Source organism: Pinus tabuliformis, chromosome 8 (genome assembly GCF_031772625.1).
Source record: "Pinus tabuliformis cultivar Carrire ecotype Pingquan chromosome 8, CPIR1, whole genome shotgun sequence".
In the NCBI taxonomy this organism is placed as follows: Eukaryota; Viridiplantae; Streptophyta; class Pinopsida; order Pinales; family Pinaceae; genus Pinus; species Pinus tabuliformis.
The window spans coordinates 576,863,030-576,935,118 of NC_142294.1; the positions used below are offsets into that span (position 1 = coordinate 576,863,030).

The window sequence follows — 72,089 nt, forward strand, 5'->3', positions numbered from 1 at the left end:
TAGATTCTATTAATTCAGAAAATATTTACAGGGAGAGATTTGATAGCTTACAAATATGAGTCCTCCTTATCTATATTCAAGCACTATTGAAGACTCAATATTCCTCCAAGTTCTGCAAATTCTTGACCCTTCTCAACCTCTACCTACCTTATCCATTGAACAACAACAACAAATAATTACCCAAGAATTGATACCTATATAATGCACATTTGAATTAGATAATGAGAGCTTGCCTCCCAGCCAGGTCTCTGAAATGCCATGCATTGTCTATTTTGAAATCTACCAAAAATTTTATAACTAAAGTTTCTCATCAAACAAGGACACATAGACACACTAAAATTCTTACAGATGCTCCTATACAAACTCCCTAACAACTCGATTAAGATCAATTACACTAAGAAAGGACCAATTGGGCGAAACTCATCAACTCAACCAACCACCCAAAACTATGGAATCAAGACACTTTTATCTACACTAAGATTTTACAAATATGAGGGAAGCATATTATCCCTCAAAACTTTACATGGCCATTTCTTGAGTATAAGGAAAATGAATTTGTAGGGGATGATGCTCCTACATGAAAACTCAACACTATAGATGGGATAACTAAAATATCTTCCTCTTCGTTCCCATGATATCCCGTTTTCACACCAAAAATTTGTGGACTATACTCTTCTTTTGGACATCCCAATTCTTAAAGAATCCACTACACTTAAAAATATCCTTTAAAAATTCTTTCATGCTTAGGGAACCTCCATTAACATGGAAAAAGCTCAAATATTCTTTTCTAATATCTTGCTACCTATCCAAATTCACAAGTCTTGTTTTCTTTTTTTTCAAAGGATCTCTCTTCTTTCCAAACACCTTAGAGCCCCTTAGCTGGCAATCCTCTCAGAAAAAAATTCTGGGAAAAGAATATTTTAAAATTTGAAGCCAAACATTCTTATTGGACTTTTATCTATATCTAGCAAGTCCCTTGATCATAATCAAATCCATCCTTTAATCCTTCTCCAACTATCTTCTCTCAGTAATGGAAACCCCCAAATCCATCCTAAAAATTATTAGAAGCATTCAACACAACTTCCTCTAGGGCGGCACGAAAAGAGATCGAAAATGGGCTTTGGTTGCATTGGACATGATTGCCATCTAAAAAAAGGAGGCCGTTGTCTCCATGATCTATGTGTAATCAGTAGAGCCTTAAGTGCTAAAACATAGTGGAATTGGATCAAAAAATTAGAGGCTTTATGGAGAAAAATGTGGAAACATAATCATGCCCAGAATATCCAACAATCTATTAAAGTGGTTACAACCATCCTCCAAAATCATGCCTTTTCTTCAATTTAAGATACTTCCTTTCTAACCGCAGCAGCTCATCTCACGTTGATCCAAGTATTTGTGCTTTGAATGAAACTTATCGTTTCAACTTGGCTTGTGTTTTGTTACTTAGTTTATTTTCCAACTAACAAGATGAGGTCCTAACTTGGTCCCACAACAGTAATGGAATTACCCCAGAAATTGCACAATCCTTGAGGCCAACTAACCTTAATGATGGGAATTGCACAGTCCTAACCACTAGTGAGACTTGAGCTCAAAAAATGCACATTCATGAGGAGGCAACCCAACAGTGAGCCCATAACTTTCACAAACCTGACTGACCTAAGAAACTGCATTGTACACTGAGCCAGAAAGTTGCCTAGTTCCCAAAATTGCATTGTCTTTCATGACAATGTGTATGGAAAGTTTCCCTGGAAAAGAAAAAAAATAATAATAATAAAAAAATAGAACCTGTTGTGGGGAAAAGTATCCGACTCGGATGACCCTATCCCTACTCTAAGGGTGACAGTCCTTAGCAACAACTGAAAGTAAAGCTTTGATATTTTCCTTTATGAAAGTACAGAGAAGGAAGAAAAGATTGACCAACCGGTGTCTTTCGCTTTTGTCGATCCTGTCCTCTCTCTTTGTCTCTTGTTCCCAGCTCCTTGCTCCCTTTGCTAGCCCAGCTACACACGGGTCCTGCACAAACAAGAGAGGGAAACTACAAGAAACATGTACTCATAACTGATGCATGGATTAGAGTGAATCAGATATACAAGTAAATACAATACATCAATGCAATACAAGTATATAGGAGAACATTCAAAGCTTTATTGATAGAAGTAAAAGGGTTCTGAGAAGGTTACAACCATCAATGGCTCCAATCCAGCAGCACCTCCCCAGCAGCAAGAAATCTCCTCTTCTCCTCTATAAAGCAATCACCCAATAGCTCTAACTGTAAACCAACAGCACTTCCTTGCTTGCAAAAAATTCCAGCCTCTATAGACCTCATAGAAGAGCTCTATATATAGGAGAGAAGAAGAGAGGATGAGTCAGCTTGAGACTGACATAAAGCTGCCTTGTGTCCTCTCCCTCTTCAGTTAAACTTCAGTTCTTGAGTCCACTTGGAGATCCTTGCTTACACATGGAGATCAAGTACCTCTTACTCATCACAGGGCGAATCCCTTGAACCAAGTGTCAGTTTGGAAGCTTCCTGAGCAATTGACACCTTGCAGAATGATTGTGCCACTTGGCCAATCTCGCCCAGCGCAGGTAGCCTTCATTAGATTTGACTTTCAGCGCAGGTACAAGGAGGAGCAGTTGCATTCCAGCGCAGATGCTCAGTGGAGCAGCTGACATGATCCAAAAATAGCCTGTTTTTGAGTGTTTTTAGGTGGAGAACTGATGGGAAGTGCTGTGGTTTGCTGACCTTGTTCTTCTAGGGGTAAGAACAACATGTTTAGGGACTGAGGATCCCTGTAATTATCAACATTTCATGCTCCGTGCTGCGAGGCACAAAAATGTCTATAACAGTTGCCCCCTAAAGTATGAGGCCGTTTATCGGGTGAAATGCTTTACCTAGAGGGTCCAAAGTTCATTCCAGTGCTGAGGAGGCGCCCTGTAATACAATACAATACAATACATTATTTTTCATTCTGTTTTCATGATCTAGCTGAGGCGGGCATTCCCATGCTCAGCTTTATAAATACATTTTGGTACATATAACAGACGATCGTCTGATGGTAGACTGATAATTTTCTGCTGAAACTATCATCCTTTGAATAGGATGATCATCTGCTGCAATGATGTACATGACAAATGCTTTTATATCTTCTGAATATATATCGCAGCCCGGATGGATGAAACTAGATCCGGGGTCTTCAAACTCGTTCGATCTTCACTCTAAGTACAGGTCGATCCATGTGAGAATTGCGCTGAAGTCGAACACGGAAAGACATCGCTTGATTACCGGCCAATAATGAAAACCGTTAACAAGCGCGAGAGGAATCACCGATAATGATAATGACCCTCAAGGTACTGCAGTACAATTCACGTGGCGTGAATAAAGGACTTCGCGTCGAACGCCACGCAAAATCTTCTGGTCGAAGGTCATTGATGTATACCTGTCGCCGGAAGTGAGAAACTTGCCATTGAGGCATGCAAGCTTCAAAGTACTGATGGGGTTGTTCCTAGATCAACTTCTTGGATAATGAGCTGAAGTCGACAAGAAGCGATCCGTCAAAGGAGGGCCTTAATGAATCCCACATCAATGACACGGAACGGAGCTAATGATTTTGGAGGTGAAAACAAACTGTGACATATGATTCAGGGTGGCGATCATGAATGGATGAAAGATAATGTATGGCAGTGGATGGGACACGGTTGACACTTTCAGAATGACCTCTCTTGAACATATAACGACACTGATGCGATGGATCGTTAGCATTACCCCAAATGTGGATGGTTTGGCGAAGACCATGGTGATGAGACCGGTGAATGAAACAACCCAACCCGATGTGGAACGGAGGAAAAGTGTCATGTTCAAGAGCAACTTGCTACCATTAAGCTTTGATGTTCTCCCAATTTTTCCCCAGTCATCTCTGACCAGTACCTCTTTATTTTTGTCAAGCTTGAGGAGGATAACATATGCTTGTTCTATAACCTGCCCTTCAGGCAAGCCCATCGCTATGATTTAACGAGCTTAGCGATAGGGAAACTCGTTCTCGTCTAAAGACAAGTTTGTCGCTATTTAATCATTTTAACGAGTCTAACGACAAGGAAAACTCGGTCCTTTTCATTTTCAGAGAGTCTGAAAAGGTACATAAAGTCAACTCCAGAATTCCTTTTCCGTCATCTAATCCCTTAAGTCCGAAAAAGTATAAAACAATACAGAAGGGATGAATTTTCGATTGCTTTAACGAGCCGAACAAAAGAAGCGCTCGATCTTTTTGTGCAATAATCCCTCAGGTCCAAAAAGATTAAAATCTAGAGGAGGGATAGCGTTCCGGTTGTTTAACGAGCTGGAAGGCCAAAACTCGGCAAACTTTTCATATTTTACGAGTCAGTGAAAAGAGCTCAAAGAAGACTCGTCTTTTGAGGAACGAGTGATAAACAGGGATAGCAGCAGATTCCAGGTAAAAATTGGAATTTTCCAATCACGGTAGTGTCACAAGGATGGCTAGATGAAATCACTCTTCGCAGATGCTCCTCAAAATGGATAAACACACATATGGGGGTGAACGACCGGCCAAATGACAGTGGAGGTGATGGACGAAAACACGACCAAGGCTTTTAAGGCTTGATAAATTTACGATCGCAATGGTTATTTACCGAGATAGGTTCATTTTTTAATGAGCTTGAACTCCGGTGGAAACTTTTGCTCACACTTTTCTATTTTTTAACGAGCATAAATTTCGTGGTAAAACTGCTCGATTCATGGTCAAATTTGATTTTTTTACTTTTACTAGCTTTTCTCTTTTCAAATGTAGTACTTCACCATCAATTGATGCAACAAATCTTGTTAGAAATGGACAATATTTGCATGAAAATGAGATTATAACCCTAATATTTAACTTTAAACTGTGTAAAAAGTCATAAAAATGTGTTTTTACCTCTCATTTACCATTTCATTTGCATTTTGCTTGTTGGAGCTCTGGAGGTGCCTCTTCTTCCTTGATTTTCACCAGCTGATTTCGGGAGATTCTGTGGACGATTTTCGGCCCCGTTTGGACCAGGTAGGAGCTAAACCTTAGCCCTTCACTTTCATGGTTTCCTTTTTCAGTTTCATGCACATTTTTCAGGGTTTCTGAGCCTCAGGGATTTCATCAAGGCGCCCTAGCATCAGCGCAGGTTCTCCTTTCGAAACTTGCGCTGTATTTCAGGTGGTCTTAAGGAAGACTGTGCCTCAGCGCAAGGGAGAGACTCTCTGCCTGCGCTGGGCCTAGAAAAACTGATCCTGCATGTGATTTTTGATGATTTTTCGCCAGTTTTTCATCAAAATTAGGAACTTACTCCTTCTCTTGTTTGCTTGCAGGGAACTTTGAACAAAATGTCCCTTACATGGCGAGAACGAGAACATGAAGCAGAGGACATGGTTGCACTCCATGACCCGGTCACGGTGAACGCGCTTCGGAACTGTGGCCTACTGAAGTTCTTCCGTATCTCTAGTATGAGAGCACAGATTTCTTTACTGCAGTATATGCTTGATGCTTGGGATCCTATTAACCAAGTATTCCAGATTATGGGAAAAACCATCCCTTTGACCATAGAGGACATGTACTTCTTGACTAGGTTGTCAAGGCGGGGTGCCCCCATTTCTTTGTCAGGTACGGCTCAAGGGACTAATTCCACCAGAGACTATATTCGTCAGTATTGCCGGGAAGGTTCACAGCCGAGCAAAGATGGCAAGATCAATATCCATGACATCACTGACAGGTCTCTTAGATCCATTCTGTTTACTATTGGTAGGATGGCCGGTAGCGCAGCTTTACATGTTGCCAACAGATCTTACATGCAGCACGCCTTGGAGTGTCTCCAACCGAAAGTGTTTAACTGGTGTGATGCAGTACTTGTTCAGATGAAAAGTCAATTGACCAAGGTAAAGGACGGGAGGCTGAAGAACTTTGGATTTGGTTCTATTCTGACTGCCTTTGCCTTGGAGAAAATCCCATTGATGCAGCCTCAGTACATCATACTTGACTTGCCTTCTCCGACCGAGCCACGCATGCAGAGGTGGGTTGACCACATGTCCCGACATGCTGGTCAACCTCAGATTACTTTCACTGAGGCTTTCTTTAGGTGGTTCGAGCGTCAGGAGATGGCGTTTTCTGAGTATCCATATGTGGGTATGGACTACCGAGGTGATCCGGACTTGGTGCTACCGGATGGCGAGCAATGGGGCGCTATTGGTAAAATCTTTGACCATGTTACTGTTTATTGTTTTTACTCATGATGTTATTGTGCAAAACTGATCAAACTCTTGGGTGCATGCAGATGTTGGTCCTGTTCGTCCAGCAGCTCGTCCACGATCGCTAGTTGCTGCCCCAGCAGCAGAGCCTGCTAGGCGAGTTGTTATTCGCGACCTTGGTGATACTGAGATACTTGCAGCTGTGCAGGAGCAGGTCGAGAGCCTTACTCGTGGTCTTCCGGATGTACAGATTGACGAGTTACCTTTACAGTTGCAGCGGCACACTATTGGCGTGCCTAGACGATGGACTCGTCTCTTGCGCATGATTGCACAGACCGTGACGTACTTTCATGAGCACCACTAGGCTAGGGTGCCCCCTAGCATTTTTTTGAGTTCTAGGTCATACGACCAATTTTGTTTTGATTACAACACATCATGTATAAACTATAAACAGCTTTATATATTTTGATTTTCGGGGTTTATTCTGGTTTATTTGCAATCCACTTGCATAGCACCGATGCATCTCTCTTTTATATATGTTGCAAATGTCTATCTAATACATAGTTTGCTAATGAATCTGTTAATGTGTTCAAGTTTCTGGAAATATGCTGGTATTGAATTGAATCAAACTCTCTTTCCAAAATCTTAACCCTTAAAAACATTCGATAAATAGCTGGATTGCGGACTGAATATATACCAGTGAGTTGTAGTATCACAAGTTGTGAGTCTAGCCTAACAATTAGTCGGCGTATACCATGAGCGATGGTATCAGAGAGGAGTTCAATCAACGCGCTATACTCAGCGATGTTGTTCGTTGACTGTCCAATGCACACACCTCTGAAACTCACTAACTCGCCGCTTGGATCAAAAATGGCCCAGGCTGCGGAGGACAAATTCCGCGTACTACGACTCGCTCCGTCGGCATATCCCACATATGTCTCAGAATAATTCGACATCTGCAACAAACGAGAAGGGTGGATTACTAAACCGAAACAAACACTTTAGCGAAAACAAAATACAACAAAAGCACTCAGGTTACTATTCAGGCATAGTAACGCTTGAGGTACAACCCGTTGCGGGGTTGCGCCAGTGGTATCCCGTCATAATCCATTAACTCGTAGGCTCCCTTTGCTAACACCCTTTTAACAATATAAGGACCCATCCATAAGGACTTAAATTTTCCTGCTCCTAATTTGTCGGATTCTTGGTCGTAAAGCAAAACCAAGTCACCCTCAGAGAAGATACGAGGTTTGACATTCTTGTCGAACTGTGCTTTGACTCGTTTCTTATGGGCTTCGTTCGCCAAAGCGGCGTCACGACGGTTTTCATCCAACTGGATCAATTCCAAGAAACGAGCCTCTTCTTCTGAGGTTCCGGGGAGGAGGTCAATTGCGAGTTTAAGAGACGAAATTTCGCACTGGATCGGTAAGACTGCCTCCAGGCCATACACCAATTGGAATGGTGTGAACCCAGTGGCGTTATTTACCGAGGTTCGGTAAGCCCACAATGCTGAGTACAGGAGTAGGTGCCATCTTCTTTTGTGAACCCCGATCATCCTTTGCAACATACGCTTCAGGACTTTGTTGATTGCCTCAACTTGTCCGTTGGCTTGTGGATAATATGGGGTAGAGCTGTCGTGCGATAGCCCTAGTTTGGCAGCTAGCTCAACCATCATGTGATTGCGAAAATGCAATCCATGATCTGTCACTATAGCCTGCGGAACGCCGAACCTGGTGACTACATGATTAAAAAAGAAAAGGGCAGCTGTTTCACCAGTGTTATCCAATGTAGGCATCGCCTCGGCCCATTTGGTAAAATAGTCAACAGCGACTATAATATACCCATGCCCCCCGGTCGAGGTGGGGTTACATTGCATGAAATCGATGCCCCACTTGGCGAAAGGCCCAACAGCAACTATAGGCTGCAAAGGTGCGGGCGGTCTCCTGGTTTTGCTATCAAAGATCTGACACGCATGGCAACTTCTGACAGCTATTATGCAATCTTTAAACATAGTTGGCCAGAAATATCCTGCTCGTAAGATTCTTTGTGCTGTTGCATATCCAGATTGATGCCCCCCGCACGCGCCTGAATGACAATCATTCAGGGCTTTCTCGGCCTCCTCATGGGTAAGGCACCTCCTCAGAACCGTATCGACACCACGACGGTAAAGTGTATCACCGACGATCATGTAGTCTTTAGATTGGTATCGTATACGCTTCCGTTCCGAGTGTGAGGTATTAGGCCTAAATTTTTGGGTTTGGAGATAAACAATGATGTCTCCATACCACTCATCGCTTACTGATATCAGAAACAAATTTTCATCCACGATTGACTCTTCTGATGTTTCATCGTTGGACGACGATGGGAGATCGCACAATAATTCCGCGAAAACTAGAGCTTTCTTCGATTTGGATTTTACAAAATCAAGATCAAACTCTTGAAGGATCGCTATCCATTTCGAATATTTGCCCCCAAGCAACTGTCTCGACAGTATATACGTCATGGGGTTGCAATCTGACAGAATGATAGTTTTCCTAAAGAGGACATAATGTCGAAACCTTTGAATCGCTTGAACAGCAGCAAGCGCTAGTTTTTCAACATAGGAATATTTACTTTCTGTGTCATTTAAGTTTTTACTTAAATAATAAATAGGATGTTCAATTCCATCGACTTCTTGCACTAAGACCATCGCAATGGTCGTATCTGCTGCAGCTAGATACAGGTTAAAATCTCTTTGATAGTCTGGGGCGTACATTAATGATGCTCTTACTAGAGAATCTTTCAGAGCGTCAAAGGAAGCTTGCGCAACCTGGTCCCAGACAAAAGGTACATCCTTTTTCAAAAGACGAGTATAACCTTTGGCAAGTTCTGCGTAATTTGGAATGAACCTCCTCAGAAAGTTTGCTTTCCCTTGGAGTTTCTGAATCTGAAGCAAATTTGAAGGTGGAGGCAAATTAATGATTGCCTGAACCTTACAGGGGTCGAGACGAATCCCATCCTTAGAGACTACAAAGCCAAGTAAACGACCAGAACCGACGCAAAACACACACTTGTGCGGATTGAGTCTTATCTTGTAGTGTCGGCAACATAGAAATATTGCTCTCAAATGCCGCGGATGATCAGTCCGCTTCCGCGAATGAGCCGGAAGATCGTCGAGGTAAGGTTGAACGATGTTCTTGATGTCATGGAAGGCATAATTCATTGCCCTCTGAAACGTCGCTCCTGCGTTCTTTAAACCAAAGGGTAATTTTCGATAAGCGAATGTGCCCCACGGACAAATAAATGCAGTCTTAGACTGGTCCTGTGGGCAGATATTTATTTGATTTTACCCGGAGAATCCATCCATAAAGGAAAAGATTTCACATCCGGCGCATTCATCAATTATCTGGTCGATGAAGGGTGTAGGGTAGTTGTCCTTTGGACAAGCTTGGTTTACATCCCTATAGTCGACGCACACTCTTATCGTCCCTTGTTTTTTCATAACAGGGACAATATTCGATACCCAATCGGTTAGAGGAACCGGGTAGATGAATCCAGCATGGAGAAGTTTTTCAACTTCTGCCTTAATGGCAGCGGCTTTCTTGGGGTGCACCTGCCGAAGCCGTTGTCTTACTGGTTTGACATCAGGATACATTTTAATCTCATGTTCAACTATGCTCGAGTCAATGCCTGGCATTTCATCATATGACCATGCAAAGACATCTCTAAATTCGCGAAAGAGAGCACCATATATTTCCAGTTCTGAAGGGGAACAACTTTTGCCGACATGAATATTCTCTACAACATCAGATTTTGTCGAGATGTTTACGGCTACGGTCTCTTCAATATTGGATAGGTTTCGCTCTGAATCCACCGTATTTACAGTATTTGTTAGGAATTCAAACACTGAAGGGTGATATAGGTCGTGTTGAGTTTCTTCTTCACACTCTGGAAGAAGGGAACGATGGTGGTGATCATTCCATGGTGCCCCCTCAATCATCATTGATTGTAAGATTCCTTCGTCAGTCCCATGAACTTTTGACCATGGATCTAATGGGGTACCATATTCTCCAGACCTATCTACCCAAACGCTTGACGAGCGTTGATTTGGGCTCGCCTCCCATGCCTGAAATATTGATTGCTACAATATTTCTATAGGGCTAGGTGGCAAACACCACTTGATAATCCATGACGACTTTGTCTCCTGCGACCTTTGAAGAAGATACCATGTTGCATGTTGCTACAAACGGGATATTCCCTACATGGAAAGGAGGTGGCAACGCGAAAGTTCCCATCATTGTGGGATCTTTTAGCAAGCCTACTCCGATATCTTGTATTGAATGGTCGCTCCCATGGATCAGGGGAATGCTTCCAGTAACTTGTGAACCATTAGGGAGGAAATTCTGCTGGTCGACGACCGTAATCCCTCCTTCAAATGGGAATGCGATCTTCCTAAAATATGTCGACACTACAGCTGCCATGGCATATATCCATGGTCTTCCCAGTAGGATGTTATAGTCAAGATTGCCATCAATGACTTCAACATCAATTTCCACTGTTTTTCCTCCTAGTTCAACCTTAAAGTTATTTAGGATACCGTACGGAGTGTATGTCCTACCGTCAAATGCTTTCAATGTCGTCGAAGATCGCGACAAGGTTGGAGATCCAAGAGTTTTCCAGCAACTCATCGACATGATACATGTCGATGCTCCCTCATCAATAATCGTTCTATGAACAGTTTTGTTGAGTGCTTTCACTTGAATAAGGAAAGCTAGTTGCGCTGGTAACTGAGGATCATATCCTTTGTGATCAAAGGATACAAGATTGGAATCTTTAGGATCCACTCCACCAATTGCTGATAACAATGCCTGCCTTTGGGATGGACAATTTTGCAGTACCTCAAGAGTCGACATAGCAGATGGCGATTGGGCCAAATCTTCTACTATGTTATAATGCTGCGCCGCTCTGGCACGAGGATTAAATGTCGACTTGTGTACTACTCCCTTAGGTGGCTTTATTGTTAATTCATGCGTGAGGGGGGGTACAACTTCTGCCGAAGTTGTTGTCGAACTACTGGGTTGATCTTTCCCTTTGTCGTTCGACACCGGCGGATTCCCATAATCTTTATTCCTGGTCGAGATCAAAGCATCATTTTGCTTAGAAACCGACAACATAAGCACTTGAGACGGGGAAGCATTTCCACTATCAACCATATTTTGACCTGGGGTGGGGAATGGATCAGTCAACACAGCTGAAGTTTGGGAACTTTTAAAGAACCTCTTTAACTCAGCTTTGAACGGACAGTTCTTTGTCGAATGATTTTCATCACATATCTGACATGGATAAAATTGTTTCCCTTGCCCAGGAGGGTTTGAAGAAGTTTTTTGAGGGGATGACTCACCCTGTTTCTTCTTCTTCCCTTTGTTTTGTTTCTTCTTGCTTCCTGGTTGATTGGAGTTTTTGCCTTTATCCGTAGATACAGCATTTACCTCCGAAGCAAGAATCTCTTGATTTGCTTTTTGATTCGAAGTCTTACGGGCTTTCTTATTTGAATCCCTTGTCGACTTAGCGTTTGCAGTTCCAATCACGCCATCACCGGCATGAGAGTCACTATTTGATCCGGGAGGAGGAGGGATTGAAAATTCCGGTCTGGGGGCATCAGGTATCTTATCATAGAGCGTGCCCGACTGAGTATATACTAAGTCCAAATATTGAGCACGAGCAATAACCTACTCCTCTGTTACGACGCCTCCCTTGGCCACATCTTCTGTTATAGCAGGAAGAAGCGACTTTATAAACCACTCAGCCAATAGCTGATCTGGAACATAGGTCTTTACCATTCTGCGACGACGACGCCACTCATGTATATGATCTGATATATGTGTGGCCGTTGTCTGCTTGAAATTGGTCAAGATCTCTGTTCCAGTTTCGTACCTTATAGGTAACTGAAAGTGTGTTAAGAAAGTCGTGGCTAGGGAACTAAAATTGTCGAAAGAGGCTCTAGGTAATTCAATATACCATTTAGCCGCCGGACCAGTCAATGTCCTCTGGAAAAGGCGAAGCCTTATCGAATCATCATTCAAGGTATTCGACGAACACCACAGATGGAATGTCATCACATGATTCGACGGGTCTTCGCCAGGATTTCCATTGAATTTAGGAATGTCCGAAGGAAGTTTGTGAGGAATCGCTGGCCACCAATGGGCATAGGCGATTGGATCGTTCGTTAATCGATGTAAATCTGGTAATTCTAGGGTCGCCACGAATGGCAACTGCTGATTCAGGTTTGGCGAGGCGTACCCAGGATACGATGGAATCGCCTGAGCAGTAGGCCTTTGCATACCAGCATAATGCAACTGATGTTGATATGACTGATACGGCTGGTGGGCTTGGCCACTGTAAAGTGGTTGATTTAACCCGTTCTGAATATAGGGTTGCCCACTATTCGCAAAGATCTGTTGCTCAGATCCCTGGTATACCTGTTGAAACTGAGGTTGTTGGTATTGCACCATCCATGGTTGTGAAGCCATGTTTTGCTGTGCGACACTAACCGACGGACCAAGATGCGGGGTTGTGGTTCCCGTTTGTATCTGTGTCGTCCCGGCAGTTGGCGATTGTGGTTGTGTTGCAGGGTCAATGGGCTGTTGCATTACAACTTGGGGTTGACATACAACAGGCATCGATTGAACTTGCGACACGGTTACAATTGCTGGCGTCGTCGGGATACTAGACATAGGTACACACTGTTGCATGGAATATACAACTCTTGGTTGTTGGGGTAACATAGGTACCCAACCATTCGTCGTTACTTCAGTCAAACCTGAATGTTGTTGAAAACTGCCGTATGGGTATCCCCCCGGAAGGGGAAGTGAAAGGGCATATTGCCCCCCATACGGTAACAATCCGGAGCTCAAGGGTATAGATTGCCTTTGAGGACTGGATGGCCCAAACTGATTTCCAAAGGGATCAATTTGTCTAGTTTCAACATAAGAATTACCGGGTATTATACCGGAAGAACAAACTGGAACAGACCAAGTTGTCGTAATAGTCCCTGGGTGGACTCCTTCTAGCTGATGAGAGCTAGTCGGGACAGCTGGTATGATGGCAAACATCGTTGGATTGACAACAGGAGCTTCTGCTGTCGCTGTGTCATTTGGCACAGTTCTAGATGTCAACGGTTGCTCAGACATTTTAAGTCTATCCAATAAACTGCCTAACGATTCTACAGGAACTTCCTGTGGCGATGGACAAACTTCTGACGCAGAAGGAAAAAGAGCGGTGCCTACTCCAAAATGAGTTGGAGTATTTTCTTGCTGGTCCTCTACGATTTCCTCTATTTCGATCAGACCAAGAGGAAGAGGAAGACCATCAGGTCCGTAAAATATTTCTGCTGCCGAAGAAGGGGTTGCTTCGACAGCGACAGTTGTTTGAACAACAAGACTCTGTGGACCGGTTTCAAATGGAACTGGTTCAGTTATGCAAGTACTTGTCTTCAGACTAGGATCAGTACAAATGTCCCTCTGTTGCTGTTGAACTTCTTCAATAGAGGCAGGGATTCCAGAAATATCAGGAGTGACCAGAATCTCAGATGTTGTCAGAACTGTTGTTCTAACTTTAATGGGAGATTTTGACCCGGTCAAGCGAGTTCGCTTTGTCCGTACTACTCTCGATTCCGGAGACAAAGACGGTTGACTTGCAAGTCTCCTCGAACGACAGAGTTTTAATTGACTTTCCTCCACGGTTGCAGATTACTTGATCAACTAAAATACAAAAAGGGGAATTATGTTTCCGTATTGAATGAATTTTATTGGACGCTTTTAGACACAACTTTTCTTTTTCATGTTTTAAGAGTCGAGAAAAAGCTAAAGATGACTCTAGTCGCCTTCGATGTATTAACGAGCCCGAAGTGACAAATGCTCGGCTGGACCTTTTCAGTTATAGAGTTTGAAAAGGGCCAAAAGAAACTGCTCTGGAGATCTAGGCAGAGGGTGTGCCAAACCTTTCGCGAAACCACAGAATACGTTTTACGGTACGGGTGGTCGATCTTCGTGAATGTTGTGTTCACTGCATCGCGATCAGTAGGGCGGCCGACACGGCTTCCTAAGGATAAAGGATAAATGCTTATAGGGGTCTCCCAATATACGCGACGGTACGCGGGAGCACAAGTCCGTATTAGTGTTATCGTCCCTCAGGAGGAATCACCCACCTTCGTAGAGATCGACAATCACTACGTTTAACGACGCCGGAACACGTCTCTACCTAGACCTCTATTGTGAGCGTTATGTTACAAAGCGTTTTTAGATTCATTCAATATATTTTAAGTTGATCTTGTTTAGCAGTTTGTCTTTCAGGATCACCACGAGATGTATTGGTACAAATTCCTAAATGCAGCTAAAATGATAAGCAAGCTTTACAATCTTTTTAGCTTTGAAAATCCTAATTACTGAGGGGAGAGAAAAACATTATCTTTCCACACAGAGCACAAAGCACAAACTAATGCACTTTCTCCTAGATCAATCACGCAAACTTATCAAAATGCAAATGCAAGATGCATGTATTTCTTTTCTTTTCCCTTAATGTTGATGTAGACAAAAAGGAAATTGTCGTATAATTTTCGAATTCAATTTGAAGCGTAAACAAACAAGTTTTGTCTAAAATGAAAAGACGCCTTACAGGTACTTGTTTCGACACTAAAAATGTATGAATTCAAACCATAAGATGAAAAACAAACAAACTCGAACAGTTATGAACAGTAATAAAACTAGCTCTTAAGATCATAAAGACACTTTTACAGTTCAGGATCTAAGAGGCCACAACTATACCGGTTCGCTTTTCACAATGGGAAACTGTAACTGAAGCAAGAAATACTGAAAGAACAATCACAGTTTCATCACACAACTGAGGCGGAATAATGTCAAGGAAAGTTGGTTTACAGCAAGTACAATGACAAGCAATCAGCAGCAAAACAACAGTGAAAACAGGGCTAAGACACAGTGGGAAACCTCAGGAAGACATAGCCTAACTGGATCAGCGCAGGCTCTGGTCTGTCAAATTGACTCTCAGCGCAGTTCCCGAAGGGAGTACCTGCGCTGGAATGTAGACTGCCTATGGGCAGCCTGCACTGAGACACGAGAGTTGCGTTTACAAGGATTTCCGGGTCATAAAAAGCTCAAAAATTCACTGTTTTTGCTGAAATAAAAAGCTATAGGTCAAGTACAAGCTAAGGGATGATCAAGAGGATGAAAAGCTATCACAAAGAGTACAAGAGTCTTTTGTAGATCAGCTCTTCAAATCATGAATCTACTCAAAAAATGAGCAAGAGTAGCAGCCCCTCTACTTCGCTTTTGATATAGTCAAAAGCTTTTCGATTCGGTACTCTTTGGTTCAGGAAATGAATAGCAAAGATACTACAAACACCAACAAGATACTAGGCTCCCCAGCGGAGTCGCCAGTTTGTTATGGGGAAAAGTATCCGACTCGGATGACCCTATCCCTACTCTAAGGGTGACAATCCTTAGCAACAACTGAAAGTAAAGCTTTGATATTTTCCTTTATGAAAGTACAGAGAAGGAAGAAAAGATTGACCAACCGGTGTCTTTCGCTTTTGTCGATCCTGTCCTCTCTCTTTGTCTCTTGTTCCCAGCTCCTTGCTCCCTTTGCTAGCCCAGCTACACACAGGTCCTGCACAAACAAGAGAGGGAAACTACAAGAAACATGTACTCATAACTGATGCATGGATTAGAGTGAATCAGATATACAAGTAAATACAATACATCAATGCAATACAAGTATATAGGAGAACATTCAAAGCTTTATTGATAGAAGTAAAAGGGTTCTGAGAAGGTTACAACCATCAATGGCTCCAATCCAGCAGCACCTCCCCAGAAACAAGAAATCTCCTCTTCTCCTCTATAAAGCAATCACCCAATAGCTCTAACTGTAAACCAACAGCACTTCCTTGCTTGCACAAAATTCCAGCCTCTATAGACCTCATAGAAGAGCTCTATATATAGGAGAGAAGAAGAGAGGATGAGTCAGCTTGAGACTGACATAAAGCTACCTTGTGTCCTCTCCCTCTTCAGTTAAACTTCAGTTCTTGAGTCCACTTGGAGATCCTTGCTTACACATGGAGATCAAGTACCTCTTACTCATCACAGGGCGAATCCCTTGAACCAAGTGTCAGTTTGGAAGCTTCCTGGGCAATTGACACCTTGCAAAATGACTGTGCCACTTGGCCAATCTCGCCCAGCGCAGGTAGCCTTCATTAGATTTGACTTTCAGCGCAGGTACAAGGAGGAGCAGTTGCATTCCAGCGCAGATGCTCAGTGGAGCAGCTGACATGATCCAAAAATAGCCTGTTTTTGAGTGTTTTTAGGTGGAGAACTGATGGGAAGTGTTGTGGTTTGCTGACCTTGTTCTTCTAGGGGTAAGAACAACATGTTTAGGGACCGAGGATCCCTGTAATTATCGACATTTCATGCTCCGTGCTGCGAGGCACAAAAATGTCTATAACAGAACCCCTAAACATTAAGGATCTATTTTTAGTATCCCGAAGGAGGAACTTGCGTTGTTTTTAAAAACTTCTGCCAACTATCGCTTTTTCGTTGACTATAGGTATGCACATCATAAACACTAATTTGTCCAAATCTATTTAATCAATGCTTCTACAACTCATTTTCACATTCAATGTTGGAGCTCTATCATTCCCAAGGAGATCAAGGAACCTTGAGTGCAATCGTTGATGCTTTTTCAAGTGATTTTTTCTTTTGTCATCTTTTGCTATTTTTTTGTCGCTTTTTGTTGTTTGGATTATGCGAGTGTTTTTTCACTTATTTCTCTTCATATTTTCTGTCATTTTAACTTGTAGAAGTGTTGTTTCAATTTATAGATTTCCTTTCCCAAGTTTCGCATTAGTTTTCCTATTTTTGCACTGATGGTCGTTGTTGTGGTGATTCTCCTCACATACTTCATTTTCCTTCTATTTGATCAATTTTTGCACTTGATTCACATGCATACATTTACACTTAGTCAGATTCACACTCAAATCCATACTATCTCCTAGATAGGCTTATTTTTCACACTTCCATTGGGAAGATGTGGGTTTCCCTTGGTTGAATCTCACTTTGCACAACTGTCACTATGAAATTTGTAGGTTCAAGCCACAAGCTTAGCTTATGGAATTGATTAGTGTGTAGTCTAAGTTGGCTCAATCTTTGCATTGCGCAGTTCCACAAGCAACTCTCTTATCTTGTCAAATGAAATTGTGAAATGTGTAGTCTCTCTCATGCCTCTACCCAGGCAGAACTGTGCATTTCATAGTTTCAACCAGGAGGCTTCAACCTTGGCTGCTAGGACTACGTAGTGTGTTGTTCCCATAGGTAGCTAGTCCCCCCTGTTAAGAAAAATTGCATAATCATTCCCATGTAGAGCCCAGTTTGCTGGTCGAACTTTCCTTGTAAGTTTTTTTTCTTTAAAACGATATTTTCTTTCCATGACTGTCCTCTCTATCCCATAGGTCCAACAGTTCTTGAGAACCTCTTTGACAGTGCCTATTACCATGGCATATAAGAGAGATACATCAAAGGAAACCACTGAGAAAAATATTGTGGAAACAATTGAGCAGACATCAGTTGACCTTCCAGTGTATGTAGATACTGAGATGCTTATAGAGAAGGGAACAACACTGACATGGAAACATATCAAAAACGCTTTTCCAAAGGACTTTGAGGCAGATTTAGAGGACCGATAGGTCTATCTTAGCGTCAGGAAGTTACGTATATACAAGGTTACATGCAGGTATCCCACCTTTTTATGTGCGAACATCATCAGTTGGATTTTCTCACATACGGATGAACAAACTATGAAATTGAGTAGTTCCAATGAGCAGAATATTGTCACCTCAGGGCAGAAGACTTTCAGCAGATGTATCAATTTCTCGAGCTAGTAAAGTGCATCGAATCACTCTTCTACCCCAACCATTGCTACATGAATACAAGAGACATTGTTAATCATTGGGTGAAAGAGCCATTGAAGTTTCGATAGACACTCACCCATGTATACAAGACAAAGTCCCTCGGGAAGGCTTACCAGCTCTTGATTATCTTTTCTTGTAGAATCCATGGGCAAGGGAGCACAAAACCTTTCCTAAAGGGTTAGTAGTCTTATTGGATCAGTTGGTGAATGATGGGAGGCCATTCAACTTTTTGGATGTGTTGGCTCAACAATTGAAGGCCCATGTAGCACAAGCTTAGAATCTTCCCAAGGATGAGCGAGCAAGATTCTATATGTCCGCATACTTACCAGATCTAACCTATGTGTAGCAGCAATTCCCTAGCATGAGCTAGACATGGACACCATTAGAGACTGTCATGAACATCTATTGCAAGTTTCTTTCACTCTGTCGTGAACATCTAACTAACCACTTTATCATCCTACTATACAAGCTGATATTTGAATGAGATTCACCTTGCATGTCCTGAGTGGCAATGGAGGAAATAGTAGCCATTGCAGATTGGTATGCATCACAAAGTGGGACCTTCATTAGAGACATTGATAGAGAGAAGCCTTCACGTGTCTTACAAAGGTATTCCACTAAGAAACTAATCATGGAAGAAGTATCATACCATCTTACTACAGGGTTGTCAGCAGCATTGCATAGGAAGAATAAAGCACCATGGCCCACTCTTCCTTTGAATATCAAAATATACGAAAGAAATAACTTGAAAGTTGCATATGCTGAGGCTAAGGAAATAGTGATATTTGAGTTCAAAATTACATAATTTCATTTGTATCATCCCCACAATATTTTCAAGGAACATTTTACGTGATTTTACATTCCATGGATCAGCGGTGCATTTCATTAGCTAGAGGATCCTTAGAGGTATTGTTACAATGCCTCCAGACTCAACGAGCCTATCAATATATGAATAAATTCAAAGGTTTCTCCAAAAACAATGACAACTCTGACAGCAGCTGCAGTAGAAGGTAGAAATCCTGTGTAGGACAAGGGAAAGAGGAAGATTGCTAATAGTCTAAAGGGAGAGAAAATATGAAAAATGAAATTATATCCTCTTATTGAAAAGGAAACATTGGCAGAAGAAGAAAAAAGGAAGCAAAGGATGCAAAGATGAGAGCAGACAAAGAGATAAAAGTAGAGGTTGCAGGAAGCAAAACGGAAACTGTAGGAGACATAGAAGAAGATGAAGAAAAAACAAGAGTTGAGGAGGAGGGAATGAGAAGACAAGAAAAATAAGGAAGAGGAAGAAAGGCAAGGCGTGATGATAGAGGAAACAACGTCGATATAGGTTAAAGAGTAGGAGAAACCAACAACTGAGGAGGAATGTGAACAAATCAAGAGCTTTCTCACCAAATTGAGCAATTGATTAAAGTGACAGACATGGAGTTCGAATACGAGCTACAACATGAAGATGTTGACCTGACGTTGAGAGTACCACAGGTCATACCCTAGACTCCACCACCTCCAGCAGCAGAGATAACCCCGAGAAAGCAAGGAGATGTTGTTCTCCTTGATGATGATCCGGTCATGGATGTGTAAAATCTATCATTTGATGAGTTCCAGAAGAGGATTGTACATGCGAGAGGAAGCACTTTCTGGATGATCATGCATCACGTACATTCATCAAGGAAAGGGTGATAGTGTTGGATACCAAGAAATATCCAACTACCATTGCTAAATCCATCTTGGCCTATGTCAGAGCAACAAGATCTAATGTTCAATGTTTGATGGCCGAAAATGAGAAACTAGCACAGATTTTGCAGGTTGCCAAGAATGAGGTAGAAAAATTCTGAGCAGTAACAGAGAATGCAATTTTTTGTTAAGGTAGATGAGAGTCGTGATACTTGTTGAAGTATTAGCACTTGGAGAAACCATGTGGAAGCTCTATGACAAATTTTTCATCGTGATGTCCATTTTAATGGTCTACAATAGGAGAGAAAAGAGTTTATTAAAACTCTCAAAAGCATACATGTTTCCATTGCCTATGTATACTAATGGACAATGTGGTACAAAGGGGCCCTTCTTGACTTAGTAAATAAAATGAGGCCATAAGTAGAGATGGGGAAAGCAAAGTTTTGAATGTTTGTCCATAAAAAAAAGAATCTCGGCTCATTCATTGGTAGCACGCAGGCCTCATATGTGTAGTTGTATAGTAGCTAGGATGTCTTGGTAATAATATCCCATCAATCAGTTCCCTCATGAAAGCTAAGCCCAAGAACCAAGTCCAGTAGGAGGTCGAAGAGCACTTGGAGTAGCTAAGACAGGATGCCACTATGGCTGATTTGGAACTGAACGCACACAACATCCAAAAGTTCATCAATGGTCCTATCAAATTCAAAAAAATGTTTTTCATGCCTAAAAACGATTTGGAAGCATGTTCGAAGAGACTGTACCTGGATGCCATGGTGGCTAGAGTCTGCTTCCAGTAAGACACCTTTAAGTAGTTTGAGGACACCATCACACAGTACCAAGCTTGGCACCAATATGTGACTGAGAAACAACAAGTGGAAGTTGTTCAACTGGACTTCCCCCAAACTCCAGAATCATAGTGTGGTGTCTTGTTAGGCTGTCCCTACCCTATTTTGTCTAATATGGCTACAAGTGGAAAATGTAATTTATTATTTGTAATTACGTTTTAAGTGAAATTCCAAGTGCGAATATTGGAATATGAAAAGTCACCATGTAATGTAATGTGTCATTTTGTGAAGAAGTTCAAGAGTTGTGAGGGTAGTGCAAAGGTCAGAAATAGGAGTTGAGGATTCACACCCTCTTGTTATAAATAGAACCTTATAACTCATGTAAGAGGATTTTGGGAGCCAAGCTTTTGGCTAGGCTTAGGCTTAGGAAGAACTTGAGAGTATTGTCAAGAGTCTTGGCTTCTCCATAGCATAGAGTGAGTATACTTCTTTGGAGGAGTGTTGGGTTGTGTTATATTCTTTCCACAACTAGCCCATGTAGTTAACGGGGGATTAGAAGGGGGGGGGGAGCCCCCCTTCGTTGCCCCGATTGTGTAGCAAGGGGAGTCATAGAGGGTTTGAGGGGTGCAGGTAACCCCACTCTATGGGGTCCGAGGAGCGCCCTGGAAAATTTTGTTTTTGGACCCTATATTAGGTTGGGCGAACCTAACTATGGTTTTGCGCATGATTTTTTGCACATGGTTTTGGATGCAATGGTTTTTAGTCCATGGTTTTGGACGCGATGGTTTTCTTTCCATGTTATTGGATGCTTCAGCATGTATAAATATGTATTGTAACATTGAAAAGAATATAATGAAAAATCAAGTTGGTAGTCCCGATTTTGGGATCGAGGGGAAAATATCTGTGTATATGTGTTTTTTGTGTTATGCTCTCACATTATTTATTTTCTGTGTTTTAGAATTCATATGCAGGTAATTTCTGTACAGGATTAAAACCTACATTTGGTATTAGAGCCAGGTTTGGCTTCAAGGGGACACCTTTGGTGCTAAGGGGTTTTACTCAGGCCTGTGGTAGACCCTGTTTAGTGGGAGATATGCGGGATCGATTCTGGAGGTGAAAGAAGATGGCGAGCAGTGGAAAGATAGAGATCGAGAAATTTAATGGCTGGATTTTTGAGTTGTGGAAACTCAAGATGGAGGATCTGTTGATGGATAAAGATTAGTGGATCATGGTAGATCTGGGTACTAAACCAACGGGGGTGTCTGATCAAGAATGGAAGAAGTTGGATTGGAAGGCAAAGAGCACAATATGATTCTATATCTCAAATTTAGTATTGTTGAATGTATCAGGGGAAGCTACAGCAAAGGTTTTGGGGGACAAGTTAGGGACTTTGTACCAATATAAGTCTCTGGTGAATAAACTGTTCCTACTGAAAAAGCTATATAACCTGAGGATGAAAGATGGAGACTTGGTGACAGAGCATCTGAATGCGTTTAATACTATGGTAAGTCAGTTATCATCTATTGATATAACAGATGAAGATAAGTGCATTAGTTTGTTGTGTTCTCTACCAGAATCGTGGGATAGTCTGGTTATTACAATAGGTAGCAATGGTAATACCTTGCAGTTTGATGAAATAGTCTCATCCTTCCTAACGGAGGAGATGAGACATAAAAATATGGAGAGCCAGAATGGTGATGCCTTGTCTGTACGAGGACGGTCCCACAACAGAAACAAAAATAGGTCATCAAGTGGGAGACATAAATCTAGAGGGAGATCTAAATCTCCAGGAAAACCTGTAAAGGTGGTGTGTTGGAAATGCGAAAAGGAAGGGCACTACAAAAGGGACTGTAAATCTAAATCTCTTGACAAAGGAAAGGGATCTGATGATGCTCCTTTTGCAGAGGCGAAAACCACCTCAGATGTAGGTGGGGATGTGTACTTGGCTTCTTCAAGTACACATGTAGATCATGAAGCATGGTTGATTGACTCAGGTGCATCCTTTCACTTCACTCCCCATAGAGAGTGGCTCTGCGAGTATGAGAAATACGATGGTGGTGGTGTCTTCTTAAGGGATGATAGGAAGGCTAGAATCATTGGTCGCGGAAAAGTAAAGTTGAAGTTGCAATGTGGAAGAGTTAGAACACTTACGGGTGTTATACATATTCCTGCATTGGCCAGAAATATAATTTCTGTAAGCAAACTAGATGATGCAGGTGCAAAAACAGTGTTTGAGAAGGATACCTGCAAGATGGTTCGGGGAGGACTGGTATTGATATGGGGAGTTCGCATTGGAACTCTGTACAAGCTGCAAGGTAGCACTGTTGTTGATGGGTGCAACAATTCTGTGTTTCTTGAAAGTGGAGCAGAAAATCTAGTTGTCTCTGGAGAGAAGACCATGATGTGGCATCAAAGACTTGGACATATTGGAGAGAAGGGCCTTTGAATACTTCATGGTAAAGGTATGGTAGAAGATATGAGTAATAGCTCTCTGGATTTTGATTTCTGTGAAAATTGTGTATATGCGAAGCAGAATCGGGTGAGTTTCCCCTCTGGTTATAAGAGGGTGAAACATATATTATAACTTGTTCACAGTGACGTGTTTGAACCGAAGGTTCCATCACTGGGTAAGTCTGTGTACTATGTATCATTTATAGATGACTTCTCCAGGAATACATGGATATATTTCCTTATGAAGAAATCTGAAGTCTTTGACAGGTTTAAAGAATTTAAGGCTCTAGTGGAAAACCAGACAGAGAAGAAGATAAAGGTGTTGAGGACAGATAACAGTGGAGAGTTTTCTAGTAAGGAATTTGAAGAATTTTGTAAGAAGTGTGGTATAGCATGACAAAATACTACTCCATACACACCTAAGAAAAATGGAGTTACAGAAAGAATGAACAAAACGTTGATCGAAAGGGCAAGAAGCATGCTAAGTGGTTCCGGGTTAGGACAAGAATTCTAGGTAGAGGCAGTGGAGACAACATGTTACCTGGTCAACAGATCACCTTCATCAGCATTGGAGGATAAGACTCCACAAGAGCTATGGACTGGTAAGAAACCCTCTCTTTCACATCTGAGGGTATTTGCTTGTGATGCATATGTACATGTTCCAAAGGAGAAACGAACCAAGTTAGATAGTAAATCTGAAAAGTGCATTTTTATTGGGTATAAGGATGGTTTAAAGGGTTATAAGCTTTGGAACCCAGTAACAAGGAAGGTTGTGTACAACCGAGATGTGGTGTTCAGAAAGGTGAAATATGTTATTAAACCTAAATTCCAACCAAAGGAACCTGAGAAGGTAGAGTTTGAGCTAAAGGAGGAAGAATCTGACTCTGCAGTAGAGGAGGAATCAGAAGATGAAGAGTCACAAACTTCGGGTGTGAGAAGATCAGTTCGAGAAAGAAGGCCACCAGAAAGGTATAGTCCATCTACTTTCTGTTCAAATTTTGCTTTATCTATTACTGATAATGATCCCAAAACTATGAAGGAAGCAATAGATTCAAAGGATGGAAAACTCTGGAAAGAGGCCATGGATGATGAAATGGAATCTTTGCACAAAAATGAAGCTTGGGATCTGGTGGAGTTGTCGGCTCGAAGGAAACCCATTGGCAACAAATGGGTGTTCAAGAATAAGATAAATGCAAAAGGAAAGGTGGAGAAATACAAAGCTCTGTTGGTAGCAAAAGTTTATTCCCAGCTGTCGAGAATTGATTTTGGTGATATTTTTTCTCCTATTGCCAAGGTAACTTATAATAGATTACTTTTATCTGTTGTTGCTGCTTTTGGTTTTGAAGTAGAATAGATGGATGTGAAGAAAAAATTTCTTCATGGGGATCTGGAAGAGGAGATCTACATGAAGCAACCTGAAGGCTTTGCGGTGAAGGGTAGGAAAAAACTGGTATTCAAGTTAAAGAAGTCTTTGTATGGGTTAAAAAAGTCACCAAGGATGTGGTATCAGAAATTTGATACATTTATATGGGACTTGGCTTCACCAGAAGTAAAGAAGATCACTATGTGTATTTTAAATTAATTGGTGACCATGTTATGTATCTGGTCTTGTATGTGGATGATATGTTGCTGGTTGGAAATGACAAATAAGTTATCTAGGATTTGAAGACCCATTTGTCCTCCAAATTTGACATGAAAGATCTTGGTGCTACAAACTATATTTTGGGCAGGGAAATTAAAAGAGATTGGACAAAGAGGAAGCTTTGGTTAAACCAGAGGAAGTATGTCGAGACAATATTGCAGAGGTTTAATATGCAGGATAGTAAACCGGTGAAGGTTCCTATTCCTGTAGGTGTTAAGTTATCTGTTGAACAGTGTCCCAAGACACTAGAAGAGGAAGAGGACATGTCCCGTGTTCCATATGCAAGTGCAATCAGTAGCTTGATGTATCTAATGATCTGTACTAGACCAAACATTGCACATGAAGTGGGAGTATTGAGTAGGTTTATGTCAAAACCAGGGAGGGAGCACTGGACAACAGTGAAGTGGGTTTTCAGGTATTTGCGTGGGACTAGTGATTATGGTTTGTGCTACCAAGGAAGGCCAGGATTGGACAGAGTGTTGGGTATTCATGGCTTTGTTGATGCAGACTGGGCTAGAGATTTGGATCAGTGAAGATCTACAAGTGGGTATGTTTTTAACCTATTTGGAGGTGCAGTCAGTTGAATGAGTAAGAAATAATCTGTAGTGGCACTATCAACTACAGAGGCAGAATACATGGCAGCCACTCATGCAAGCAAGGAAGTAGTTTGGTTGGAGAGATTGTGTTCAAGTATGGGGTTAGTACAGGGGCTATAAGGATAGACTGTGACAGCAAAAGTGAAATTTTCTTGGCAAAGAACCTTACATATCATTCAAAGACAAAGCACGTTGATGTTCAGTATCACTTTGTGAGAGATATGATAGAAGATAAAAGGTCTTGCTGGTAAAGGTGGACACTTTGAAGAATACTGCAGATGCATTGACAAAATCTGTGAGCTCTAAGAAGTTCTCTTGGTGTAGAAAAACAATGGGTGTTGCAGGGTTGGATAAATGTCTAAGCTCTCTTGTGGCCCCGTGTGGAAAGAAAACAAGAAGTGGGAGAATGTTGGGTTGTGTTATATTCTTTCCACAACTAGCCCACGTAGTTAATCGAGGGGTTAGAAGGGGGGCGGAGCCCCCCCTTCATTGCCTCGATGGGGGGAATCATAGGGGGTTTGAGGGGTGCAGGTAACCCCATTCTATGGGGTTCGAGGTAGTGCCCCAGAAAATTTTGCTTTTGGACCCTATATTAGGTTGGGCAGACCTACCTATGGTTTTGTGCATGATTTTTCGTACATGGTTTTGGATGCGATGGTTTTCGGTCCATGGTTTTGGATGCGATGGCTTTCGGTCCATGGTTTGGACGTGATGGTTTTCAGTCCATGGTATTGGATGCTTCAGCATGTATAAATATATATTGTAACATTGAAAGGAATATAATCAAAAATCAAGCTGGTAGTCCCACTTTTGGGATCCAAGGGAAAATCTCTGTGTATATGTGTTTTATGTGCTATGCTCTTGCATTGTTTATTTTCTGTGTTTTATAATTCTTATGCAAGTAATTATTGTACGGGGTTAAAACCTACAAGGAGCATGTGCTCTTAACTAAAATGTTCCACTATTGGGGCTAGTGGTTGTCAATGGTGTATGTATGGATGGAAATTTCACTTATAAAAATAAAATCAGAGCCAAGACACTTTCATGCATATGTTGTTAATATAGTAGGACTATTCTTTTTCTATTGGAAATGTATGTTATTTAACTTATGCATATGGTTATAAACTATTTCATTTTCATTTGTATAAATCTTGTTGAATATTTTTTGTTGTATTAATTTATAACTTTAACTTGTGGACTATTCTGCATCTTAGCTTGTGATGTCATTTCGCTAGTGTGTTCCTTTTAATCTGCATACTATTATAGGCTTCCAAGGGGCACACTTCCTTTTCCCTTCCTCTGTTGGAACCTTCATGCATCGCACTCGACTCTCCGTAGGGTTACACACTTTCTCTCGCCCAAAGTTATCATACTTCCCTATATGTGTTTACGCGATAAAGGCATAAAATTACCACCAATTTCATGAAATCCTACTCCAAATGGTTTGAGGTCTAGTTGGGACTTCATATCAGGGAGATTCATTGAATGTTGGTGGGTCCAACATCGTCAACATTTCTAGAGCTAAAAGGAGGGCCAAATGAAAAACTAAACTCTTGAATTCTATTTTGAATTTTTATACACATTTGATGACTTCTCACCAAATCATAAGTATGAGATGTTTTTCTAACTTTGCAAATTTGAAAGTGGCCGTGAGCATTTTAAATGAATTGTCCAAATTTAAGTTTAATGGCAAGGGTGGAATAACCTTACTTGGGCTCAAAGTTGCTTTTCTTGGTTTCTGTGACAGGCATGACATCTAGCCTGAGGATGTTTCCTATAGGTTTTTTTATCTCGTGTTCAAAGGGAGTGCAAATAAATGGTGTTACACATTTCCCACAGCCTCCATACACTCTTTCAAACAATTTGTTGTAGAATCATGTTGTGATTTCATTCTCTATGATCGTAAAGCCCTTAATAAGAAAAATTTCAAATTGTGAAAAACACTTGACAAATCTCCCTAGGATTTTCATGATCATTTCATTCATTACTTATTTTAATTTCGATAAAATGAAGTTGACTGGGAGTCCTTGGCTAGAAGATTTCAATATTTTGTACACATTTCTAAAAACCCACATGAGTTAGAATATTTTGAACCTCTCCTAACATACCTCAGTGTTATAGCTCCTAAAAAAGATATGCACAAGGTTGCTGTTCCAAGTGACCCTCCTTCCCCTTCCCATCAAACAAATCTAGCTTTATAGGGCGAGGTGGGAGAAGTTGAGAATTCACCTATTGATCTACCACCATCTCCCCCTACCCCACTTACTCATAATTTTAGCACAGATTTTGACTGTGACTCTAATGGTTTTGATGAATTACTATCTCCTTGTCCTCCATCCTTTAGTCCCTTTGACCCTCACGAAATTAGTATGTTTTGTTCCCCTGTCTTGGATCTCTCTTGTGATGTTCACAAGGATCAAGTTCTGGATGGAGTTGGTGTTGGACAACCAACCTGTGATATCATTTTTGATGAGTATGTGTGGGAGTTTGAACAAGAATATGTGTTGAAGGATGACCTCCTTTTGTCCACATCTCTTTTACTTTATACTCACATATTCCATGACTCTATCATTCCTATTAAATCTTATGAAAATTAATTTTTGGATGTCTCTACTTTCGATCATTCACAGAACACGTGGAATACCAGTTTTTCATTTATGCATGGAGAGGACAAATCTGTTCTTCCTGGTTCTCCCAATCTCTCATCGTATCTTCTTAGGAACATAGAGGGATAAATTTCTCGTTTCCATCAACCCCTCTTTATGATTTGTCAGATCATTAGGATGCCTTTGTTCATGATCTTGAACTTTCTAGTCGTGTTTGTCATAATTTTTTCAGTGATTCATTCAATCACGATTCTCATTCTTCCACTCTTAATATTTCTAAGCCACCAATCTCCTATCATCCATCTTCTCATGAACTGGAACCTCCCCAAGTTTTCGAGGAACTTCAGCCCAAGTTGATGGTTATGTCAAGTTCTCATAGTCTTGAGGCTAGTTCCACCTCTGATCAGAAATGTGTTAAATCTCTCCAGGCTCCTCATCATTCTATTATTCACATGGAAAATCAACTTATCTTACAATTTTCGCATCCTCCATCTGTATCACATGATCCTTTCACTCAATCATTTGAGGAGTCATACGTATCAAGCACTACTGCAAAACAAAAATTCTCTTCTTTCTTTGTGTTTTCTCTTTTTTCAGGTTTGAAAGTGTGTACATGCTTGTCTTCGACTCACAATGTGTTAGGACACCATGATACATCTAAAGAGTTCCTTTCATGTGCTTTCCATTTTTACTTTTCTGTAGTTGCATTCAAGCTTCAAACATTATGGTTTGCATTCTCTTATACTTCTTGTTTGTTTGTTTGCTTGTATATCATTCCTGACATACATGCTCTCACCTACATGGGCCAACCAATGTGCGATGGATACATTGGAAGTATCACTTTACATGATTTGGCTCATGTTCTTCTTAGGTTAGGAGAAGGAGTAGTTTTGATTTTCTTGTTTATATCTTGATTTTCTAGTTTTTATTTTCTTGTTTATTTTCTTATTTGCTTTACTTCGTTTCACTTTACCCCACTTCTCTTCTTTTGCTAGTTTTTCTTTTGTAGTTGTAGGTTAGTTCTCGAATGCAACCACCATGTTTCGCTTCTTATACAAGCAGCGTGAATTTCAAGAGGAATTTGTACTGCTATAAACACTCAGTTATATATTTATTTCCTCTCTTATGTGAATCTTGAATTCCTTGAGTCAATGATACCCGAATGGAAAATAAATTCCTTTGAGAGAGAGTCATGGTCGAATCATGATACTTACACTTTTAACTAGTACACCCTACTCTAATCGGTCTTCTATTTTTGGTTGACCCTTGTCAATTATGTCAAGTAGAGTAAGGAGAGGGGGGAAACCCTAATAAGTATGTTAGAGGTACATATAAATATCCTTATCTAAAGGAACAACCTCTTCTACTCTCAATAAGTCGGGATCCCTCTTCCACCCCATGGAATAAATAAGTGCCTATGCACATTTATTTGAACAAATTAAAATGAAAAAAAAAATGAAAAATGAAATAAAGGGAAAAATAAGAGAAATGCTTCCTAGGCGGAGAGGTGAAGCAAGTAAATCCCCCGTGGTACTGTCTAGGCTCACTGGTAGTGGAGCAATGCTTTTGCTCCTAAAGTGACTTCGTCGGGGTACTATCTAGACCTCCTGGAAGCAAAGAAACACCAGAGATGAAACTCAAACTTACACAATTTATTTTACTTGAGAATCTATATACCCCTCATCCCGAATTGAAACAACTTAGTTTGACTTGGCTGGGTATGTGTGCTACCGATAAATAGAATGGTAGGGACTACATCTTTACCTAAAGTTAAGTGAAGAAGCTATGATAATCAAAGGACTCAACAATACTTATAGAAGAGTTAGACTCTCTTTGCATAAGACAAGGTCAATATAGAGAGATGGAGTCCGATTAGTGTGTCGACAATGTTGTAGCAGCTACAACCACCCTCCAAAATTTTGCCTTTGCTTTAATTTTGGAGCCTTCCTTCTTAACCACATCAATTCATCTCACACCAATCTAGGTATTCATGTTTCAACTGAGACATATAATTTCATCTTGGCTTGTGTTTTCTTATTTAGTTGATTTTCCAACTCATAAGTTGATATCCTAACTTGTTCCCACATCAGTTCAGGGCTTGCCCCATAAGCTATGAAATCCTTGATGGAAAGCAACCTTGATGATGAGAATTGTGCACTCCTGACTATTAGTGAGCCTTGAGCTAAAAATTGCACAATCATGAGGAGGCAACCCAACACTGAGCCCATAAATTACACAACCCTCACTCAGCTCAGAAACTACACAGTGCACTAACAAGAAAAGTTTCCTAGTTCCTAGAACTACATTGTGTTCCCCGATAGTGTCCATGGAAAGTTTCTCTGAAAAAAAGAAAAAAGAAAAAATAAAAAAGCATCCCCAAAAATAGAGATCTATTTTTAGTATCCTGAAGGAGGAAATTGCGTTATTTTTTGAAACATCCGCCAAGTGTGGCTTTTTCATTGATTTTAGGCATGCACGTCATAAACCATAATTTATCCAAATCTATTTAACATACACTTCAAGATATCATTTTCACATTCGATCTTGGAGCTCTAGCATTCCTGAGGAGATCTAGGAAGCTTTAGTGCGGTCGTCGACGCTTTTCTAGGTGACTTTTGATTTTGTCGCCTTTTGCTGCTTTTTCTATCATCTTTTGTTGTTTGGCTTGTGTGAGTGCTGTTTCACTTCTTTCTCTTCATATTTCTTGGCACATTAACTTGTTTTAACTTGTAGAAGTGTTGTTTGAAGTTATCTATTGGATTTCCCAAGTGTTGCATTAGTTTTCCTATTTTTGCACCAATGGTCGTCATTGCGGCGACTCTCCTCACATCCTTCGTTCTCCTTCAGTTTGATCAATTATTGCACTTGTTTCACATGCATTCATATACATTTAATCATATATACACTCAATTTCACACTATCTTCCATATCTTCTCATTTTTCACACTTCCCTTGGGCATATCTGGTTATCCCTTGGCCTGATCTCACTTTACACAACTAGCAATGCGTAATCTAAAGACTCAAGACACAATATTAGCCTCTATAATTACACAGTGAATAGTCTAAGCTGGCTCCAACTATGAACTTCTTATTTCCAAGATCCAACCTCTCAGCGTGGCCACTTGTACTGTGTAATGTGCAGTCTCTCTAATGCATCTGCCAAGGCTAAACTATGCATTTCATAGTTTCAACCAACATGCTTCCACCTTGGCTGTTGGGACTATGAAATGTGTAGTTCCAACAAGAATAATGCCCCCCCTGTTAAGAAAAATTTCACAATCCTTCCCATCTAGTGCCCGACTCGATACTTGAACTTGCCTTGTAATTTTTTTTTCTTTAAACTAGCATTTTCTTACCATGAGTGTCCTCTCTATCCCATAGGTACAACAGTTTTTGAGCACCTCTCCAGTAGTCCCTATTAACATGGAATATGAGAGATATACATCAAAGGAAACCATGAGACAATTAGTCAGGAATTAGTTGAGTAGACATCAGTTGACTTTCCAGTGTATGTAGATACTCAACTATTTATAGAGAAGGGAACAACATTAACATGGAAAGAAATCAAAGACACATTTTCAAAGGACTTTGAGGCAGGTTTAAAGGACCAATAGGTATATGTTAGCATCCAACAATAAGGGTTATTCAAGGTTGCACGTAGGTATCTCACCTTCCCATGTGCAAACATCATCAGCTGGGTTGTTTTACAGATGGATGAACAAACTATGACATTAAGTAGTGCAGGCGGGAAAAAACTTGCCACCTTTAGGGTAGAAGACTTTGAGCATCTATATCACTTTCACGCACCAATAAAGCATGTGGACTCACTCTTTTATGCCACCCACAAATATGTGAACACAAGAGACATTGTCAAGCGTTGGGTGAAAGATCCATCCATGTTTTGACAGACACCCACCCATGTGTAGAAGACAAAGTCCCTCAGGAAGGCTTACCATTTCTTGACTATATTTTCTTGAAGAATACATGGTCAAGAGAGCGCATAAGTATTTCCTGAAGGGTCAGCGGTCTTATTGGATCAATTGGTGAATAGTGGGAGGCCATTCAACTAGTCAGATCTATTGATTCAATAATTGAAGGCCCATGTACCACAGGGTGGGAACTCACCCAAGGATGAGAAAGAAAGATTCTATATGTCCACATACTTACTAGATGAACTCTGTGAAAAACAACAGTTCCCTGGAATGAAATGGACATGGACATGATGAGAGACTGCCATGAACATCTATTGCAAGTTGCTTTTGAACTGCAGTTATCAACGAGTAATTGCAGTGATAAGAAAACACTTTATCATCCTGATATACAAGCTTATATTTAAACAAGATCCACCTTACATGTCTCGAGAAGCATTGGAGGCAATAATAGACATTGGAAATTGGTATGCCTCATCGGGTGGCACCTTCATTTAAGTTTCTAGTGGAGAGAAGCCTCCACATGTCTTATGAAGGTATTCCACTAACAAATTGATTGTGTAAGAGGTATCGTACAATGTTTCTATAGGGTTGTCAAAAACACTACATAGGAAGAAGAAAATACCATGGCTCACTCTTCCTTTGCAGATCGGATTATATGAGATAACAAACTTGAAAGTTGTAGATGTCGAGGCTAAGAAAATAGTGAGATTTGATTTCGTCACTAAGGAATTTAATTCGTATGATCCCCATAGTATTTTCAAGGACAACTATACAGTAGTTTACTTTCTGTGGATCAGCGAGGCATTTCATTAGCTAGAGGAGGACCCTTGGATGTATTGCTACAATTCCTCTAGACTCAATGAGTTAATCAGTATAGAAAGGACTTTAAAGGCTGCTCCATAAACAACAGCAAATCCAGAAGAAAAAGTAGCAGAAGACATCAATCTCGTGCAGGACAAGGGAAAGAGGAATATTGATGATAGTCTAGAGGGAGAACAAAGCAACAAAATGAAAGTAGATCCTCTTATCACGAAGAAATAATTGACGGAAAAAAGAAAGAGGAAGAAAATGATGCATAGAGAAGAGTGGAGAAAGAGAGAAAATCAGAGGTTGCAGGTTGCAAAACTGAAACTGCAGGAGACAATGAAGAAGCTGAAGGAAGAACAGGAGTTGAGGAGGAGGAAATGAGAAGAGAAGAAAAAGTAGGAAGAAGAACAAAGGCAAGGCATGATGACAGAGGAAACAATGCCAATAGAGGTTGAAGAGCTAGAGAAACCAACACATGACGTGGAAAGTGAACATATGCAGAATCTGGAGCTTGCTTAGTAGATTGAGGAATTGATTAAAGTGACATACATGGAGTTGGAACAGGAGTCGCAACATGAAGACGTTGACCTGATTTTGAGAGCACCATAGGTCATCCCTCAGTCTCCACCACCTCCAGCAAAGGAGGAAACCCCAAGTGAGAAAGGAGATATTGTTCTCCTTGATGATGATCCAGTGATGGATCTGTACAATCTATCATTCGATGGCTTCTAGAAGAGGATTGTACAAGCACATAGGAGGCACCTTCCAAACGATCACACATAGCCTAAATTCATCAAGGAAAGGGTGATAGTTTCGAATACCAAGAAGCATTGAAATCCCATTGTCGAAGTCATCTTGGCCTATGCAAGAGCAACAAAATCAAATGTTTAGTATTTGACTGTCGAGAATGAGAAACTAGCACAAAACTTGCATGCTGCCAGGTAAGAGGCAGAACAACTCCGAGTAGTAGTGCAGAATTCAGTTTCCACATTAGGAGAGATGAGAGCAGTGATACTCGCTAACGTATCAATACTTGGAGAAATCATGTTGAAGCTCTATGATAGATTTGTCACCATGAATAAAGAAGTTGTTCATTTGCATGACCCACAACAGTAGAGAAAAGAGTTTGTTAAAGCTCTAAAAAGAATACATGTTGCCATCACCTATGCATAAGAGTGGATAGTGTAGTACAATGGGGCCTCGCTTGACTTAGTGAAGAGAATGAAGGCACAGGTAGAGACAGCGAAAGTGAAGGTTCAAATATTGATCCAGAACATTAAGTAATGCAATGTGTCATTTTTGTGAAGAAGTTGAAGAGTGATGAGGGTAGTCTAAAGGTCACAAAGGGGAGTTGAAGAGTCAACCCCTTTTTTTATAAATAAAACCTCATAACTCATGTAAGAGGCTTTTGGGAGCCAAGATTTTGGCTAGGCTTAGGTTTAGGAAGAGCTTGGGAGTGTTGTGAAGAGCCTTGGCTTCTCCATAGCTTAGAGGGAGTATACTTCTTTGGAGTAGTTGGCGTTCTTGACTATAATGTTTCAGTATTGGGGTTAATGGTCATTAATGGTGTATGTATGGATGGAACGTTCCCTTACAATAATAAAACCATAGCCAGCACACTTTCATGCATATGTTGTTAATATAGTAGGAATATTATTATTATATTAGCAATTTATGTTATTTAATTTAGGCATATTCTTATGAACTATTTCATTTGCATTTGTATGAATCTTGTTGAGTGTGTGTTGTTGTACTAACTCATCACTTTAAGTAGTGGACTATTCCACATCTTAATCTGTGATTTTATTTCGCTCGTGTGTTCCTTTCAAGTGTGTACTATTACAGGATTCCAAGGGGCGCACTTCATTTTCCCTACATTTGTTGGAACCTTCATGCATCACACTTGACTCTCCACATGGCCACACACTTGCTCCCACCCAAATTTATCATACTTTGCTCTGCGTGTTTATGTTGTCAAGACATAACATTACCACCCACTGTTAGGACTTCTACTCCAAACAATGTGAGGTCTAGTTGGGACTTCATATCGGGGAGATCCCGTGAACGTTGGTAGGTTCAACATTTTCAACAGAATCTTAGCTCATGAGAATCATAGTCAACATCATATAGGTTCTCATATTTGGAATGTTGTTTGGAGCAAAAAATATCTTTTCCAAGAGCATAGTTTTTGGGATATAGGAAATGGAAAAAATGCACTACTTTGGGATGACTTAAGACATTAGTGGCCAAAATTAGCTCATAATTAACAACTCTACCCAACCGAGAACTTCCTCGTCTCTAGGGTCCAAATCTTAGTTGCATATTGCTAAGACTCATCCACCTTCATTTATGAATGGTACAATTGGAATTCGTGCAAGGAATGGGCTAATCATCCCTCCTAAATCAAAAACATTAACAAATAATTAACAGATAAAATAATTGTGGTTAAGAGGGTAATGATATTATTCATTGGGGTTATTATCCTTCAGGATATTTTCATCTATTTGACACTTGTAGTCTAATTACAAGAAAAAAAATGAGGATGATTAAGGAAAATCACATAAAATTTGAAATCTCAAACATTGGCTCAAAATCATTCTTTTTTGGTGACTTCGATTATGGAAGAAAAATTTGGCATGGGACAAGCTTCAAAGTCATGGTTTCCAGGCCCCATCAATGTCTCTTATTTATATCTACAATTCAAAAAATGTTAATCATCTTCTCCGCAACTATAACTTCTTCACTTGTATTTGGGACCGCCTTTTCATTCACTTTCAACAAACTGGAAGAATGTAAAACTTCCCTTTTACTAATCCCATTGTCAACATGGCATGGAAACTGATTCGATGATTCTTCCTATGGGAGGTTTGAAAGGAGCATAAAATATATACATATAAGAATATCAACACCTCTACATACTTTATTTAGAAGGTTATCCTAAATAAAACAAGGAAAACAATTTATTTTACTCCTTGGTCCACTAAATATTGGGAATGAAATCAACCTGAAAAATTCATTCTAACCAAAATGGGTCTCTACCCTTATTCCTTATGGAAAGTAACCTTTATAGATAATTTATTCCCTTCCAGCCCTTTTCCCACCCCCCCCTCCTTGGAAGACTTCATCAAATTTAACTTCGATGGGGCCTTGAAAGGAAATCTAGGCAAATCTAGTTATAGTGGAGACTTTTGTAATGATAATGGGAGGATTCTACATGTTTATGCAGGTTCCATAGGACTCAATGCTAATAATGTTGTTAAGATCTAGGCACTAGAGCAAGGTCTCTCAATTTCTATCCACTAACCATTTCACAGTCTTATTATTAAAGGAGATTCCAAGACCATTATAAATATCCTCTACGAAATCCAATGTTGATTAGATCCTTCCAATGACTCTAAGAGTTGTAGTTTGGAAGATTCAATAGGTAATACTAAAAAACTCCTGGAAAAAGTCATAACTCTCGTCCTCTGACATGTCAACAAAGAAGGAAACAAACTAACTGACAAGCTAGGCAATTTTGGTCTCAATATAAGAGCTCATCCCCTTCATTTTGATTGCAGTGAGGACATTCTAAAATCCATTTGAACTCCCTTTCAATATTTTCCTATGAAGGAGCTTATCCCTTAAGGAAGGTGGCTAGTAGTATTCATCTCCCCCCAACGTCCCTCCCACCCCCCCCGCCTTTATATGATGCTATCTCACATGAAATGGGGATATGAATCTCGATATACTTGGCACATTGCATCCACTCCCATCACTTCATCCATCATGGAATAAATTTTTCACAAGGTTAATCGTCATTTGAATATTGTAGGCCACACAAGGAGGTACAGGAGGTCTCAACAAGAGAATTATATCATATTGGAAACACTGGAGGAAAAAATTAATAATATAGAGCACAGGGTGACCAATCAGGCTAGGAGATTGCCCAACATCTCCTTTTCATCATATGAGGGTAGTGACCAACTAACATGGATGCCTAAATATTCTACCCAAGAGTTATTAGGACTCAATAGCTTTTTTCTTGTAGCACTAGTAGTTCTTTTTGTCATCCCATGCTATTTCATGTGAAGGCTCAACATAGCCAACATACTTTTATAAGCTTCTATGTACAATATGCTCTATCTAGATGAGGTATTAGCAACATTAAGGCTTAGATCTTAGGTTACTGATATGGTTTCCCTTTAGGCATATCAGTAGAAAAAACTTGTTGTCTACGTAATCCTATGTTGACATAATCCAAAGTGCCTAGCTTGAAAATAATAATAATAATAATAATTCTCTGCCATTTTTAACCTTGCCTTCCTCAAAATATTTTTTGCTATAATTGTTTTATTTTTATATATTTGCAATTAATCTCTCTTATTATCTCTTTAATAGCGTTTTAATATTTTTTTCCATCACTACCTTCCCTCATCTTATTATTCATGGACAAAAGATAGGAATATAGCATTTAATTAATCATTTCCCATCAATTTAACATTTGATTAGAACTATTTTTAAGATATCCAATATTCTACATAGGATAAATGAAACAATTATTTTTTACAATATTTAAATTACTTTTATAATAAAGACTATTAGTTGACAAGTTCAAAGTCTTATTGCAAAGTTCCAACATAATATAATTTCATAATATTATATATCTTAAATTTTAAACCTTGATTGTAATTTGAGCTTTGACATACCATGAATCACCGAATACTATGGTCTATTGAATAATGTGTACATGTAAAATAGAAATGATAAACTAATTAATAATCGATTTAGGATTGAGAATCTTGTTACTCTCATGCTATCTTATATCAATGTCAGGATTGGGATGCATTATCTTAAGAGAGCCATGCAGAAAGATAGTATAGATTCAAAAGAATATTTTCCTCATCAAAGCAATCCTTTCCGCTATTGAGATCATGGCTATGACTATGTATCTAATGCATAAGAAGAGGTTAAATATCATGGAGGACAAGAGGTTTCATACATTTCATCAAAATCTTCCTAAAACCACCTTTGGCTCAAGCAAGGATGGCATTAGTGTGTGTGATCTTCACTACACCATTGGGGCATAAAAAAGACATCATTTTGTAGAATAAGAATAATATTAAAATTATTATTAACTAAAAGTTTAAGAAGAAATTATGTTGTGATAAGGCCATAAAGGGAAAATGGAAATCAAGAGAGTATAAGGAGGTAATGAACTCAAATCTCAAACACTAAAATTATCTCTCTATCTTGACTTGTGTAAATGTTATAGACATTTTTTTGCCTTGCAGCTCCAAGCATGAAATGTCCATAAACCAAGGGCTCCTAAGTCCCTAAAAGTGTTGTTCTAACCCCTAAAGGAACAAGGTCAACAAATTACAGCTTCTCCGAGAAGTTATCCACCAGAAACTGCTCAGAATAAGTCAAAACAGGATCATTTCAGCTGCTACACTGGCTAGGTGAGTTGCATAGCACCTAAACACACTAGCTAGGTGTGTTGCAATGCACCTAAATGCACTATGAGGGTGCATTGAGCGGGAAATGACAAATGGCAGTGCCATTCCACGAGGTGGAAAGACAATGGAAGCTTCTAGAATCTTCTCCTATGACACTTGCCTCACTGAATTCGACCAAAGATGAGTAAGAGGCCTTCAGTCTCCAAGTGGAAGCAAGAACTGACAGAGAGAAGACACTAATCAAATCACAAGCTGACTCATCCTCCTTGCATACATCTATAAATGGATCCCTCATCCCAGAGATCCAAAGGCTGGAATTGTGCACATTGTAAGGAATTGTTGTTGGTTTTGAGATAGATATCAGATTATTGGGTGATTTATGCTTTGTTGGAGGTGAAGAGGGGCTTATTTGTTGGGAGGTTGATGCTGGGTCAGGAATCATCGATTGTAACTCCTCCTGGATCTTCTTGTATATCAATAAAAACTATTTGAGTTTTTCCTCCGTGCTTTTGTATCATTGATGCTTGTTACATTTGTATGGTTAGCTTAAATCTGATCCTAAGATGTTTATGATTATAGATCCATGTCTTTGTATAGTTTTCTTCTTCTGTGATCTTACAGGTACTTGGTGAAGCTAGGCAAGTTAGGGAGCAAGTAGCTGGAAGCTGTCAAAGAAGAGAGCGATTGGATCAAAGGATTAGCGCAAGACACAGGTCGGTTCTTTCTATCCCCCTTTATCTTTAATTCATAAAGGAAATACAAAAGTAGTTTTCTCTGTTTGTTTCTAAGGCAGCTGTCACACCTTAGTGGGATAGAGCAGTTCTAAATAGACACTTTTCCTGGTAACAAAATGGCGACTCTGCTCGGGACGATTGTCTAATTAGTTTGTTTGTGTATCTCTTTGTTGTTTATTTCATAAACTTATAAGTAGCATTCGAACTGCATTTGCGATAACAAATGCAAAGTAGACATCTGTTGCTTCTATCCATTCACTAGATTTGTTTATGATTTGAACAACTGATTCACAAATGATCTGATTGCCCTTGTGATAGCTCTTAGACCCTCCTTAGATCTACCCCCTGATTGTGCATTACTGATTGCTTTTACTCGGCCAAAAACCAAAGACTAAACTGCAAACCGTGACCCAGAACCCGGACAGATTCTCGTTTCTGGCCCAGCGCAGGTACTGTTAAGAGTTCCTGCATTTCAGCGCACTTCCCGAAAGGGCAACCTACGTTGCAATCCAGTTTCTCTATGTTAGAGGTGCGCTGATCAGACTAGCCCTGTGCAGCTGAGGTTCTTGTGCTTTATTCTTTCCAGTTTTGTCTCTGAATTTTGCATCCTGTGATCAGTATATGCCTGTTTAAAAACCCCTTTTCCTTGCTGTTATTCCGCCTCCTTTGTACAAAAGAACTATAGATGCTTTTGTGTGTTTGTTGAGTCATTTACAGTTTTCCATTGCAAAATTAAAATAGTCGTACTGTCATCCTTTGATTTACATCTGTCGCAAGTGTCGATTTCGATCATAGGAGAAAGTTTGATTGTTGTTGATGGTCGATTATACTTGTACTATTTCCTTTGGTCTGAATTTGTGATTTTCTAGTGTCAAAAACGAGTATTCATTTCAAAATCTTAAAGTGTCATAATCGTCTTTATCTTTTGATTTCGAAAAGAAGCTTGTTTTTGTTTGTCGCTTTAAAGCAAATTCATATTTGTACATCAACTTTCTTTTTAGCATCAATATTAAGAAAGTCGAAAACAAATACATGCATGTGCATTTGCATATTGACAGTCTGTTTGGCTTGATTTAGGAAAGTGCATTTACAGTGTGCTCTTTGCTCTTTATGAAAAGATTGTGTCTTTCTTTTCCCCTAGTAGCTAGGATTTTCATTGCACAAAAGAGATAAAAGTTTGTTTATCATCTTTAGATTGCATTTTAGGAATTACATCTACATCTCGTGGTGAACCCAACATGCAAACTTCATAAGGAAGATCAACTTAAAATAAATTCAATGAATCTAACAACGCTTTGGAACTTAATGAACAACATTTAGAGGTCTAGGCTAGAGACGTATTCCGGCGCCGTAAAGCTTGGTAACTGTTGTCCTCACTGATGGTTGGGTGATTCCTCCACTTTGAGACGATAAGTGCCAACACGGACTTGTGCTCCCACGTACCGTCGAGTATATTTTGGGAGACCCCTATAGGCTTAAATCCTTTATCCATAGGAAGCCGTGTCTGCCGCCCTATGATCGCAATGCACTGAACACAGCATTCGGGAAGATTGACTGCTGTACCGTAAAAAGTATTCTGCAGTTTTGTGATTGGTTTGGTACTCCCTCTACCTAGATCTCCAAAGTAGTCCCTTTCGTTCCTTTTCAGACTCCTTAACGGAAAAGGTCCATCTGAGCACTTGTCACTTCAGGCTCATTAAAAATCGAAGGAGACTAGAGTCATCTTTTGTTTTTTCTCGACTCTTAAAAACTGAAAAAACAAGTTGTATCAAAGCATCTAAAAATTTATTTTAAACGGAATATTCAAAACCCTTTCCTACGTTGATCTTGGGTTGAGAAAATGGAGTCTACCAACCAAGGAATTCCCCTTGGAGGAAATCCTAGTCCCTTCTCCTCTTGGAGAGATGTTGGTGCACCCCATATGGCCACATTGTCGCTTTTAGGATGACAATTGGTTTGCCTGTATGGCTCTTCTCAACCTCTGTCGTTCAGAACACCACTATTCCTGAACAATCGAATCAACAATTAGGCGAATCCAGAGTTGCCCACCAACCTTCTACTTCCTCTAATTCTTCCTCTCCTCCTTCCTCTTCGCTTGATGGGGCTAGTAAAGCCAAAATTCAAGTTCCTAAGGAGAAGAAGGAAAAGAAGAAGAAAGAGAAGAAGAAGGAGCCAAAGGCGAATGGGGGAAAACGAGTGTCGTCTAACGAAAATCCACACGCTGCACCGACCAGGCCTAAATCACCATGTGTCATTTGCAAAGGAGACCACTTTCACAGAGATTGTCCTTGCATACCTCGGATATTAAGGGACTGGTCTCCTCGTTTGCACAACCCGGTGTCGTCAACCTTTGATGACCATGTTGAAAGCACACCGTCGACTAGTGAAAGTGAAGCCCAAGGACAAAAAGGAAAATATAGATTTCCTTGTAAACTGTGTGAAGGCGATCATGCCGTCCACCATTGTCCCTTCTTAGACGAAGCTAAAAGAGTTTTGGATGATCGTCCGGTTTCACCGTTACGACTTCCTCCTGGATATAAAAAACTCTTGCCGAGTCCGTCACTAGTTGAAAATCCGGTTGGCCCGCTCAGGTGGTCAGCTGAAGCACCTATCATTGAAGATAAACCATCCAGATCCATATCAGATGAAAGTCAAAAGGTCGAGGCGGAAATTGACCCGGTCTTGCCTCGAGAGGTTTCATCTTCAGATGATACAATCACTGAAGAGAACAAGGATGACACCATCCAAATTCTTTTCGTAAGCACAGTCTCCAACGAACATGGGGGAAATTTACCCGTTCCTTTACCGCAGGAAGGAAGTTCGTCATAGTCGTACCCGATCATCTATTCGGTCCCACCTCCAAGCAACCTAGTTGTCTCCTTCGACTGGAATCAACTAGGCAGACCCCGTTTACCAGCTAACATACCATTCCGAATTATCGTTCAAATATATAGAATGGTTATGGCTGGTACTATCATAGATGAGGGGGCTTCTGTGAGTATCCTTTCCTCAACTGCTTGGAAAGCGCTTGGTTCGCCATCGCTTTTGCCTGAGATGAGAAATCTGACAGGCTTTGATAAAGGAACCAGTCGACCTTTAGGGATCCTTCCCGATGTGCCCATAACATTGAGAGGGAAAACCGTTCACCTGAACGTAATGGTAGTTCAAGGACCCCTAGATTACAATCTACTCCTTGGACGAGACTATATTTATTGCATGGGAGCCATTGTCTCCTCACTCTTTAGAGTAATGTGTTTTCCGCACGAAGGAAGAGTGGTCAAGCTCGTGGACCAGCTTTCATTTCCCAGATCATACAGAGCAAATAGTCATATACCATCCCTGAATGGTCTTTTCACGCAAGAAATGTCTCAATCTCCAGTCCGTCCTCCCGATGAGCGCGAGTAATTCGGAGGGATATGACTGAAACCCAGGGGGCATGCATCCTGGTCTGCTTCGGCAGGAAAACTTCGGGTATAAAGTAGGTTTCTGCAGGAGAATATGCCTAGTCTGTACCCCTGTCCATGATTGGAAGAGGGGGTTATTCTAGTACAAGATTCTCTTGTCAAAGTTATGTAAGTTGGCGAGCATCGCCACTCACCTTTGTTTATCTCGGTAGACATCGCCAAAGAAGTGTTTTGTTTGCGCCGCGAATAGAAAAATCTTTGGGTAACCTCTAAGAGTTAGGCCTCTCTCGGTAAAACAAATGTTTTAACGGACTAAAGAAGGGGTAACCTTGAAACTCTGTTTTATACCTGGGGGCATGCAAACCTTTTGGAATGCAAGCAAAGAGCGACTATTTATTTTTTAAATTTTTAGGACCTCTAACCCTTTAAACCCGTAGGATTGGTCGTTTCCTAACTTGCATAAAGAAAGGATGTGGGGCAAAACTCTAAAAGTTGCCGTTTTTATATGAGACATTCTTATCATACGACTGGATTAATCAAGCAGTGTTACCGCAAGGTTCAAGCTCGTTAAAAAATAAACCCACACCGAGCAAATGTTTCCACTCGCATTTAAGCTCGTTAAAAAATGAACTATTCCCCGGTAAATAACCACCATGAATGTAGTACTTCAGCCATTAAAGCCTTGGTCGTGTTTGCACCGTCACCTCCACTTTTACATTGGCCGATCATTCACCTCCATTATATTGTTTACACATTTTGAGGAACAGCTGTGAAGAGTGATTTCACTAGCCATCCTTGTGACACTGCTGTGATTGGAAAATTCCAAACCTTACCTGGAATCAGCTGCTACCCATTTTATCACTCGTTCCTCAAAAGACGAGTCTCCTTTAAGCTCTTTTCAACTGACTCGTAAAATATGAAAAGATTGCCGAGCCATTGGCCTCTCCAGCTCGTTAAAGGGACAGGAAGTGTTATCCCTCCTCTAGATTTTAATCTTTTTGGACCTGAGGGATTATTACACGAAAAGATTGAGCGCTTGTTTTGTTCGGCTCGTTAAAACTATCGAAAATTCATCCCTTCTGTATTGTTTTATACTTTTTCGGACTTAATGGATTAGATGATGAAAAAGGAATTTTGGAGTTACCTTTACGTACCTTTTTAGACTCTCTAAAAATAAAAAGGACCGAGTTATCTTTGTCATTAAACTCGTTAAAAAGATTAATAGCGACAAACTTGTCTTTAGATGAGAACGAGTTTCACTATCGCTAGGCTCGTTAAAACATAGCGATGGGTTTGCCCGAAGGGAAAATTATAAAACAAGCATATGTTATCCTCCTCAAGCTTGACAAAAATAAAGAGGTACTGGTCAGCAATGATTGGGGAAGAATTGGGAAGAAAACTCAAAGAATCTTTGTTGGTAGCAAGTCGCTCTTGAACATGACACTTCCACTCCGTGTCCGAGTCGGGTTGGGTTGTTTCATTCACCGGTCACATCACCATGGTCGCACCATACCATCCACATTTGGGGTTAATGCTACCAATCCATCACATAAGTGTCGCCGACATGTTCAAGAGAAGTCATCCAGAGAAGTCACCTGTGTCCCACCCACTACCATACATTATACTCCATTCTTTCATGACCTCCACCCTGAACCGTATATCATCAGATCGTTTTCACCTCCATCAAAATAATTTGCTCCGTTACGTGTCATTGATGTGGGATTCATTAAGGCCCTCCTATGACGGATCACTTCTTGTCGACATCAGCTCATTATCCAAGAAGTTGGTCTAGGAACACCCCATTCAGTACTTTGAAGCTTGCATACCTCAATGGCAAGTTTCTCACTTCCGGCAACAGGTTTACATCAATGGCCTTCGACCGAAAGATTTTGCGTGGTGTTCGACGCCAAGTCCTTTATTCACACCACGTGAATTGTACTGTAGTACCTTGAGGGTCATTATCATTATCGGTGATTCCTCTCGCGCTTGTTAACAGTTTACATCATTGACTGGTAATCAAGCGATGTATTTCCATGTTCGACTTCAGAACATTTCTCACATGGATCGACTTGTACTTCGAGTGAATATCGGACGAGATTGAAGACCCCAGATCTAGTTTCATCCATCCGGGCTGCGATATATATTCAGGGAAATAAAGACATTAAAATGTATAGCATTGCAGCACAGATAATCATCCTACCAAAAGGATGATGACTCTATCAGAATCATCAGTCTATCATCAGACGGTTGTCTGTCCTATGTACATGAAAATGAATTTATAAAGCTGAGCATGGGAATGCCCGCCTCAGCTAGATCATGAAAAAACAGTATGAAGATAATGTATTGTATTGTATCTTATTACAGGTCTCCTCCCAGCATTGAAGAAACTTCAGATCCTCATAATAAAGCATTTCACCCGATTAACGGCCTCATACTTTAGGGGGCAACTGTTATAGAAATTTTTGTGCCTTGCAGCTCCAAGCATGAAATGTCCATAAACCAAGGGCTCCTAAGTCCCTAAAAGTGTTTTTCTAACCCCTAAAGGAACAAGGTCAACAAATTACAGCTTCTCCCAGAAGTTCTCCACTAGAAACTGCTCAGAATAAGTCTAAACATGATCATTTTAGCTGCTACACTGGCTAGGTGCGTTGCATAGCACCTAAACACACTAGCTAGGTGCGTTGCAACGCACCTAAATGCACTATGAGGGTGCGTTGAGTGGGAAATGACAAATGGCAGTGCCATTCCACGAGGTGGAAATACAATGGAAGCTTCCAGAATCTTCTCCTATGACACTTGCCTCACTGAATTCGACCAAAGATGAGTAAGAGGCCTTCAATCTCCAAGTGGAAGCAAGAACTGACAGAGAGAAGACACTAATCAAATCACAAGCTGACTCATCCTCCTTGCATACATCTATAAATGGATCCCTCATCCCAGAGATCCAGAGGCTGGAGTTTTGCACATTGTAAGGAATTGTTGTTGGTTTTGAGATACATATCAGAGTATTGGGTGATTTATGCTTTGTTGGAGGTGAAGAGGGGCTTCTTCGCTGGGAGGTTGATGCTGGGTCAGGAATCATCGGTTGTAACTCCTCCTGGATCTTCTTGTATATCAATAAAAACTATTTGAGTTTTTCCTCCATGCTTTTGTATCATTGATGCTTGTTACATTTGTATGGTTAGCTTAAATCTGATCCTAAGCTGTTTATGAATATAGATCCATGTCTTTGTATAGTTTTCTTCTTCTGTGATCTTACAGGTACTTGGTGAAGCTGGGCAAGTAAGGGAGCAAGTAGCTGGAAGCTGTCAAAGAAGAGAGGGATTAGATCAAAGGATTAGCGCAAGACACAGGTTGGTTCTTTCTATCCCCCTCTATCTTTAATTCATAAAGGAAATACAAAAGTAGTTTTCTCTGTTTGTTTCTAAGGCAGCTGTCACACCTTAGTGGGATAGAGCAGTCCTAAAAGGACACTTTTCCCGGTAACAGTAAAGAAGGAAATTAAATTTCCAAAATAAGGAAAAATTCTTATGAGATCCATAATGAAATCAAAAGTTTGTCAATCCCAAAACACCATTAACTCAAAAGGGTTTATCATCTTTGTGTTATGAAAAAGGTCGAAGGTGAAAAATGCTCTCTTAGATTTTCTATCACACTATCTCAATTTCAAATTATTAGTTCCAATACTAACCAGCTTCACCTTTAACTAAAAAACTATGGTTAATCATAATGAAATTTTTCTCTTAATGCTTTTGAATAATAAAAACACATTTCTAAATAAATTCAAATAATATATTTCCTTCCTAAAAGACTATACAACACTTAGTCTCAATGAGTTATATATATGTATGTCCATACTAAAATTTACGATTATCCAATTCATTGAAACCAAATTAAAAGACACTTTTCTATTTAATATATATATAAAAACAAATCCATACAAAAATTTACAAGTATCCAACACATTGCGACCAAATTAAAAGACACTTTTCTATTTAGTAATTTTGAGATAAACCGAATCTATTTATATTAGTTATTAAATATAGTCACTATTAGCATATACTCATTTTCCATCAATAATTATAATATGTGTAATTATCATTATAGATATGATAAAACTTTGATTATATTTATTATTAAATATAATTTTTTAATATATAAATAATTTTTTATATTAATAATCATTTTTGTATCTGAAATATTTTAAATTGATTTTGTTTGATTAAGAGTTAGTTTTTTGGAATTAAGGAGATAAGTTAACCGCTGAAGATCTAGAGGCATCTGATACAAGTAAAAGTTTGCCCCCTTACGGATCACCAACACGTAAATACGGGCGTGATGTCACTTTCCTTGAATAACACTAATCAACTTAGTCACTTTTCTTGAATAACACTAATCAACCTACATTGTCCAAAGTGATGCTTTTCCCCAGTACTAATTTGACAAATGAGTTATGATAAGTTTTCCCACAATACCAAAATAATAATCTTTGCATCTGAAATTTGTAAATATTTTTAACCCTTACCTTAACTACAATATTATAAACTTATAATTGACCATTAATTAGTTAATCTTTGATTTTCAATTTATTTTAAACTATATAATATTACACATATACAAAATACAATAATTTATATTTTATAATATTTAAATTAATTTAATAAAACAGGGTATTTTCTAATAAGTTAAATGCCTTAGGAAAACAATCATTATGCAAGGTTTTTTTTTTTTTTTTTACAGGGAAAACCTATCATAACTCAATTGTCAAACCATAAGTGAGGACAACCATTTCTAGTTCATCATCTTTATTCAAAAAAAATTAGACCGTGATGGTTCGTAACGGGCAAGCTTAAAATGCTTTGAATTTTAGACCATTAATCTATTTCCTTATGTCCCAAAAAAAAGAGCTCTTACCCAATCAAAAATATTTTGAAAACATACTGGAAACCCAATAATTATACAAACTATTACACATAGCAACACAATAATCTATTTTTTATAATATTTAAATTAATTTAATAAACATGTGATTGCGTAATAAGTTGAATGTTTGAGAAAAACGATGACCATGCAAGCTATTATACATAACAAACACTTATTTATAAATTTTGAAAATTCATAATAGACCTATCATATACTCGTAATTTATTTTAAGAACATAAATCCGCTGCGCGCAATTAATTTTCTCAATCTAGTTTCTATTTAATAATTTTGAATGTAACTAGCTAACTTTGTTTAAGACAACCAACAAATTTATCAAGGAAATCAAAACTAAATGTCAATTCATTTGAAAATGAAAATAGTTATTTAATTTAATCAGAACGAAAAAGCGCATTTTTGTTATATGATTATGTCTAGTTTCTTTTTTATAATGGATGATTTTCTAGCAGGTTTCGAATTTCAAGTTTATAAAACATATAGAAATTTGAATTTCCAGCAGGTTTCGAATTGAAGGTTATCTTGTTTTTAAAGAGAAATTTAAATTTCAAATTTATTTTGATGGTTAATAGAAATTTGATTATCTAGTTGTTTTTTATGCTTATTATTTTTATATTTAATTTTTTATTTCAATTTAGGGTGAATGAGTATTTGTTGATTTTTTTTTTTTTAATTAATGGTCTAGATTGGTTCTTAAAGGAATATGCTCAACATATCTTTCGTTTAAATGCTTACCAATGGTTGTAATGTGATGGAGAGTTTTTTAGGTGCATTAATTTTTAATAAATTTAAAAAATTTGATGTATAAACCCTACCATTTTCTTAGAGATTTTCAAAATATACCTGATTTTAGAAAAACTGCCTTATATCTTGGTTGCAAAGGATAGAAACACTTCAACAATTATAATTTTTTTATCAAAACCTAAGATTCTCAAGGGTTAAGTAAAATCAAAGTTAATAATAATATTTTTGTTACAACAATTTTTTTTTGTTATATATTTATCAAAGGTAGATACAAATGAAGTCTTACACTATTTCAATCACATTATCATTTTTAATGTGGTTGTACTTTTTTATATAGGTTAGTGAGTAAGAAATAGACTTATGTATGCCAACTATATTTAATTCAAAAATACTACTATTGTAATCTTTCTTTTTCTATATTCATTTTTGTATATGAAAATTTCATTTCTAACCAATTCGCTAAAAAATGATAATATAAAATAAATATATTTGTAACTCATTAGCAAAAAATAGGTGTTGTAACTAAACCAATTTTTCCCCTATGAAAAATCGTAATTTCATTAATGAAGAGAAATTACATTTTGTAGATGCATATGCAGATTCAGATCATATCTATGACATGATTGTCATCATCAAAAGAAATAGAGTTCAAGAAAGATTGTTACCTTGATCCACGCAGGGAGGTAACAATATCCAATATATACTGAGAGATAATCACAAAATATATAAGAACTAAACTGTTAAACAGGCGATAAATATATACAAAAGAAAAAAACCATATGTGTTGTAAATTTATGCAATGATGTCCATAAAAGGCCGATGGTAGTACTGATAGTGTGCTCCATCAAGTAGTTCCCGGATCATCCAGATGCCATACTCCCAGAGCGCAGCTTCTTTGGAAAGGCAGTGAGCAGCTGCACTCCACTTCCTCTAAATGTGTTTGCAAGTAACAGAGTCAAAATAAGAAATCAATCTCAGAGTCTCATCCAGAATATGACTCAATGAATAAGTAGAGCATCTAGCGGTTCTATTCAACCAATCACAAAAAAATTTGGAATCCCCAAATAATTGTAAGTCTCTACAATTTTTCTCCAAAGAAAATTGAATAAGGTATTTTGTTGTTGATAACTCTGCGAAATTATTTGTGCCTCTTCTAAATCCGAAGGAGCATGTTGTATGAATGATGAGGAGAGATATGTAAAATGCCCCCCCCCCCAACAACCATTCTCTTGTGCGGCCCCGTCGAAATACGCCCAAGGCATGCTGTGGTCAATATGTTCAGGAATGATACTTCTGGGCCTCGGGGGAGGAGGGTCGTCCGGGATAAGAGCAAAATCAGCCAGCACCTTGGCCGCAATGATAGGCCAGTGAGGAGGTGAGTTCAGGAATATAAGGTTATTGCGGGCAATCCAGATGGCCCAACAAATCAGTAAGGGAAGATTACACAGCTTGGGGGAGGAGATGAAGGTATACCAAATATTCCAGGCCTCAATGATAGATACAACAGTCCAGTTGCAAGGGGGGGGGAGATAGCAGAAATAACCAATACCCACAGCCTACGGGCTTCCGCGCAATCGAGGAACAGGTGATTAACAGATTCATTTTCGCATTTGCAAAGGTAGCACCAGTGTGGTCCGTAATGTGCGCGCTTGAGGAGATTATCACCAGTAGGGATCTTATTTTTCAGGATACACCACATGAGCAGCCTAGTCCTGGGGGGTGCCTTCAGCTTCCAGAGATGTTTCCACCATGCTTCTATGGTCTGTGGTTTCCTCACATCAGACAACACCAAATATCCATCTTTAGGGGAAAATCTGCCTGATTTTGAGAGGGCCCAAATGATCTCATCTTCTCCATTAGTTATGCGGATATGAGCTTCAGAAAGTGCCTGAGTATAGTCCTCCCAGAGCTGGTTCCATTGAGGAGGTATGTTTAATTGAAGAGTAGTTTTCCAGGCCTGATGTAGAAATGTGGAGTTTTCTCCATCAACTATATGAGCTATGTGTGTAACATTATGTTCCTATAGATGCTGTAGGAGATCTAATGGCAGTCTATGAGTGTTTTCGCACCCGATCCATGGGTTAGTTCCAACTTGCACCCTATGTCCCATGTGGATTCGCCAAGTGAGTCCTACCATGATAGGATCCAATGCCTTGATTACTGCCTTCCAAATAGTCGAAATCCCAATAGTGCTTCTAATAGGTCTCCTGATCCAATCCAAGATCTGCCATGGGGCGATGTATTTTGATTTTGTCACTCTCGACCAAAGCTTGTTAGCTGTGATTAGATGCCACCCAAGCTTTGTAGCCAACACAGAGGAGAAATCATCAAGTTTCTTTAAGCCCCATCCCCCCCACTTTTTAGGTAGATTGAGGGCATCCCATTTGACCCATGCAAATATCTTGCCCGACTGGCTTCCCTTCCATAAAAATCTGTAGCAAAGGGCTTGTATCTTGGTAACAATACCTCTAGGAATCCAAGCCAGGGACATCCTATAAATAGGTGTGGCTCCCAATACACTCTTAATGAGAGTGAGACAACTAGCACGAAAAAGATATTTGAGGTACCAGATCTTGAGTATTTTCTCCATCTTAGCTATAAGCCAGGTCCAGACTGCTATCTTGTAGCCCAAGGGCTTTAACTTATACCCCAGATATTTCAAGCCTTCTGCAAGACCCAGCTATGTGAACTGGAAGCGATGAAGTGCAAATTGTATTTCATGTTGAGTGCATGTTGTTGCTATCAGCGTTGATTTATTATCATTTATCAACATACCAGTAGCTGTCAGAAATAAGGAAAATGTGGCTCTGATATTGGTCAGATCACCAATGCTTCCATTGAGAAATATCAAGACATCATCCACAAACAGTAGATGTGTGAGCATGCAATCGTCTGTTATCTTGATACCTTGTAGCCTTCCTCTTCTATGTTCATCCTTTATAGTCCTGTTGAGCCCCTCCATGACAAGGAGGAAAAGAAATGGTGAAAGTGGACAACCTTGCCTTAATCCTCTTTCCGAGAGAAAAAAAGGGGATGCACTTCCATTGACCAGGACGCTGAATGGAATGTTAGTGATACAACTCATGATCCATTTGATGTAAATGAAGGGAAACCCCAGATGGGTTAAAAGCATTCTAATGTATAACCAATTTACTCTGTCAAAAGCCTTAGATAAATCTACTTTCAGGATCATACCTTTGCATTTCTTGGTGTGTAGAGTGTGTAACACTTCCTGAGTAGTGCCAACAGCCTCATGAATCTGTTTGTCTTGGAGGAAGGCAAATTGTTCTGGAGAGATGTGATTGGAAAGAATGGGCCGCATCTGATTGGCAATGATTTTAGCAATAATCTTGTATATGCAGTTGCATAGAGAGATAGGGCGATACTCGTCAAAGGAGGTCGGATTATTAGATTTAGGAATAAGCGCGATGAAGGTAGAGGTGATGGATGCCGCAATATGTCCACTGATTCTGGAGTCCTCAATAACATGTCGCAGATCTACACCGATGATGTCAAAAGAAGCCAAGTAGAACTCAATATTCCAACCATCCGGTCTATGGATTTTATCTTTTCTAAACCATTTTAATGTGGCCTCCAGCTCTTCCAGGGTAACCTCTTTTATCAATTCTCTTCCCTCTTATTGCTCCACAAACCATGGGAATTATTGAGCAACTCTAATGATGTCGGCCATATTTTCTTCTAGAGGGGCATTGTATGCTCTTTTGAAATGAGAGGTAGCTAGAGAGGCTAGCTGCAGAAAAGTGTTTGCAACTTGTCCCTCTTCATTATGTAGCTGCCAAATAGTATTTATCGCCTTCCTACCATTGGTGAACTTATGATAGAATTTCGTATTAGCATCCCCATCCTGCATCCAAATCACCCTGCTTCTCAGCCTCCAGATTTCTTCATGGTCTTTAAGGATTTTCTCTCTAGCAGTGTATAGGGATGCAATCCTCTCCTTATGTTCAGATGTATTGTACAATCCACCCTGTACATTTTCAAATTCAGACAGCTCGGATTCAATTTGCCTCAGAGAGAGATCATCCTGAGTCCTCTTGTTGTGTTCCCATTGCTTGGACATTTTCTTTAGCATTGTAAGGTTGTGTATAAAGCCATTAGTGAATTTTCCCCCTACCCTAGGTGGATTTGCTTTCCAGTAATTTGTAACCATGCTAACATAAGAGGTTTCCTTGAGCCAGGCTGAGCAGAATTTGTATGGTCCCTTGGGCTTTGTTATGCCTCCTTCAATTTCCATTTAGATAGGGAGGTGGTCAGAGATCTCCCTTGGTCTGACCCATTGTCTGATGCAGAACCCCAAATCAAGTACATTCTCTTTAACTAAGAATCGGTCTAGTCTGCGCGCTAGACCATTCTCCCCGGTCTGATTATTTCTCCAGGTGGCTTGAATCTTGGTTGAAGGGATGTCAATCAGATGATGATAATCCAGAATGGCAGAGAAGTAGTCCGAGAGAGAATCTCTCTGTGCTCGATGGCCCCAGGACTCTGAGTGGCCAATGGAGAAATTTAGATCCCCTCCAAGTATCAGATGATCAACAGAAAATAAATCCGAACCCAGGAGATATTCCCAAGAATCGGGTTTGTTTTGACATGGCCCATATATGTTGTATATTCTAAATATCATGCCCAAGTCCACAGAATGAATATCGGTCCGGCCCCTCCCCAAAAATTAAGCAATTTGATGGAACGGGAGTTGTAGCCCAAGTCTATACCCCTAGATCTCCCATGTGCATTCAGACCAGTAAATTTCCACCTAGGTAACATATGCTCAAGGGACAGTGTAATGTCTATAGTAGGGCTGAGTGTCTCTTGTAAAAAGATGAGGTCAAGCGAGTCGATATTGACTAACCATCGGAGTGCTAGTTTTTTATCAAGCCTAGCAAGCCCTCGATAATTGAAGGAGAAAAGATTCATGGCGGGGGTTCAGAGGGGTTTTCTCTAGCTCTAAGGACCCCAGGAATTGTGGACTGTTTACCCGATGTGATTTCATCTCCCACCTGAGATTGTGCAATAGTGAGAGAGGAGGGTCGACCTCGATGGATTTTATGTGGGGGGGAAGGGATGATGTTAAGGCCAACATGGTCCAAAGCCTGCCTCTTGGCTTTTGAGCGGGTCAGATACCCAGGTGTTGGAGGGGCAAGTAGGGCAGATGTAGGTGGAGGAGGGGGGCAAATCGACATAGTGGGAGGTGTGGGTGAAATGATAGGATTTGAGGGAGCGAAATCACAAATAATCTGAGCAGAGATAGTAGAGGAAGTAGCTGAACCCATACCCAAAGAAAGACCAGATGATAAGATATCATGAATATTTGTGCAGCAAAGAGAGGAAAAAGTGAGAGGGATGCTCTTACCCGAGGTATTAGAGTCTTCAGAGGCTGTCATGGCATGCTCAGGTGGCGGGGGAGGAGGTCGGTGGGGAGGCCTGCCACGCTTCTTCAGGGTAGACTGTATAGGAGCCGAAGCCAATTCCTCTGGGACTGACTGTGCATCAGTCTTCCTTACTAGGGATGTTGCATTCTGAGGTTGTTCCTCAGAATTTCGAGGTTGTTCCTCCTGTACAGGTTCCTCCTGTGTCAATGGCTCCTGTCTCGGAGTCTTTCTGAATGTCCCACCATTAAGGGGGAAATCTTTGAAAAGATGCCCCACCTTGTGGCATCTCCTGCATCTGAATGGGACGCCCTCATAGTCCAAAATCTGTCGCCTTGATGCATTCCTCCATTGGATGTTTATATGTTCCAGAAGGCCATCAGTGAGATCCAGGTGAACCAGAATCCTGGCATAGGCCATACGCCCCATAGTTTGAAAGGAGGCATCAAAGGTGAGGTAGGTTCCAATTGCATTCCCAATTCGCTTGAAGATATCCTCCATCCAGAAATGAAAGGGAAGCCCCGGGAGATGTACCCAAATAGGTCCAACATCTACCCTTTCAAGCTCAGGGTCGAACATCGACGTCCACCTCCTAAGTAGAACAAGAGCTTGGTCGATGTGCCATACTGTAGAAAGTACCCAGTTGGTGTGAGCCAAACAACTGAACCGCAGCGTGAACCAACCTTTAACAAAGGTTTGAACCCTAGGGGGGTCCTTTAGATGATGGCCCCAAACCTCCACTGTCCATTTCTGAAGCCGCTCCACACTAAAATGCCTGCCGCGGACCCGACCAACAAGAACTTTCTCCGCAGAGTCCATTGAATCCAATAACTGTGTGTCCTCTGAGAGTTTGAGGAATACCTCACAGTTCTGGAGCTTTAGGCACCGTTTTCTCTTAGAACCCCCACTGAATCTGGTGGTCGAAACTTCAGGTACCTCGAATGGATGTGCAGCCGCCGAAGAAGGTGATACCCTAGCTGCAGATGATGGAATGGAGGCGAAAAAGCCCGGAATGGAGCCAATACCTGTGAAATTACCCAGTGGAGGAGTCACCGAGGACAAAGGGGCAGATGAGACGGGCGCCTGTGAAGCAGAAGCCAAATGGTGGACTGCCGAGGGTTTGCAAATTCCAGACGAAGAGGGATTTGAACCAGGAACCACCCCTAGGGTTTGCTCACCCGGGATATTCGGAGGCTCAGCAAATGCCAGGGAATTCGGTGAGAGCAGCTGAGAGATGTAATCAGGGATCGTCGGGGCGTCTTCAGGCAGCGAGATAGACGAATGCGAGAGCTTGAAATGGAGGGAAGGGCTTCTACTTCATCAGAGAGTTCATTGTCAAAGGTGAAAAAAACCCTCTGGTGTGGTCCTGGGATGCGTCCAAATGGGCACATCCTCCAAAGGGTCCGCAGAATAGTCTAAGAGGTCTTCCATAACTGTCGAAACCGCCGGCTGACAGCTGCCTGCAGGTTCGATGCAAAACAGGAAAACGGGGGGTGTCGGTGGGAAGGACCAAACCGCCCAAGAAAAACGCCTAACCGGAGGTCTTGCCCATTAACAGCTGAGGTAAGAAGGTAAACGGGAAGCAGCAAGGGGAATAGCAGTTACGGGGGCGGTCGGTAAATGCGTACTGCAAACCCTGAAACCTGTGGATGAAAACAGCGAAGTAACTCTAACCCCATCGCTCCCAGGGAGGTCTCCATAACTAAACCGATTATCTAAACTAGTCTGTATTTAATTCACCCATTAGAATTTATAACAAACAAATGAAATACTTAAATTTCTTAATTCACATTAGAATTTATGACAAACAAATGAAATACATATGGTTTCAATTTTTTTTTACGAAATATTTTGAAAGGTTCGAGATTTTTTGTCACCGTCAAATACCTTCAAAATAGAAACAGACACCCTATGGAACGTCACATTACAGGCCTAAAAAAGGAGGTACTGGATGTCACATGGGTTGTGAATGAACGTGTGGAAACAACGAGATAGCATCACGAGCACGGACGCGTACAGTAAGTAAACTGGAAAGTGCCATTCCAAGAGATCCAACGTAACTGGAAAGTGCCATTCCAAGAGATCCAACGTACCCAACGATTGCGGGCCGTTTTGTTCTCTTGTTCCGTAGGCGTTGAGAGATTTCCACGCGACACGGCTCCTGCATACAGAAAGCACGATCTCAATCAACGCCGACGTCCTGAAGCAAAGAATATTCCTGCACATGAAGGCCGTGATTCAAGGGAAAGCGACAGGGCGTTGAATTGGTGCAGGTCAACATTTCAAGTCCCAAGCAATAGTAGACTCCACAGAATTTCATGCGGCCCCTCCGGTCGTACTGAGAGGGATCAGACGACACCTAAACTAAATTCCAAATTCCGATCTGACCAGTGACGAGATGCCTGGCTCTCGATTTTAGTCAATGCATTACACCCTGCCCTCACTGATACGCCTGTCGCACTCGCACATATGAACCCGGCTTTATGTGACTGTAACTGAGCATGGCGTCCGATTTGCGTAAAATTGTCGTGGGAAACTTTTCGTCGGAATTTTGTGGACTAGAAAAAACGGAGAGATGATAGTTTCAATCCCGTCAAAGACTTGAAATCTGTCGAAGTTCTGGGTTTACCCAAAGCTACTCTAACAGGTCTCAAAAACCCTCTTTTGAGCCTCAATCACATTAATAACTAGCCATTGTCCCACAAAAAATAAATGCAAAAGTGTCGCAGATACGATTGTTAAATTGATAAATCGAGTAAGTTGTTGTTTCGGTTCCATCATCATAGAAATAATAATTGGTATATTTAATTTAATCTTCATTTAATTAGTATATTAAATTTAAGTTTTTAACTTAATTTTTTCTTTAAATTTTAATTTATAATATTTTTTATATAAAAAGTTATTACATATTAATTTTGTAATTTTTTTAAGGTTTAAATTCAAAGAAGTGGCAATATAGTATGTTCTATATTGGGTCTATATACAACTTGAGTGTACCTAATGGTTAAGAGTATGTGTTTCTTCCTAAGAGGTCAAAGGTCCAAAATTAGATGGGGTAGAGTATGTATGCTTTCGTAGACTTAGCAGTCAAATGGCTTCGTAGGTGGGTCCCTCGTCCTACAAAAAAGGGGCTCTCATACACCAATTTGGTGTCTAGCTTGGCCCATGACCTTAAAATTGGATATAATAATAATAATAATAATAATAATAATAATAATAATAATAATAATATTGTGAAGCTCTAGAACATTTTGAGTAACTTCTTTCTCAGTAATTTGTAATCACTGTAGTTCTTGTGAAATTCAACTATGTTCTCCATGTGTTCTGATAGTGAATATTTTTCTATTATGCAACATGAACTTACAAAGCAATCAAATTGTTGGGCGGAGGTGGGTCCTTTGTCCCACAAACAAGTGGGTCTCACACACCAATTTGGTGTCATGCTTGGCCATGACCTTAAAATTGGATAATAATAATAATAATACTATGAAACTCTAGCCCATTTTCAATAACTTCTTTCTCACTAATTTGTAATGACTGTAGTTCTTGTGATATTCAACTATGTTCTCCATGTGTTTTGACAGTGAATACTTTACCATTATGCAACATGAACTTGCAAAGCGAAGGCAGAAGAAGCTAATATCTTTATGACTATGAATCATCTATGAAATTATGAGAACTCTTTGAGACGAAATAAGTCCCAAAGTAAATATAGATTACCTATTACTGGAAAATTATTAATTAAACAATTTTTTTTGCATAAAGTAATACTTTCACAGTTCTTACACATAAATGAAAATGCTCAAACACTCTTTGACATATATTTATTGTTTAGAGATAAATAATACTTCTAAATTGTCTCCTGAGATAGCCAAATCAATATTTTTGTACTCACAATATAACACTTTTAGGCATGTCACAATGTCATTTTGGGTATATGATAAAACAAAAAATGTAGTACATTCCACAACATTTCTACCATCAAAAACTAATAATCCACTATTGATTACCATTACAGAACTAGTATTAAGTAGAACCATAAATTTTAGGTAGAAAAGATTACTTTTCATGTGACTATATGCTCAAAACCTTTGCAGTGTGAAAAGTAAAGAACTTCATCTCCATTTTCACCAAGTGCTCTTTTGCACCAAGAACTCTCCAATTAAATATATGAAATGGTAGACAATTAAAAGATAAAATACCATGACACCTAAAAGCCTTTATTCATAATTACTCCGTAATAGAGCCTGTCCAAATCCCATTCTATGGTACAAATCACTATTTACACAAATTTCATTATTGAGACTATTCCAATGGAAGTCACTAGGCCAAACTGCATTAACCTTTGAATATAGGACATACACAGGTGCATAGATTCACTTGGAGGCTAACAATCTCAACTAAAGACATGGTATAAGGGGCTTGGTCGAGCAAGATGGTCCTACCGTTGTCAGTGTTGGTCTTCAAAATGTAAAGTTTATGATTTCATAAAAAATGATGCCTATGAGTACATCAAAAACAAACTCTTCCTTATGATACAGGAATTCCTCAAAATAGGATTCACTGGAAAGAAAAATTAATAAATACAAGCTACCAATAGCAAGTCCACCTTGTTGTAGGAAAATAACTTCTTGAAAAGGTGGAAGAAGTTCATTGCTGCAAAGAGGACAATCACACAAGCATAGTGACATGGCCACATCAACGAAAGTAACAAGAACTCTTGAAAGCAACAAGAAAATTGCTTTCAATCAATTTTCCTCTAACTTATGATGAACATAAATTGGTCCTTTTGGGACCTCTATAAGACGACCTCTATATTGGCATATCTTGAAACTAAACATTTTTGGAGGATAATCTAGAGGCTGGGTTGGCTTATAGATTAACCACTAAATTCATAGTATTGCATATAGATAGGAGGTGAAAGTCATGGAAAAAAGGGGCCTTCCTTCACAATGTTGCTCGTGTTAGGGCATTAAACATGAATGGGATCCGAAAGTGTATCTACACTTGTTTGAAGACCAACTTAGTAGTGTCTTTTGTTGAGATACTCTTCTTGAACGCTGCCATAATTTCCATCTTAGGGAATATGTTGACAACGTCGAAAACACACTCGTATGCATGCTTAGTAGAGGGACGGCCAGACATGTAATCCATGGAGGTGGATTCCCAAGGTCATCTAGGAGTAGTTGGAGGAGTGCATAGTCCTTGCTTCTTGATTATTGAATTGGAAATGGTGTAGGTAGTGCCGAATCTAATGCACTTCCCAACATCATGTCGAACATTCTGTTGTAACATATTTTGGTACATTAAAAATCTCAAATTTTCAGTGGAACTTGGGAGTTGTTCCTGGCCCAATAATTTTGAAACAATTATAAAGTTGTCATTGGTAAGTGATGATATTTTAAAAAGGGTCTTAATAAATGAAAAATCTATAGAAATAGTATATATAATTTTATAAATTTTGTTTATTTATTATTTTTGTTAAAATTATTAGACGAAATATCCAATCTCCAAGTTATATACCAAAGTTCATTATTCATTGGGTAGCACATTAAATCACATGCCAAGTACATGGGATTAATATCGAGCAGTTTTCAATGGTCAAATATTAGCGCATTAAGGTCAACGAATTTCATTGCAATTTGGACTCCCAAGGTCATCTGAGGTTTAAAAGATAGGGGGCTCTGAAGCCTTGTTTTGAAAATAAACCACTTTTCCACATGGCATATTCTAGTGCATTTCGAACCCCCCAGGTCCAAAACCATTTACCAGTACAAATCCCCTCTGAAATCCACAGATGCTTTCAATTGCAACGTAGGGTTAAAGGTGGAAATATTATCCTTGTGTGACCATGATTCAGATGTGCAACATCTATCTTCACCACGAGAAAAAAACTACTGTAAACTAAAATATTCCTAATAAACTTCTGATGGAAGATATGTCTACTAAGAATGCATGAGGGCTGGTAGGCGCATGAACGCAAAGAGGTGATGGAAGTATCTGGACAAAATTCCCTAGATGTAGATAGTGAGAGATCAGTTGTGATGGGCCGTAGCAATATTTTTGGAATACAATCATTATTCTTTTTTTTTCTACAGCTGTGGCAAATTTGGTTCATGGTGATTGATTGAAGTCTGGAGTTATGGTGATTGATATTGGAATAAATCTAGTGAAGGATCAAAATATCAAAATAGGTTACTGATTATATTTTGACAAGATTAAGATGGGGGTGGAGGCATTGGAGCAGATAAAAGATGAAGAATCAAAACCTTTTGAGAGAAATAAGATTTCTTTGATTTCAATGTACTTGTTTGCAACAAGGAATCAATGGTTGATGTTTCATCTTGCAATATATTTTTGGTTATAGAGGAAGAAATGGAGCATAGTTATGAGAGTGGTCATGCCTTCTTGAGCCATTCAAAAGTTGTTATATTCTAGATAGCAGTGAAGGATTGGTCCCTTATAGATTTGGAACGTGTTTCTATCAAGGCTGATATCCTTTGCAGGAATTTGGTTTGTGTTGTTAAAGAAAGATGCATTGATTTGTAGGACACGGGTCTTGAGCTTGCATCTCTAGATGAATCTACATCGAATGATCATGTTCAGAAGTAGATTTTGAACAACACTATAGAATTTTGTGGAGACAATGACATAAAAAAGTGTGAACTGGAGTAAATTTTTGCCCTAGCAGAATTGAAGAAGGAGCTCTCTATGTGTGGTTGTAAATGTTTTGTATGTTTTTGGCAATGTAATATTGAGAAAGGCCATTCCTCTTATCACCCTTGTATGAGTAACCATGTTTGTGTTCAGAAGTGCACATATTGTTCTCTTGAATTAGATCAAGGAAATGAAGTGGAGAAATTCTCTACTCAATTTGATATGCTTGGCACCGATGTGTATATCATTTATATATTTCATGATGGAGTGAGCATAAAAACATTCATCATCAGATTGTTACAGTCTAGAAGGAAGGGAGAATTGAATATCTTCCCTCAGTTCAAGTTTGCAAGTATTTATGAAGCATCATAGGAAGTCTCATCACACTATAGAGGAGAATAAAGAGATAGTAGACTTAATTCATTTAAGAAGAGGTTGAAGTAATCAATTGTATTGAAAGCATTTGAATCAAGGGTCCCTAGTTCAATTTTCAATTGGTGACCATACTGATAGGTGCCATTCCAAAAATGGAAAGAAGACAAAATCAACACAAAAAGGTCCATTGCAACATAAATCTTATCACAGTGAGATTCTTTGGCATGCTCTGTGAGATTTATTATATATGATGGGCATTATATTGGCTGTGATCATTCCAAGAATATTTTTCATCATGTCATTTCTGTCAATGATAAATTGGGGTCCATCTGCACATATATCAAGCCAACAATGTTCATGTTTTTCCTTCGCATGCTTTAGGCTCGAGTGTGTGTGTATTATGAGTCATAATAACTCACCTTAGGATGGTATTTGATAAATTGCTATCAGTAATTTATTGAATGCACCACAATTCTTGCTATAAATATAGAGGGAAGAGATGAAGAATGAAGTGGTTAGTGATGAAATGGAAGTCAAAGGTCAACATGAGGCAGATTCAATTTTCAAGAAAAAATACCAACCTAATCTAAATCAATTCAAGAAATCATGGAATTCATTAAAAATATGTGCAGATTGGATAGAGATTGTATTGAGCATTTTAAGGCAGTGTTGGAGTATCAAAGGATCATATCCATTGTTTAAGGAGGAAAATTAGTGCCAATAAAACAATTTATAGAATTGAAGGTAGAAGGCTAGCAACAATTCCAGAATTCCTGCAACTAATCAAGAGATATTATTTATTTTGATACATTATTGAGATTTTTATTCCAGAAATATAGAAATTGTTAAGCGTGATTATTTTTCTATATATTGTTTTGTTTTTATTGTAAAAGGGTTGGCTTTTGATTCCAAGGCTCTTGACTATGTAATAGATTATATTATAGGATTTCTAATTAAAGCCTTTCGACTCCAGTTTATGACAGAATTTGTGTTTCTTGTATGTCTTTCTTATGTTTCCATAACCTGTTTTCTGCATGTTCAAAGTATTATAGAAGATCTGGCTAAGAATATATTGAGTTTCAATCTCTCTGAAATTCCATGTAAATTAATAATCATTTAAAGAGATTAGTACATTGGATTGTTTGTCTGAGTTAGCTCTTCTTTGAACTGATTTTATTATTTTTCCTTTTACCTTCTACTGAATATGTTTTCTTGGGTTGTAGAAGTCTTTTACATGCATCCAAATTTCCCTAGTTCTTAAGTAGTCAGGTTGACTACTCAATTATTAGTAATCTACTTACATTCTTCTATCGTAGTCCTTGAAAAGCTAAGTCATTTTGTTAGGCTAGAAGTTGACACTTCAAGAAGGCAACCTATGAGAGAGGTCTTTAATCATGAATAGGGATTATCATTGATCACCAACCACCCCCAATTAATACCATAAATATGTTCATTATGCTTCAAAGGTTTTTTTTCAGTGACAGGTGAAGAATGTTAAACAAAGCCTCATAACAACTAACGGAGCCCCTTCTGGCTCAAGGGAAAACTTGAACCTAAATGTTGCTTGAGTTGGTTTCCTAGTGTAGTTTTTGCAGCCAATGTTTGCCTACGAGAAACAAGTACAACATTTGGTGCCGTTACAGGGGATCGAAATAAGGAAGAGATATTTTTCCCTAGAGAATGATAAAGATTAGATCTATTCCTTGCTGGTGAATAAGGAATAGGAATTTATTATTGGTTGAATTTTTTCCACCTCACGACTCCACTTTGTCATATGGTGATTCCACTAGATTATCGATCTCACTATTTCAAGATTTCAGCTACCTTTACTGCTATGTAAGGTTCACTAATACTTGAAATCAGTAGTATATGTCTTTTCCTCTCAACCATGATCCTAAATATAGTGTTTCCATAGAGGATGAAGTTGTTAAAGTTCACCTATGAGTATAAGTTTCCTATGGGATTTGATGTTTATATTGTACATATATTTCAGATTTTCTGCTACTAGCAACATGGTTTGTCAACAAACCCACTCCTTAACTGGTTACATTGGAAATAAGATTACACATAACAGTGTAAATATTTTTAGTTCGATTAAATAGAGGTGTGTGGGATTGAGTGGTGTGATTTGAACATTATTGGAAAAATCAATTTATAGTTTTATACTTTAGAAAATTTGACCTTCAAATTTCAATGGGAAAGAGTATCTGAATTAGTATAGGGATATGGTTGCATTTCATAGTTGTAGGTTTCTAGTGTGTAGTAGTAGGTTATTCAAATGATAGGATTGATCCATGAGGATTGGTTATATTTTTATAATATGGCATATGAATGGTTGATGGTTTTATAGTGTGACTCCATGTCTAACAATTTGCAAAATGAGAATTGTTTCATTTTAAGCAAGATGTTAGGTAGTGAGTGAGTAATTATTTTCAAGCAATAGCTTTTGAAGTTCTGGAGAAATGTTCTTTATTGATTATATTATTTTTTCTGCAAATAGTCAGTAATGGACAAAGGATGCATTCAGGTGAGTGGTTATGGTGGTCATATTTTAATTTGAAAGTTACAGGTAAGGATTGCAGTGTTGTAGTTCGGATTATTAGTTTGATTATAACAGACTGCAGCTTCAAGTCATAGGTTTATGGTATGACTCCATGCTCAACACTTAAGCCAGCCGGTCTACTAGTTCTCTGCATCCCACAGGGGGAAGTAGTCCCCATTGGAGCCGATGTTGTAACATATTTTCGTACACTGAAAATCTCAAATTTTCAATGGCATTTGGCAGTTGTTGTTAGCCCAATTCTTTTGAAACAATTATAAAGTTGTTGTTGGTAAATGATTATATTTTAATAAAGGTTTTCAAAAATGAAAAATATATAGAAATATTATATATATTTTCATAAATTTTGTTTATTTATTATTTTGTTAAAATTATTTAAAGACCAAATATACAATCTCCAATTTATATGCCAAAATTAATTATTCATTGGGCAACACATTAAATCACATGCCAAGTACATGGGATAAATATCAAGCACTTTTCAATAGTCAAATATTAGCGGGTTAAGATCAACCACTTTAATTTCACTTCAGACTCCCCAAGGTCGTCCGAGCCTTAACAACTAGTGGGGGCTAAATTCTTGTTTTGAAAGTAAACCACTTTTCCATGTGGCATATTCTAGTGCATTTCGAACTCCCCAGGTGCCAAACTGTTTACCAATACATACCCTATCCAAAATTCGCTAGTGGTTTCAATCACAGTGTAGGGTGAAAGGTGGCAATATGATCCTTGTGTGGCCATGATTCAAATGTGAGATATCTATCTTCTCCATGAGAAGGACAACTACTGTAAATTAAAATATTTCTAATAAATTTGGGATGGAAGATATCTTTTGGCTCAGGTAATGATGTCAGCTAAGAATGCATCAAGACTGGAAGGCGCATGCACGCAAAGAGGTGATGGAAGTATGTGGACAAAATTCCCGAGATGCAGATAGCATGAGAGCAGTTGTGATAGGCCATAACAATATTGTTGGATGACAGTCCCTATGATTTTACAGATATTACTCGGGAGGTAGATATTTTTGTTTTTTCCATAGGTGTGGCAGATTTGGTTCATGGTGACTACCTAAAGCCTGGAGTTGTGGTGATTGACATTAATATAAATCCAGTGGAGGATCACAATAGAAAAAGAGGTTACTGATTATATTTCAACAAGATCAAGATGGAGCTGAAGGAATTGGGGCAGATAAAAGATGAAGAATCAAAATATTTTGAGAGAAATAAGATTTCTTTGATTTCAATGTACTTGTTCACATAAAGGAATCAATGGTTGATGTTTCATCTTGTGATATAGCTTTGGATGTAGACGAAGAACTAGAAAATAGTTCTGAGAGTGGTCGTGCCTTCTTGTGGGATTCAAAACTTGTTATAGCCCAGATAAAAGTGAAGGATTGGTCCCCTATATATTTGGAACGTGTTTCTATGAAGGTTGATATCCTTCGTAGGAATTTGGTTTCTACTGTTAAAGCATGATAGATTTATTTTTAGGACGCATGTATTGAGCCTGGAGCTATAGGTGAATCTACATCGAATGATAATGTTTAGAAGTGGCTATTCAACAAAACTAGAGAATTTTCTGGTGATAATGATATACAAAAGTTACAACTGGAGGTAATTTTAGTCCTTGAAAAAATGAAGTAGGGGCTCTCTATGAGTGCTTGTAAATGTTTTGTTTGTTTTTGGCAATGTATTCTAGAGAAAGGCCATTCCTCTTATCACCATTGTATGAGTAACCATGCTTTTGTTGAGAAGTACACATATTGTTCTCTTGAATTAGATCAAGGAAATGAAGTGGAGAAATTCTCTACCCAATTTGATATGCTTGGGTTTACTGTGTAGATCATTTATATATATCATGATGGGGTCAGCACAAAAACATTCATTATTTCATTGTTACAATCTAGAAGAAAGGGATAATTTAATATCTTCCCTCAGGTTAAGTTTCCAAGTATTTATGAAGCATAATAGGAAGTCTAAGCACACTACAGAGGAGAATAAAGAGACAGTAAACTAAATTCATTTGAGAAGAGGTTGAAGTATTCAATTGCATTGAAATCATTCAAATCAAGGCTCCCTAGTTCAATTTTAAGTTGGAGACCATAGTGATAGGTGCCATTCCAAAAAAGGAAAGAAGACAAGATCAAGACAAAAACGTCTAGTGCAACATAAATCTTATCATAGCGAGAAACTTTAGCATGCTCTGTGAGCCTTATTACAGATGATGGGAATTATATTGGTTGTGATAATTTCAAGAATATTTTTCATTATGTCATATTTGTCATTGATAAATTGGGCTCCATCTACACAGATATCAAGCCAACAATGTTCATGTTTTTCCTTCGCATGCTTTAGGCTTGAGTGTGTATTTTGAGTCACAGGAACTTGCCTTAGGTTGGTATTTAATAAATTTCTATTAGTAATTTATTGAATGCACCACAACTATTGCTATAAATATAGAGGAAAGAGATGAATAATGAAGTAGTTAGTGATGAAATGGAAGTCAAAGGTCAACACCAAGCAGATTCAGTTTTCAAGAAAAATACCATCCTTATCTAAATGGCTTCTTGCAATTGTGGAATTTGTTAGAAATAAATGCAGATTGGACAAAGATTGTATTGAAAATTTTAATGCAGTGTTGGATTATCGAAGGATCAAATCCAAATTTAAGGAGGGAAATCAGTGCCAATAAAACAATTTGCAGAACTAATAGTAGAAGACTTGCAACGATTCCAGATTTCCTGTAACTAATCAAGAGAAATTTTTTTTTCATACATTATTGAGATTTTTATTACAGAAAAGTAGAAATAGATAAGCTTGATTATTATTCTATATATTGTTTCATTTTTATTGTAGAAGGGTTGGCTTTTAATGCCAAGGCTCTTGACTCTATAGTAGCTTCGCTCTAGTTTATGCCATAATTTGTGTTTCTAGTATGTCTTTCTTGTGTTTCCATAACTTGGTTTTGTGCACATGTTCAAAGTATTATAGAAGATCTAGGTAATAATAGATTGAGTTTCGATCTCTTTGAAATCCCCTACAAGTTAATAATCATTTGAAGAGATTAGTATATTGGACTATCTGCCTGAGTTAGATCTTATTTGAACTGATTTTATTGTTTGTCCTTCTATCTTCTCCTGAATATGCTTTGTTGGGCTATAGAGATATTCTACACACATCCAAATTTCCCTAGTTGTTAAGTAGTCAAGCTAACTGCTCAATTATTAGGAATCTCCTTATATTCTTCTATCATAATCCTTGAAAAGCTAAGTCGTTATGTTAGGATGGAAGCTGACACTTTTGAGAAGGGACCCTGTGAGAGAAGCTTTTAATAATGAATAGGGATTGTCATTTATCACCAACCACCCCCAATTAAAACCATAAATTTGGCCATTATGCTTCAAAGGTTGTTGTTCAGTGACAGGTGAACAACATTAAACAAAGCCTCGTAACAACTGAGAGAGCCCCCTCTGGTCAAGGGCCATATGGAACCTAAATTTTGGTTGAGTTGGCTTCCTGGCGTATTTTTTGCTCCCAAGCACCACCTACAGGAAACAAGTACAACAAGTTTGGCTAATAAAATTACTTCTGCAACATTGCCATTATTTTCTCTACTTTGAAATATCCAGTGATCCGATTGTAGTGTGCCTCCCAAATCATCTTTGCACACTTGCTTGAAGGAACAAATATGTGTCTGAGGTGGCATACAGTGCATATTGGAGGTGAAAATTTGGAACTTTCTTTCTTCCTGGAGCATCTGCTATGTGTTGTCGAATTTTGGATTGCTCTTGTAAATATGAAACCATTACGAAGTCTCCTACCCATAAGAGTTGAGCACAGTGATATGCACCATGACCGGTGGTCGACTGAGGTAGTTGACAATATTAGTGGTGCTTCCCTTGTTGTACTTAATGTTCAAATGGAGTTGTTACAGATATGAAGACCATTTTTGATGGTGACCATTCTACAACTTCTCTTGTGTTTGTTGTTGGAAATAATATTGAGAGGGGGGTGAATCAGTATTATAAAATCTATAACTTTTTCATTTCTATAGTGATATTTATATAGGCTACTTCATTGAAGGTTACTCGCTTGTACACATAGTTGTATGTAAGCCAACCAGCGTATATCCAACAGACTTATGATTTAGTTAATTCATCATATGTTGATATTTAATCAGTGCATGAGTACTTCATTAACCATATAAATAATAATTATTTGAAGTAATAACAAAACAAACCATCACACATAAGAAACACACATGAACACCAAGATTTAAGGTGGAAACCCAATGTGTGTGAAAACCACCTGCTATTTTCATCTCTGTCTTCTTTTAATAATAAGAAAATATGTTTACAACTTGTACTGGTGTAGAATCATACCAGTACGCATGCCTCTACCTGCAAAATGTTAGAACCTTCTCTCATTCTCTAGCTTCTACTAGAAGGGAGCTACAACCCCTTAGCTCTTGTACTAGCCAATATGTTTACTAGTACGTAGTGTCAGCCTATAGAAAGCTCCACTCTTCGACCAGGGACCACGTTTCATGAATTTTCAGACTGGATTCTCCTAGTACATATCAGACATATGAAGACCTTGACTCATCAATAACCCATTAGAAATTTAGAAACTCAAACTTCATGTACCAACAAGCAGTTAATCTAAAACAATCAGATCATTGTCACCAGAACATTGTGCTCAACCCAGAAACCTGCATCATCATTTAGAACTAGCTGTAACCTCATAAACCATGCATCAGAGTGCATACGGTACTTGGCTAAACCTAAGATGCATGCATATGCTACTTCCCTTAATCAAACATGCATATACCTTCAGAACTACTGCAAACACAAAATTTTGAATCATGTCTGTACCAACCAGTAATATATTGAATATCTACTATCAACTTATAGAGATTTATACAGGTACCAATAGAGATCACTTCTTCTCACTTATACAATGAATCAATCCAATACTAGCCTCCTTTTACATTCATATCTAAGAAGACTTCATTTACAAACAACAGTAAAATAGTAGTAGTAATAAATTAACAATTTTGATTTGATGGACCAGTCATCTCTGAATATCAAGCCTTTCTTTTGTATACGCTACTTGAGAGAATAGAACCTACGTGTATACGATCTTTGGCCGAGACGAACCTGCATATAGATATGAAAATATTGACTCAGAACTTTGCTGCAATTCCAAACTTCAGACAAACCTAGATCATGATAGATAACAAATAAAATAGGAGCAAAACATCAGATCTAGCCTCAACCAATATCATATCATTTAAGAAAAAGTCATTTCAGGTCTCATGATCTTCATCCAATATTTAACTCAAAGTGCAGATAAATATTTCATATCTAGTCCCAAACATAACCCTACAACATGAAATATGTTTTAGATAGAAGTATTCCTTAGAATCTTATTCACTTGCACACTTGGCCTTATGATCCTCTCTTTTATATATATTTTTTTGGCCTTTCTCATTATCATGAACCGAATCCACTTAGGACCAATACATTGGATCAAATACTATGGACTGAATACCTCGGACTAAATACCATGGGTCAATATCATGGTCCAAAGATACCTTGGACCAAATACCTTGGACCAAAACCATGGTTTTTGACATGTACGCGCTTTTCCTTCTGTGGGAGTGTGTATGTATTTTATATGTTCCTTTTATTCTGTTAACCTACCTGTATACGCTACTTGGACAAAGTGAACCAACATATACCTCTTAAACCACTCTCTTTCTTCAATCTCTGGAGTCTGATATGTAAGTTAACCTGTGAGTGAGTTGTTCTGCTACAAGTGGGTTTCCATCAAGTACAACACATACATCATAATGCCAACAATCTCCCCCTTTGGACTTGATAGCAACCATGTTGGTGTTGATTACTGCAAGCTATAGAAACTATTAGAGATAACAACCAACACCAAACTACTCTCCCCCTTTGTCATCAAGGGTAAAGGGAAGACCATGATATTCTCCCCCTTTGATATCAAGGGAAAAGGAGTGACCAAAGTGAAGGCTTTCATATCTGATCAGCTGAATATAAACATTGATCATGCTCCCCCTAGGCATATGTTGAATTCGCTGATGCTGAGATGCACTAAACCATCCATGCTCCCCTTGAGCACATGCAGAGTCTGCAAAAATATTTTCCAAAAGAATAAAATGACTCTATAACTCATCTATGTGAGTTTGACCTTTCTTTCACCAACGACTCATACATACATCAATCTCCCAATTAAGTGGGGATATACCAAATTTTACTCATCCGCCCAACGAAGTAGGGATATACCAATTTTTTATACATGACAGAAATACAATAAATATTACATCATCCATCCCATGCAAAGTGGGGATATGAATTACATGATTTTTCCAATAGGAATAATTGAAATGTATGAGAATTCATATCACACCCTAGAATTTTACATGACTTAAGCAAAAAATGGTATAGATATTTGAAGCCATGGCTGGACTCTGCAACCATAATGCCAACAATGTAGAATGAGTGTGAAGGCTAATGCTCCCCCTGAACCTGTGTTACCTATGCATTGCTAACAAGTCATTAATCAAATCATCTTTGTTAGTGAGATAAAAATTAATGAAAAGAGCATATTGTTAGTCTATAATCATGAACATCAGACAGAGCACCCATATCAGAGTCTAACCCACTATTTTTCCTGATAGCAAAACATATACCTGCATTTAGCCATAGAAACTCGTGTGTATACATGACTATACTTCATGAAACCTGTGTATAATAACATTCTTCTGAAGAAAATGGATTTAACAGTAGGATGATGTAGCAACTATTCCCATCTTTTGTCTGAGATATTCAAATGTTTCTCTAGGCAATGGTTTAGTGAATATATCAACAACCTGTTCTTTGCAGGGGACATGCTCCATTTTGACCTCTTGTTCAAGCACTTGTTCTTGTAAAAATTGGTACTTGACGGGTATGTGCTTAGTCTTGGAGTGCATGACTGGATTCCTTGAAATATTGATGGCACTTATATTATCACATAGAATGGAGATGGGTGGAGTACATTAGATCTAAATGTCTTGCAAAGTTTGCATCATCCAAAGTAGTTGTTTGCAGTAAGATGCAACAACCACATATTATACTTTAGTTATAGATAAAGCAATTGAACTTTGTTTCTTGCTGAACAAAGACACTAACCTTGAACCCATATAGAATGCACCACCACTAGTGCTTTTTCTCTCATCAACACTTCTTGCCCATTCTGCATCTGTATATGCATGAAGAGTGAGATCTTCATCTCTAGGATACCATAGTCCAAAGTCTTGATTTCCTTGAAGATATTTGAAGATTCTTTTGACTGCCTGAAGGTGTTGTTCCTTTAGATTTGCTTGGAATCTTCCAACTATTCCTACTGCATGCATGATGTCAAGTCAGGTACCTAGTAGATAAAGTAGACTGCCAATCATGGATCTGTAAGTTGGTTGATGTACTGCTGTTGATTCATCATTTGAGCTGAGACTACATCCTGTTACTATTGGAGTACATACAGGTTTAGAATCTTCCATTCCGTACTTTTTCAAGATCTGCTTGAGATATTTGGTTCGTGAACGAAAAATACCATCTTTAGTTTACTTAACTTGTAGACCAAGAAAATAGGTAAGTTCACCAAGCAAGGACATTTCAAATTCTTGTTGCATTACTGAAGCAAAATTCTGACTCATGGATTCTTCATTGCTACCAAAAATGATATCATCAACATAAACACTAATAATTATTAATTTATCATTTTCAATATTTGTATATAAATTGCTATCTGTAAAACCTTTTGTAAAACCTTGTTGGTGTAGATATTTGTCAAGGTAGTAATACCAAGCCCTCAGAGCCTATTTTAGCCCATAGAGAGAATTTTTCAGTCTACATACAAGTTCTTCATCATTTCTGATCTGAATTAAATCCTAAAACACTCTCTAAGTTTTCATGATTGTTTCAATTATGCTAAAAGATTCAAGTCCAAGTAAAATCAAAGCTATTAGAATGAATCCTTGTAACAATGGCAATTGTGGCCAAAGAGGAGCAACGAAGAGCCTCGATCGAACATGCAGACTGTTGGCCCATGGTGCATGTGCAATGGTGCAAAACTGGTAAAACAGGAGATCAAATCCAAAAACGGGAGAGGTTTCTGATACGCAATTAGTGCTAAGTGCTAATCACGTATCGCAGGGCGTCCCCCTTAGTGAAGGAAATCCCCAAAGTGCCCGGACCCAAAATTGCTATGAAAAGTGAAAAATTAATGTTTTTGGTTCCATAAAGTGGGATTCCACAAACTGGTAGGATATTGGAAGGCTTCGAGGTGGTAAGCAGTTTTGACCGAGTCCCACCCGATGCCACACATCGAGCGACATGCATTCGGCGGATGAGAGAGAAAACCGCCCACATCAGATGGGTAAACGTCATGCGACTTACCTTCCCGATATAAAGGACAACCATAGGATCTGGGGTGCCCAGATCAATGAAGGATATGCGTCCCAATGACTGACCATATTTGATCAATCAAAAAGAAAGATTCAATGGGATTTGGAGTCTGATGTGGATGATGACTTGGCAGGTGATTTGTGTTCGTAGGCAATCTTGAAGTAAATAGAATAAACAACTATTCAGATATGATTCAACGAATCTGACACCCAGTTCGTTGGCAAACAGGTGGCCACCTCTCTGCGAGGCATTACCCGATGATGATGACACAGAGCAGAGGATTTCAAAAGGAAGAGGGCAGGAAACTAGAGGGCTGGGAAGAGGAAATGAACAGTAAAAAGAGCAGACTGGCTTTAAAGCCATGAACTGCCAAAAGCAGAGGACAAGGAAAAAAGGAAAAAAGAAGCAGAAACCGAGAAGACAAGCAGAAAAGCAGTGACAGGAGTTAGTTATACGAAGCTAGCTAAGAGTAGAGAGTAGTAGCTGAGCTGACCTAAAGGCAGCATTGAGCCAGAGAGAGCCAGAGTAGAGTCTGAGAGTCTCTCTACTCTATAAGACTTAAGAGGTTCAAGCAAACTCCTCAACATAGGCTTGTCATACTAGTGTGACCCTTAGAGGTCGAGTTCATTAAGGAGAGTCTGTGTGCTCTAGTTCTACTAACTTATATATGTTAAGTGAGACCCACTTTGAGTTCACTGTTGTAAAACACTGCT

General features: G+C 39.1%; 1 protein-coding gene across 1 annotated transcript; it reads right to left on the bottom strand.

Annotated features, from left to right (window-relative positions):
- Positions 1-1,656: 1,656 nt before the first annotated feature.
- LOC149236796 (uncharacterized) lies at positions 1,657-54,127 on the bottom strand. The gene is made up of 2 exons (XM_089369032.1): positions 53,293-54,127; positions 1,657-1,745 (listed from the first exon to the last, which is right to left on the bottom strand). The coding sequence occupies exons 1-2, from the start codon at positions 54,125-54,127 to the stop codon at positions 1,657-1,659; spliced, it is 924 nt and encodes a 307-aa protein (XP_089225158.1).
- Between the last annotated feature and the right edge of the window lie 17,962 nt (positions 54,128-72,089).

Bases quoted from the DNA above. Each gene is read 5' to 3' on its own strand.
- LOC149236796 (XM_089369032.1), bottom strand. From the start codon at position 54,127: ATGGACTCTGCGGAGAAAGTTCTTGTTGGTCGGGTCCGCGGCAGGCAT. The intron at 1,746-53,292 runs GTAAGAGCATCC...TTTCTTTTCCAG, and splicing joins TGAAGACTCTAATACCTCGG to GGAAACTTTCCATACACATT.